The following is a 62,722-nucleotide window of genomic DNA, read 5'->3' as shown; positions in this document are numbered from 1 at the left end:
TCATTACTACTGGCCCTTCTTCCACTTGTCATCAGGCTTTCCTTTGTGGCTTCTTTCTACCTAGAAATCACAAGTACAAAATCAGCAAACTAGAGACACAACTCTCACGAACAACTTGTAGTATAATCCCGCAAAAGTCTGTATGGCAGTGCTAGAGGAATTACAGTTAAGGCCTAGGGTAAGTATGGGTAGTCTCATCCACATAGCGAAAAGATTGCACAATGCAGAAACTTTTATGCATAGTACTGCTTCACCCATTTTTGGCTTTGTGTTGCACTGCTGAGTCAAAGTCTGGTGTGCAGATATATTAATTACTGATGATCTAGGCTTTACATGGTTCATTTCACCAACTACCCAAACAGAAAATAACAGAAATTCAGTTTCCCAATTTTTTTCCAGCTGGCATCAAGCAAGAAACTTGGGAAGCTAACATAAATGCAAACTGTCATTATTAACAACAAAATAGTAACAAAAAAATTAAGGGTATGGGGGTTAGGTAGTGGTATGCGCATTCATGCAACCATACAGTCTAAGTAATGACTGCACCAATTTATAGAGTACCTAAATTTCCTACCTATGAGGTAAAATTCTTTGAATGCAAAAATATCTCAGTGGAAAAATTAAAAAATTGGGAATAAATGCACATATCTTGCTCAAACTATCAATGAATGAAGGTTGGGGATACTCCTAGAATTAGAAAGGGGAAACCAGAACTGGACATGTACTACAAATCCTTGCTTTAAAAGGAAAGAACTACTGTAAAAATATGCCTGAAATTCTGTAACATATAGAAGAAAGCTCCACTAAATTCAGTGGGGTTTAATTCTGAATAGATATAGGATTTCCATCTTGACCTCTTATTCTTGACTATTGCTCTGAAAGTGATGTATTTCAATAGCACCACATGCAGTAATAACTTGGGTCATTATTTCCATTACAGGAACAATGTATCTCCTTCTTCCTATAGTTTGCAAAATAGATTGGGAATCATGTTTGCTTTGAGCATATCACTGTGAGGAGAACCAGAATTTATTTATTTATTTATTTATTTAAAACTTTTATATACTGTCCACTACCAAGATGTCAGAATGGTCTTAAAATAAAACAGAGTGAAGCACAGCATCCTAATAGGTTTTCTATACAATAAAACACCACATTAAAATCACCATATCTTGAATACTCTACCATGGAAAAAAAATCCTTGTATATTGGGAAACAGCATAACGTGGAAAAGACAAACGTATTTTCAGTCTTTTCTTTCTTTCTTTTCATTAAACCCATCCTTTCACCCCACCATGCATATTTTTGAGAATGAAAATAGGTAAAATACTTTTAGGTAATTGTACCAGATTTGTCATCAAAGGTAACTGTCATTGTGCTCAATCAGGCTTTACATAATCTTGGACAGGGTGCAGACTACTGCATGTTTGCTTGATTTACAGGGATTTAAACAGAGAACTTGTGATCCTTCAGATGTTTTGGACTATATGTCCCATAGCCCTCTTCCTTGCTTATTTTAGCAAGGACTAATAAGAGTTATAGGCCAAAACATCTTGCGATCCACAAGGTGCCCATCCCTGATGTAGGAAATAAGCTATTTTAATAGATCTGGCAATTCATTAATTTGGTGGCGGGGGGAGATTTTTTTTTGGAAAACTTAGATTTGAAAATCCCCATGCCTTTTATGAAAATCTTTTATAACACAGTCCCCAACTCTGTTGCTTATTTCAATAAGTCTCACATAACATGCAGTTTTTACATTTCAACATAACTTACATTATTTTTGCCAGAGTGGATGCTAGAATCCTACCACACATGTAGGCACCACTGGAAGAAGTAAGATGCTCCCAGGTAAGGTTTTTATTGTGCCCTGCCTTACTCACAGAATTTACATGGGGTCCAGAAATCTTCACTTTCCATTTTTACCTTCCTGTATCTTCCTACCACTTCCATCTTTTTTTTTCTTACCACAGAGATTTGTTAAAGAGGAAAAGATGGAACAGTGCACAATGCCTTTGCTGTACCAGTGTCGAGCTGCCCATTTGGAGACACTCATATCTCAAAACTACAAATATATTGCGCTATACCAACAAATGACAGAGCCGTGGTACACATGCTCACCATGGTACCTGTGAAGAGGCCCCCGGTGTAGAGCCGGTGGCTTATTTCCTCCTCAGAGTTGCTGCTGCTTCGTGGAGGCTGCACAGGCAGAGCTCAGTCAGGAGCAGCCTTGCTTGCCCAGCACCTGAAGCAATGCGAGCTATTTGTGCTATTCACAGATTCACATCTCCGCTACAAGTTTAGCGCATACAGTACTGGAATAGGTAGATTAGAAAAGGTGCAACTTATGAGAATACAACGAGAATGTAAGAAGACTCATGTTGGATCAGAACAAGGGTCCATTCTGTTTAAAATGTGGCCAACCAGATACCCATGAAAAAACCTATGAGCGGGGTATGAGTGGAACAGCACCTTCCCATCTATGTTTCCCAGCAACTGGTGCATATATGCATATTGATACTGGAAGCAACATATAGTCAATGAGGACTAGCAACCACTGGTAGCCTCCTCCTCCTCAATGCATGCAACCCCCTTTGGCTGGTCAGTGATATATCTGGTCTGAAGTCCTTTGGGATATAATAACAGAAATAACGTAAGCAGCACATTTTGCAGTTAGGTTCATGCTACATGTCCACTGACTCAGGCATTGCAATGCCAATACGAAACCCTTGTGGAGCTCCTTGGAAGTAAGTCCCAACCAAATGTTCGTGAATCCCACTGAGCTCAATAAAGTTTACTACTCCCAGGTAAGTGTGCCTAGAACTCCAGCCTTACCGCTTAAGAAACGTGCTTGCGATCGGCCTCTTTCTTTCAGACCAGAACTTAATTACAGACAAAGACTGACTCAAAAATACCCGTGGAGCCCAGAGAACTCTGCACGCACCAAAACAACCTCTTGCCCGAGCCACTGCCGCCCGGGCGACCTTACTGGTTGCTAGGCTACCTTAGCAACGCGAGGCGCCTACGTCACACACTGCTCCGCCTACTTCCGTTCTGCACCGGAAGGCTGCCTCGGTGACCGGACCTTCCTTTGTTTTGCGGAGACCCGGAAGTGCGGCGAGGGAGGCTTGGGGGCGAGATGGGTTGTGATGGGGGAACCATCCCGAAGAGGCACGAGCTGGTGAAGGGGCCGCGCAAGATCGAGAAGGTGCGGTGCGAGGGGAGCCTTTGGACGGGCAGCCTGGGGGTGGGGGGGTTGCTTTCGAGGCCTCCCGGGCCCAGGGACGTGGGGAGCGTGAGTCCTCTTGGTCTGGGACCTCGAAGACTCCGCCGCAAGGCTGCCATGAGGCGCGGGTCGTCTTGTAGCAAGCAATCGACTTGTGCGAGATGGATGAGCCACAGGAGAAGAGAGGGGAAAACAGAACAAAACACCACTCATTCAGTGACTCCCGGCTTCTGAGAAGTTGATAAGACTTTTGCTTTTCCTGTTCCGTTCAGTCTTTTCAGTCCCCGCCTCCCCAACCCCACCGTGTGGTTCTATCTCCGTTTATATCTTGTCTGTTTGTAATCGTGTACGTGCTTAGACAGAAAACAAGACCTAAAGCAGTGGTATTTTACCCTGTTCCTCGCCTTCTGTCTAGATATACATAGGACTGTGCCTTTACGAGAGTGCAGGCTGATGACAGTGACAGGATCCTTGGTCAATTTACCCTTACAACACTTCTTGTTTCTCGGCTGATGAAGCAGTAACCTAGGTATATGCCCCTGCTTGGTAATCGTGATCTTCCTGCACTTAACATCATTCTTTTGTAATTAAGACAGGTAAACAGGGAGGTAGAACCTGGGATGGGGCAAAGTAAAGCACCATGTCCTATCAACATATAAAGAATGCTGTTGCATGGCATTTCTCTCCTTACTATCTCTTCCTGTAGGTTTTGGTTGCTTCCTTGATGCTCAGTTATGCCTATGTGAGCTTGTAGAGTGCCTGTGCAAAGGAATTGATGGCACTAGATTTCTGTTTAGACAGACAGGATTCAGAATCTCCTCTTGAAAGTAGCAAAGCCTTAAATGAAGAATTAGATGGCATTTTCAGCCATTTCCAATTACTGATTTTCATGAATCCCTCTTTCATTATAGTGGATTTTATGGATTTGTACTAAAACAGATAATCCTCTTCTTTACATGCCTGGTTGTAAGAGTGATGAAAAATGTGACTTAGAAATCCTTTCTGCTCGTTTCAAATTAGAGTTTATCACCTGAATACACAAAGCAAAGACTGATGTTGAGTCCAAGAAAGGGTCACATAAATAGTCACAATGTCTCTTGAAGTTAAGAGCTGAATATAACAGGTGGGTCTTGAACTATTCAGAAGCTTGGTTTGTAGACTTTCTTTCTGCTCTGGAAAGAATGCTCAGCTTATGCGTAAATTACCACATGTTAAGGCACTGTGTTTATAATTTTCATTGCATGTATGATGTGTATGCACCGAGGACCAGCCAATTCTGACTTTTTGCCACCTTGTGATCAGTAAAGGTATCTACTTCTCTAGAAACCTTCTTACCTCTCTAGGCAGATAAGGGGCAGAGATATGGAATGGGGCTGTATGGAAATGGATGATAACCTGAAGTGTTATTCTGCTCCCATGAATTTGGAGGACAGTGCTAGTAATTAGTAATTATGAAGCTGCTTCCTTTAAGAAGCACAAAGAGTATACTTGTTCCTTGTGTTCAAATCTGGTATGGGGAACTGTTGGGCCACAGGCCATGTACAGTACATGGGGGTTCCCTCTCTGGCCCCCCAGCTTATTCTGGGGGGACCAGATGCCATGATCTTAGTTTTCTTAATGTTGAGTTTCAAGCCAACTTTTACACTCTCCTCCTTCACCTGCATCAAGAGGCTCTTTAGTTCCTCTTCACTTTCTGCCATTAGAGTGGTATCATCTGCATATCTGAGGTTGTTGATATTTCTCCCCGCAATCTTAATTCCAACTTGTGATTCATCTAACCCCACTTTTCTCATGATGTGCTCTGCATATAAGTTAAATAGGCAGGGCAACAGTATACAGCCTTGCCAAACTTCTTTCTCAATTTTGAACCAATCAGTGGTTCCGTGTCCAGTTCTCACTGTTGCTTCTTGACCCATATATAGGTTTCTCAAGAGACAAATAAGATGGTCTGGTACTCCAATCTCTTTAAGAACTGCCACAGTTTGTTGTGATCCACACAATCAAAAGGCTTTAGCATAGTCAATGAAGCAGCCGTAGATGTTTTTCTGGAACTCTCTAGCTTTCTCCATGATCCAGCATATGTTGGCAATTTGATCTCTAGTTCCTCTGCCTCTTCGAAATCCTGCCTGTACATCTTGTAGTTCTTGGTCCACATACTGCTGGAGCCTAGCTTGTAGGATTTTGAGCATCACTTTGCTAGCATGTGAAATGAGTGCAATGGTGCAGTAGTATGAACATTCTTTGGCATTGCCCTTCTTTGGGATCGAAATGTAAACTGACCTTTTCCAATCCTGTTGCCACTGTTGAGTTTTCCAAGTTTGCTGGCATATTGAGTGTAGCACTTTTACTGCATCGTCTTTTAAGATTTTGAATAGCTCAGCTGGAATATTGTCACCTCCACTAGCTTTGTTGTTGCTCACACTTCCTAAGACCCATTTGACTTCACATTCCAGGATGTCTGGCTCGAGGTCAGTGACCACCCCATCATGGTTATCAGGGATGTTAAGCTCTTTCTTGTATAGTTCTTCTGTGTAATCTTGCCACCTCTTCTTAATCTCTGCTGTCTCTGTTAGGTCCCTGCCATTTTGGCCCTTTATCATGCCCATCTTTGCATGAAACATTCCCTTCATATCCCCAATTTTCTTGAAGTGATCTCTGGTCCTCCCTATTCTATTGTTTTCTTCTATTTCTTTGCACTGTTCATTTAGGAAGGCATTGTTATCTCTTCTAGCTATACTCTGGAATTCTGCATTCAATTGGGTGTATCTTTCTCCCTTGCCTTTTGCTTCCCTTCTTTCCTCAGCTATTTGTAAAGCTTCCTCAGACAGTCATTTTGCTTTCTTGCATTTCTTTTTCTTTGGGATGGTTTTAGTTGCTACCTCTTGTACAATGTTCTGAACTTCCTTCCATAGTTCTTCAGGCACTCTGTCTCTCAGATCTAATTCCTTAAATCTATGTGTCACCTCTACTGTATATTCATCAGGGATATGATTTAGGTCATACCTGAGTGTCCTAGTGCTTTTCCCTACTTTCTTCAATTTAAGCCTAAATTTTGCAACAAGAAGCTCATGATCTGAGCCACAGTCAGCTCCTGATCTTGTTTTTACTGACTGTGTAGAGCTTCTCCATCTTTGGCTGCAGAGCACATAGTCAATCTGATTTCTGTGTTGACCGTCTGGTGATGTTCATGTGTAGAGTCTTCTTTTGGGTTGTTGGAAAAGAGTGTTTGCTATGACCATCGTATTCTCTTGACAAAATTCTACCAGCCTGTGCCCTGCTTCATTTTGTATTCCAAGGCCAAACTTGCCTGTTATTCCGGTTATCTTTTGACTACCCTACTTTAGCATTCCAGTCCCCCACGATGATAAGGACATCATTTTTGGGTGTTAATTCTAGAAGGTGTTGTAGGCCTTCATAGAAGTGGTCAACTTCAGCCTCTTCAGCACCAGTGGTTGGGGCATAGACTTGGACTACTGTGATGTTGAATGGTTTGCCTTGGATTCTAACTGAGATCATTCTGTCATTTTGGAGATTGTATCCTAGTACTGCTTTTTCTCCTCTTTTATTGACTATGAAGGCTACTCCATTTCTTCTGATGGATTCTTGCCCATAGTAGTTTACCTGATGGTCATCTGAATTAAGTTCACCCATTCCCGTCCATTTTAGTTCACTGATTCCTAAGATGTCAATGTTCAGTCTGTCATCTCTTGTTTGACCACATCCAGCTTGCCTTGATTCATGGATCTTAAGGCAGTGATCCATGAAGGGGAGAAAATTGGTAACTGGATGTTATTTGAAAATGTTGCCAAATGAGTCAGCCCTGCATATTCTGAATAGACATGCAGAAGTCTTGCCCTGCTTATTTCTGAGAAATCTTAAAATTGATAATCTCTTTTGGCCATGCCTGCTTTGCTTTTTGCCCCACACCCAGATGAATTGTGGCTCTGAGACCTTTCTTAGCTTGGAAGTCAACCTTTGGGCTGAAAAAGGTTCCCCATCCCTGGGTTAAAGCATGTTGAACTTTCAGTATTTTGAGGGAGTTGTGTTTCACATACAAAGTATAACTGGAGATAGATGCACATGTTTTGACTTTAATAGAAAAAAATGGATGTTTCTGAAATTTATAAAATTTTATATGTTCCTTAGGTTGATAAAAATGCCGAATTAGTGGCCCAGTGGTACTACTGCACTCTAAGTCAAGAAAAATTAAGCCGGCCTATAGTAGCATGTGAACTTGGCAGGTAAGATTGCAATTTTAAGTTCATTTTCAATGAAAGAATCCAAGTCTCTAAATAAATTCAAGTCATTAAATGAACCAATTTTTCATTTATAGGTTATATAACAAGGATGCAGTCATTGAATTTTTGCTGGATAAGTCTTCTGACAAAGTCCTCGTGGAGGCTGCATCCCATATTAAGAGTATTAAGGTAAAATTGCATGTTTATGACCTGTATTAACATTTTAGGTATTGGAGTTTGTATCCATTAGTCTTGATTCAGAGAAAGTTAATTCTGATTAATTCCTTAAAATCTCATTGATTTTAATGAAACTTTGATGCCCCTATTTACTGTATCATGTGCTTGTCTTTTTTAAATTGCGGCATACTTTAGCTACAATCTCTTCTGTATAACAAAAGTTCTGCTTCTTTGACACCTTTCTTGTACGTAGGTTATTGGCCTACTCACATCTTTCATTCCACCACAATTACTCCTTCTGTCATGGTGCTCCTTATGCCTGAAATTACCTCTCGACTATACATGTCATTTTCTCCTCAAAGTCCTCTGTCCTTATCAGTGGTTCTCAAACTTTTGTTCATCTTGATAGTCATCCAACATTTTTGGTTACTGGGATCCTGCCTCTCTCCCAAGTAATTTGCTGACTTTGTGCTGCTCTTCTGAAACTAAATCAGGGTAATTCCCTTTAAATTGCTAAGCAGTATGTGTACTTTCACAGTTGTACTATGCTTTAATGTTGCTTCAGGTGACTGACAACTTCTCCCAGGTGTTTTGGACTCTTACTTCCAGCATTTTTGGCCATTGACACTGCTGGCTGGGGTGGTGGGAGTTGAAATTCAGAATGTAAAGAGGATGGCAGGTGGAAGGGTACCTTTTCCTCTTCTGCATTATCCTGTGATTCATCCTTATTTTCTTTGTCCTGTCTTCATTTTTTCCTCCCTGTCTTTACTTGAAAGTCATATCGTCATGATAGTGCAATTTTTATTTTCTTCCTGATTCTTATTGAATAGCAGTATCAGAATTGTGCAATATAAATTCAGTATGCTGTGCCTATGCAAACCTGTAGTTTAACAAGTTTAATTTCTATTGGTCTGTTACAACTGAGTAGTTCTATGCATAGAAAAGTGATTGATTCCCATAGCAGTTTTTTAAAAGAACTTTTCAGTCCAGAGTAGAATTTTGATTCTAAATATTTCATATTGATATAGAATGATAGAGCGAAGAACTGTATTGTTTCAGGAGATCATTTCACCTGATTTCAGTTATACTTTTTACATGCAATAATCTCTTTCCTTTCAGAATGTCATAGAATTGAATCTGACAGACAATCCAGCTTGGACCGGTGACAAAGGAAACACAAAAGGGGATAAATATGATGACATCCAGAGTGCACAATTTATTTGTCCTATAGTTGGGTTGGAAATGAATGGGAGACATCGGTTAGTATTTTCTGTTTGATTAAATGTAAGAATAATGAATGGTTTTTCATTCTGTAACTAATTTTATAGTTTGTCAGCTATATGAGGACCTCTGGCGTAGGCCAGTTTGTCATCTGCATTTATAAATTAGAGGCTAGGTCTGCGTCTTAGGGTAGAGTAAAGATGCAAGAGTGGTTGTATCTCCATCACCGTATTTTATAGTAAGATCTTTAGGCAGTGGTAAGCTTTGCTTTGGGTCCCTTGTTGATGATCTTCAATTTACTAGATAGTCATCCCATCCTAGAACATCTAATGTAGGTAACAAAAATACCCCAATGTATTTATTTAATTAAAGCATTTTTGCTTGGTGCTTCAGCTAAAAAGTTGCCCAGAGCAGCTTAAGAGCAAAACGAGTCAGTTGTTGTCTGCTGCCTTATATTCTGTAAAACACACACACATTGTAAGGGCAGTGGAAGAGTTAAAAATTTACACAGACTGAAAAATAAAATATCAAGGTATAAGTAACACAGACTAAAACATACCAAATGTTAACGTGCCCCTAATTCTATTTTTGTTTGAATCTGATCCCCCAAAGCCAGATCAAGTAAAATACTTCTATCAGACCTTTAGATTTTGGTGAATTTCCAGAAAGATGAATGTTACATAATTGCAAAATAATAATTGAGAATACCTGAATATGCTTCATATATGGCCACCTCAAGAAGGTGTTACTGGTTGATCTTTCTGATCAATATGGAAAGAAGCACTTTATTTATTACATTGGTCCTACATCTTGGCAAGTGTGCAAAATTCTGCGCTGGAAGTTTAACTCAGTATCAACATCAGGTTTTATCTGGTGCCAGAAAGAACTCAGTGCAGGCACCACTTGAGCTTCTCTGGGATGCTTATGCCAAAGCAGAAAAGGCCGTCTTCTTAGTATCAACCGACCTCACTTTCTTTGGCAAGGTCTGCTAAAGAAACTGTTTGAGGAACATTTTAGGGTCTGGGCTTGCTAATCTGGACTCAAACCATTTAAGGCTTGAAGTTTTCATCCCAGCACTTTGAATAAGGCCTGGGCATGGACTTGCAGTAATGTGGATGGAAAAGCGCTGGCATAATTTGATCGTGGTGGCCAGTCCCTTGCTGCCCTTTTTTGGCCTGTCTGAAGTTACCAGGCCAATTTCAAGCATAGCCCCACATGTAATGTGTTGCAGTGATCCAAGCAAGAGGTTACTAGTGCTAGGCTGTCTCTGTCTAGATAAGAATGCACTCGATATATCAGCCTAAGCTGATTCAAGATTTTCTCGTCAGCAAGTCCACCTCTGCCTGTAGTAACAATGCTGGATTCAAGAGCACAGTATGAACCTGATCCTTTAGGGGAATTCCAGTCCTTTCAGGACATGTTGAACATCACTCAGTCAGGCAGGCAATCACTTATCAACACTACCTCTGTCTTGAATGTATTGAGTCTCAGTGTATAGGCCCTCATCCAGTCCATGAGCTCGCCAAGGCAGTGGTTCAGAACAGCCATTGCCTCAGTTTGATTTAATGAAAAGAAGATGGGTACGATCTGCCCATCAATGACACTTCAGTCCACAACTCCAGGTAACCTCCCCCAGCAGGTGTAGGCAGGTTTTGAACCCTGTAGGGTAATAGAATAGAGTCTTGTCCTGACTGTACTCTGGGCATCTCTCCTAATGGAACTTACACTAATCACGTTACCGATGTTGTGATGGAGTAGGCCAACTTTATTTTCAAAGCAAACTTGTCACAAATTTGCTTTTCATGGCCTATATGGTAGCAGTCCATGAACCTCTTGGAAACACTTTGCTGGAAAGTATTGAGAAGAAGAAGTGGTAGAAAAGAGCTCCCTTTTGCCACTATCACTGCTACAGATTAGGCTTGATAATAAGCTCTCTGTTATTTTCACTCAGTGGTAGCATGGGTATTCTTTTACCTGTGTTCTACCTGTCTTTCCTTTTACATCATTGCCTTCACCTCAGGAGGATTCCAAGGAACTTGCCAGGTTTTGCTCAGAGGGAGAGGATTCTCGGATGCGATCATACCAATTCAGTCACCTCTGAATTGCACAGAATGCCTGGTCATACCAGCAGGAAAATTCCCCTGAGCCTTCTAGAATCCAGTGTAATCCATTAGCCTCACTGGGTGAATCCATTTAACGGGTTCCTCATCCTTGCACTCTAAAGCTTAATAGGAAGTGATATGCTGTGATGATGCAATAGCTGTTAATTACCCCACTTTCCACTTGTGGTTTGGGGTAGAAAAGAAGTAGGTTTCATTATTAAATGTTTTGAATACATCACATGTATGTTGACTGAGAAGTATATCCCCCTATATCCTTTCGTGTTTATTCCCAAGAAAATGTGCACAGCATTTAGGCCAAAATCCTAACACATTCAAGATGTTATAAGATGAAATCAAATTCATGTCTTTGTGTGCTTATTTGTCAAAGGACAATTTTCATACCTAAAGATGGGAAATATCTGAATGTATGCTGATTCTCAGCATTATATTATTTGATCCCTTTCTCAAAAATAAAAAAGTCAAGGTGTTGTACAGCAGGAATTAAAACACATGATTACTTAAAGCTATTTAAAATAGTTACACTATTTAAAATGCTGAGTCCCAGTAGAACAATTAAGAAGATCCATTTTTAAGGATCACAGCTTAACAAGAGACCACCCTATAAAACTTCTATAAAAGTAGGCATATACTATGAATGGGTGTGCTTATTTTTATTTGCTATTTGAAATGGAATGGCAATTACTACAATAATAAATGCTGCACTGTGCACAGATCTTTTTTAATGTGCTGCCTGGGTTAACCACTTGAGGGCATTTTGGAACACAGATTAAATTGCTGCATGGTGAGGCTTGTGTCAGTAGCAAATTAAAGTTAGAGAGTTTTAAAGTCTGTTTAGAAATTCTTGATCCAACCTAGTGTGTAGTAAGCTGTAGTAAGCTCAGAAGTAAGCTGTACTGAGTTCAGTGGGATATATTTCTAGGTAAGTGTGTATAGGAGTGCAGCTTTAGTCATTGATTAAGTTAGATCGGGGCCTGTGTGTGTTTAACATGTTTTTATCCTCTTCTCTTCTCTTGCATCTGCAAGGTTTTGCTTCCTGCGCAACTGTGGATGTGTATTCTCTGAACGTGCTCTCAAAGAAATTAAAACTGAAACATGTCATAGAGTAAGTTTTCTTCTTTCCTTCCCATTCTGCCATAAGTTTGTGCTGAATTCCATAGTTAGATATGCTTACATCCTACTGACTTTAAAAATGCTGTAAGTTTTAGGGCTATATTGAAGCTGTGAATTAAGGAAAATTCATCTGATTTCTCTTGATTCATCTTTCAGCCTTATCTGTATTAAAACAGAGGATTGGGCAGGGGGTTAGCTATAGAGTCTTCAGGCTTCTGTTAAATTTGTTGTTGTTTTCTTATGTGCCATCAATTCATCTTTGGCTTATAGCTATCCTACAGAAATGCTTCGAAAAATGTTTCCTGCATCACTAACCATCACTAAAATACAGTTGCTGAAAGATTCTAAGAAATGATGGTATTTTTGAGAACAGAAGAGAAAATCCTGCTTCCCCTCTGACATCCATGCTGTCTGCAAAAGCCTAGCAGAACAATGCATTTACAAATAGGCTAACATTAAACTGAGTCTAGTGAGTAGGAGAGACCTCCTGAAACAAGGCTGACTTTGGTGGGCTCCTGATCTCCAGAAGAAGGGAATTCCGTAGATAGTTCATTTGGCATTGTTACCACTTAACCAAATGTGAGCTGGTTCAACTCCATAAAGGAAGCCACAGTCTTGGGTTGGCAAGAGTTAAGCAGGTCTATCAAGAACAGAACATTTTGGAGGTCACCGTAATTTGAAGACAACTTGAGAGCATGTAACAGTGACAATGGACAACTTGATGTACACAAGATACTCGGCACTGTGAAGGTGCAACGTATTTTTATTGTGACCCAAAAGTTTAGTAAACAAGAGCAGGCGGGCACTTGTTAGCAGCATTGCTATTTACCCTGCTTAGTCAAGGCTTGGTAAAAGCACCGTTGGCAGCAACTGTTGCTGCAAGACTTCTTGGGGACATCTCTGCCAGCTCTGTACATTTGGGTCCTGCGGTGTTTGCCAATTCTTCCTGGAAAAACTGCTCCATCAGCTTTCGAAGGTTGCTACAGATTCTCAGTCAGATTGAAGTTGGGGTTTGAATAGGCTATTTTAAGACTTTCAGGTTCTTGCTTTTAAAGCATTCTGGTCATCCTTTGCCTGTGTGTTTAGGTCATTGTCCTGCTGGAAGGTGTACCTTTGCTCCAGTCCCAGATATTTACGGCCAAGAAAACATCTCTCCACAATGTGATGTTGCCACAACTGTGATGCTTCATCATGGGGATGGTGTTCTCAGGGCAATGAGCACTGTTGACTTTGTGCCGTACATAACATTATAGAGCGAGCATGACCGAAAAGTATAGCTTTGGTTTCATCAGGCATGAGAATCTTTTTCCACATGTTTGCTATGTCTCCCATATGCATTTTTGCAGATTCCAAACTACTTCTCACAACTTACCCATAAAGCCCAGCTTTGTGGAGTTCCGAGATGATAGTTGTCCCAAGGATAGTTTCTCTCATTTCAACTGGAGACTCTCTGGCACCTTCGGAGTTACCATTGGCTTATAGGTTGCTTCTGTGACTATTGTCTTCCTTACCAGTCTTCAAGTCTTGGTGGACAGCCTTCTCTAGGCAGAGCTGTGATCAAGCCAAATTCTTTCGATTTCCTCACAGCAAATAGGGAGAATATATATGTAACCAAGTGCCTTTTAAAAAAAAGTTTTGTACCATACTAAAAATATTTTGCACCTTCATAGTGTAGTGTTTCTTGTATGTAACAAGTAGTAACAATGCCAATTAAATCCACTTGTGCTCCAGGTTGTAACGCTACCAAATGTGGAAAACTCAAAGGCAGATAAATACTTCTGCTAGGCACTGAACCTGTCTGGCTCTTATACCATCTAAGTTACTGTTGCAAGATGGATCAGCACTGGCTAAAGCAGTGGCCAGGGACTGGTTGATGTCAGGGGGCAAGGCCACATCACTGGCAACATCTAACCAACAAAAGACTTAATGGGTGTGGGTATAATTCATCCCCTTACCCTGAAAATATTTCCCACCTTTTGTGTGTGGGCATAAAATTCTAGAGTAGTATCCCTGAATTCGTAATTAGAAAAATGCGTACACATCACTAAGTTTCAGGAGAGTGTTTTATTCAGAAATGAATCTGTTGCATTTAGTCTGCTCCCCAACTTGTGGACCATTAAGCAAATAATTTATCCTGTATTTGAGTTCTTGCTTTATGGAGATGGGTGAGAGTGTTTCTTCTGAAACTTTTTGGTAGCCACTGTGGGCTAAGCAAAATGGGAGAGGCTGTAGAAGTTAAACATGATGTTTCGAAGTGCTGCTTCTGCCACCATAACAAAGGTTAGCATGCAAAGTTCTGGCCCCCATTCATTTTCTGAAGGTGACAAATACCCTAAAAGTTGCTGCATTAAGAGAAACTAAGCCTATCTCACAAAAATGTGCTCACAGATCAAATAGTTCTGCAAGACTCAGGAAAGGGAGACATGCTCCATGCTCCATGTGTGTACTATATTTTCCAAGAACTGATAGTGAGTCTTGAAACCTGTGGGAAATACTTTCCTTATCCAAAATGTTTTGATCGGTTGAACTCAGTTACAAAGCTGCTTAATACTAAGGTTATTTTTTGTTTGTTTTTGGTTGTTGTTGCAAGTGAGGGGGACTCCAAAAGCACTTCTGCACTTGATCTTAATAGCAAGCAGGTCCCTCAGGCCTTAAGCCATTTAGCGTCTCCACGGTTAAAACCTTGAATTGAACCTGGAAAACATTTGGCTACCATTATAAATCTTTCAGTGTTGAAGTGAAATGGTCACAATACCATGCACTTGTCAGCAACTTAGCTACTGTATTGCACACCAATTGAAGCCTCCAGACTATTTTCACAGATAGACCCCACGTAGAGAGAGTTGCAGTAGTCTAGCCATGATATAACCGAAGCATGGATAAGTGTTCCCAGATCAGACTAACTCGAGGCTGGTCACAGCTGGCACATTGGATGTACCTGTGCAAATGCATTCCTTGTGACCACTGCCACCTGAAGATCCAGGAACCGCATAGGGTCCATTTGCAACATGGAAAGCTGCCTTTTGCAGACCATCAGTCAATCCATCAGCTTAGAATAGAAGGTGGACATACACATACAACAGAATATCGTATTTCATTACTTCTCCTCTCCTGCCTCTGGGCATGCACCCTGGTAGGCACCTTTTTCCCCTTTCCTTTTAAGCAGGAGCCATATTTTCAGATGATCTAGGTCTGCAGTGCAACAAGACTTTGTCCACATGATTCATACCTTGAGCAAAAGATGATTTCATTGTCTCTCCTCCATTATGACCGGCAAAGTGGCTTTGAATGAGCCCTTGCTTTTGCCCAGAAGTGGCAAGCATGTGGCCCATCAGAGGGTTGCCTGTATCGGTCATCATTCTTCACCAGTGGCTATGCTTGCTAGGGCTGATAGGGCTATAGTTCAGCAGCATCTGGTAGGTCACCCATTCTCTACCCCTGCTTTAGCCAGCTACCTGTGTCCTGTAATCATGTATGGAGAAGAGCAGTTGGGATGTTTAGTAAGGAGAGGCTTTGCCAAAGCCCCTGTTGCTATTGCAGGAAAAGAAGACCGATGGGCCCTTTGTGTGCAGCTGTCTCAGCTTGGAAGAAAGTGACTTAGGTGTATTGTTTCTGTCGTGTGGAGGTGGTCCTTTGGCCTACAGGGACTATGCTGGGAGCCACATGGGACACTTAGGGTTCCAAACTTCACCTTTGCATTCCTGTCCCACTGTCTCTGGCTTGTTAAGATATGTAATAAATTAGTTTGTTTAATGAGTTCATGAACTCCAACTGGACCTTTAACTACTGCAGGAAATTTCTTTGGTAATGATCAGGGCCTTCCCAAAGTGCTTTTCATCCTCAGGCAAAGGACCTGATTCCCATTCCATGTACGGAATATAACTGGATTAACAGCTTCAACACAGGTGATGGGGTGGGGTTGTCCACTGTCCTGGAAAGCAGTGAGCCAGTCGCAGGGAAGCTGTGTGACACACACAGCTCTGTTCTCCAACAAAGGGGATGGCTGGGAGCTTAAGAAAAAAATGTCAGGGAGTTGCTTGCACCTGTCCCCCAGCATCTGTTGCCTGAGGTGGTCACCTCTCTTTGACTAATGGTAGGGCCAGTCCTGGTAATGATAACACTCAAATGGAACTGCCACCTAGAAGGCCAGTAGTGGAGTTGGCAGCTGGAATTTGCTGGCAGGAACTCCCATATATAAGGAAGATATTTCTAAAATTCAGTATTTGTTACCCTTGCATCTGTTTGTCTGGAGATTTGCCCTGCCAGGAAAGTCAGGACCTTGCACTCCATATGTAAGGGCATCATATGTTGATTCTGCATCTTATCACATGCAGAGCTAACAAAATATTTCTTGGCTCTGGTAACTGCTTGGTGAGTTCATAGGAGGGGTCATTCAAATATTCCCCATTTCTCAGAAATGTACAAGACACAGTCTTCCTTTACACACTGCCAATGTGGCCTTCCCTGAACTGGTGCTGTCAAGATGTCTTGGCCTACCATTGTTGACTGTGGGTTTTGGGAATTGTAGTCCTGCGCATCTAGAAGGCACCAGGTTGCAGAAGAATGTATGCATTTTTTTAAAAATTGTCATACTGGCTTTCAGTTTCTAGAACCTCCTAATTCTGAAAACTGTATAGTAGCCTGAAAATGTTTTAAATAAATGTTCACAATTTTGTGGCTCAGAATATTCCATAAGAACACTATTGGTAGCAGCAGCATGCAAATCCAATCTTAAGACTAGTAGAAGTAGTACTACAACAAGGGGACCCTAGCCAGCAGAAATGGTACTTTTCTCTCCGAACTCGCAGGGTACTTCTGAGGATAAATGGTGGGGAGGAAAAAGCTAGGTATTTAGTATGAGCTACTTAGAAGAAAAGTATGATACAAATGAAAAAATCTTTCCTGAATGTGACATTTAACACTTCATAGCTTTCGGAGACAAGTCAATGTCTCATGAAATGGACCAAGTCCTTAAGCTATTCACTGGTTGGTTGCCAAGAGTTGCTATTCACTGGTTGATTGTTGGAACCATGATGATTGGCTATGCTATCTGAGGTTGATGGGAATTGTAGTCCAGAACATTTGGAGAGTGTGGTGTTGTGTTGTGGAAACCTGCACTACACCAATCACTTCCTCTGTGTGTATGTGCCCTCGTTATGTCTTACACAGTTTCCAAGTTTAAGGTAGAAATGTACATTTCTACTTGAATCAAAGCCACCTTAAACCTCTCAGAAATCAGAAGCGTTCACTTGACTTTGGGGTATATTTTTGGTTTGCTTGTTTCTGAGAAAGATTTTTATGCCAGCTTTTCCTTTAGACTCAAAGTCACGTACAATAAATAATGAATCATAACCAAATAGGGCTTTCCACAATACTTTGGACACATTTCAGATTCTTCTGCTGTTGCTTAGTGCTTCTAACCCTTGTGGAACAGTCCAAGCATGCTTGTGCCTTTTTGTTGTGCTGTGCTTAACTGTGCCCATGAAAACTGTGCACGTCAGGGTTTACACAGTGCAATGGCTACAGAGACACCCCCCCGCCCGCCCTACCTATTGTCGCTGAAACCTGTTGGACCAGCTCTAGCAACTGCTACTGGGAAATAGGCAGCCACAGACTTACAGCCCCCTTGGGAGATGATTATGACTTCTCTAATTGTATGTTGCCAGTGTTTGCACACAGCTGAATTGTGTGGATCTCAGTTTGGGACCTGCTGGGACTTGCGGGCTGAGAAAGCAGGACATCAGCATGGTGCCTCACAGGGATCCAGCAGCCTCTCCGGCTCTAGGTCTTAGTTATTATATTGCTGTTATATGTTTAAGTTTAAACACTAAGGGTTACGGGATTTGTCAGTTGGACTGTTGGCATTATGGTACTAGAACTATATTTTAAATTAGCCTGTTTGTAATTTAGTCTAGACCTGTATCTATCTGTCTAGCTACATCCATTGATGTTTCATACATAGTAACATCCTACATACTGTTTTTGGCCATTGATTGCAAGGCAAAGTTGAATTTATTGTAAATATCTAATCAAGGAGGTGATACGTATGTCTGTATTTTATGAACAGTGAGACTTTCTGTTTTCTAAATAAAAAGGGTCCAGTTTTGAAAGCTGTCCAACCAGCCTAGTCGTGAAACAGTTGAATGAATAAATTTGGATTCCTCTGCTGATATCTGAGAACAACTGGCACATATGATGCAGAAATAAAGTGACCTTTCAGGAAGATAGCAGCATCCAGAATAAAATTAGGCACTAATCCTTATAACTGCTTAACCTGGAGTAGTTGTACCTAAAGTACTGGTAGTGATCTATAATTAATTAGTTAAAGATTGCTTGTTGATTGTGTATAGGATTGTAATATGAGCCAAAGTATAGAGTCTAGGGCATAGGTCCTCAAACTACGGCCCAGATCCGGCCCGCCACGCCCATTGAGACCCGCCACGTGCGTGCCTACTCGCGTGTCCGCCGCCTCCCACCTCACCCCGTGCATGGGGAGGCAGCAGTTTGCTCGCTCGGAGAAAACGATCTCCAAGCGAGCAAGCCGCTGCCTGGTGCACCCGCCTTATGGCGCGTGCCTGCCTCTCCTCGCCTCCTCTCGCCATGCGCGCCCGCCCACACACACCACTGGCACCACTTTTCTGGCCTGCGCCTAGCACCAGCACCTTTCAGTTGGCCCCCTGCTGAAAAAGTTTGAGGACCCCTGGTCTAGGGAAATGTAATTGCAAATAAAGCTACTTCCCAGTTCTATTTCAAAGTGTTGAAGATTAATTTTTAATTTTAAATGAATGAACTTGTATCATAGGATTCTTTCTGCAACTTTAATGTTTATCCTGTGTAAATGTGTTTTCCCCTTCATGCTGATCTTGCAAAGCCACCTGCATGTTTTGGTTTAAAAGAATGCATCCAAAAGTGTCAGATTTACACATGAATCCATAATTCCTTATCTGCTTCTTCTGCTCCGTTAAGACCGAAAACAAACCACACGTTACCTACAGAGCTATGGCTGGTGACATCTGCTTTAAATGAGTAGGAGTTTGGCAAATGGGTCCAAAGGGAGCTGGTTGCTATGTTTCTGATAGTTAACTGTTTGTTTGGTCTTTTTAATTGAAAGTAGCAATTAGTGTTATTCCCCAAGTATGTTTCCTCCTTCAAGGATTTACTGAGAGTTAAATTTGACCCACTGCAAAGTTGTTAAAAGGAAATAAGATTTGAGTATTTTACATTTTTTGATACAGAATGTATGTGTGGTGCCAGCAGGTTTTTTTTTCCATCTCCCTCAGTGTCAGTGAAAAGGACATTTTCCTAATGACTGTGCCCTGCAGGAACTGAATTGAAGCCAGAGATGAGCTATTCTTTGTTGACACCAGACAGACGGTATTGAGGCTGCTCCACAAGACTTCATTACATGGTACAATAGAGGATAATTAAGCACTCTTGTTTTATTCATTGCTTCCTTTGCACACTTACCAGGATTTAGACTAAGGTTTATTGTTGTGATCACTCACCACTTCCCCCTCACAACAACTCCCAAGAAGTCTCTTGACCCAGTTTGCATTGTTGCCAGGCTTCTCGAATTTGGGAGATATTCATCCAGACCTGGACAGGGTTGCACTCTGTGTCCTGTGTTCTGGAAAGTTTGAGAAGAGATCCTAACCTTCCTCTATGTGACAACCTTTCCAGTCCTTGAAGAGTGCTATCATCTCTCCTCTCAAATATTCTGTAGGCTAAACATGCTCAGTTCTTTCAATCTCTCCTCACAGGGCTTTGTTGCCAAGTCCCTGGATCATGCTTGTTGCCTTCCTTTGAACCTTTTCCAGTTTGTCTGCATTTTTTCTTAAACTTTGGTGCCCAGAATTGAACACAGTATTCCAGATGAGGCCTAACCAGTGCTGAGTAGAGGGGAACTAATACTTCATATAATTTGGAAGTGCTGCTTGTATTAATGCAGCCCAAAATAACATTTACCTTTTTTGCAACCATACCACATCATTGACTCATATTCAGCTCATGCTCTACAACAGTCCCAAGATCTTTCGCACGTATAGAATTGTGAAGACTAGTATCCTTCATCTTTTAAATATGGAATTAGTGGCATGCCGGGTGGGGGGTAAAGTTCATTTTGAATTGTGTTTCTGTCTCTTAGGGTATTGGCTATTCTACCCAATTTTGTGTCATCTGCAGATGTGGTGAGCATCCTTGGCACCACCTCATCCCAAGTCATTAGTAAAAATATTGAAGAACACTGATAGCAGGACTGAATGCAGCAACAGCCCGCTTGTTTCCTTTCCCCAGTATGAGAAAGTGCCATTTCTAAGCACTCTTTGATTCTGTAGCTAATGGTGGTCCATCCAGGCCACTTTTAGCTGACTTGCTAATCAGGATATCATGAGGTAGTTTGTCAAAAGCTTTGCTGAAGTCAGTTAGATAATGTCCGCAGCATTCCCACAGTCCAGAAAGGAGGTTACTCAAACAAAAAAATCAGATTAGATTAGTCTGGCAGGAATTGTTCTTGACAAATCTGTGTTATCTTCTAGTAAACACTGCATTGTTTTCAAGGTGTTTGTAGATTGAGTGTTTCATAAGCTGCTCCAGAGGTTTTCCAGGGTTTGATGTCCAGTTGACTGGTCTGTAGTTCTCAGGTTCCTCCTTTTTCCCTTTTCTGGAGATAGTGACAACATGAAACCATTCCCAATCATCTGGCACTTCAGCTGTCTGCCATGCTTTCTCAAAGTTAATAGAGAGTGGTTCTTAGAGTTCTTCTGCCAGTTCCTTTATTAATCTAGGACAGAGTTCATTAGGCCCTGGAAATTTGAATTCATTCAAAGTACTTAGGTTTTCCTTGACCATTTACCTCTCAGCCTCAAGCTGTAATCCTGGCCCTTCAGCCTGTACATCTCCCTGACCAGAGAGGTCATAGGCCCTCTTTTGGGAAGCACTGATCACTTAAGTCTTTTCTTCTATTATCATTTTGCTATCCTCACTGAGTAGTTGAACTATCATTTATTTGTCTATTACTATGCACATATCTGAAGAAGGCTCTTTTGATCCCTAACCTCAACTCATTCTCAGCTTTTGCCTTCCTGACAAAATCCCTGCCTGTACTGTTCCCTTGTATCCTGGCTTTCCTTCCATGTCTAAGTCCTTTTTTTGTTTTGTGGTCATCTCCAAGCTTTTTGGAAAACCATATTGGTTTCTTCTGTTGTTTTCTATCTTTTGCTGCTTGCCTGCTTGCTAGTTTCGTTTTGTTTCGAGACCTCTCATTAGCATCATGCTGTCTGGGTGGCCATTGCAATAACATTGTTGGAATTACTTGTAATTGTGCCCTTAGAATTTCCTTAAGAGTTCTTGCCTGAGAGTTCATGAAGCTGCCAGTGTGCCTCATTATGTGCATAATGACCAGGTTCAGAAGATACGGAGCAGTTTGTCTTGGGTTATTTGCATAAACCTTGCATAACCCATGGCTTGTTTTAGGGATTTGTTTAACTAGGTTTGTTAAAACGACAGCCACACGCACTGCAGCCCTATTGTGAGTTTAAAAAACCACGGTAGGCTGATCATTTTGTGCCAGCAGCCCCGGCGAGTATTACTTTCTTCTGTGCAAATTCTTCAAATACTACATTTGGTTCTTCATATTCTGAATAATAATATTTCATATTATTTATGAAATGCTGTAGCAAAAAATAGTTGGAGGTTGTCAACAACCCAGAAAAATCAATGAAAAACGTAGTGACATTACAGCTGGGAAGTGTGTGTGATAACTTTTATGTCTTGTGACATGATATATGGTAGGTTAAGCTGACTAGAGCAGTGAATGTGCAATGGAAATCATAAACAAGGTCATGAAAAGTGTGTAGTGCAGCAAAAGATGTCCTGAAATGAATATTCTGGGGTAGCACGATCTTCACTTATAGTATGCACTTGTATAAAATAGTGTTTACTTTTCAAAATCTTGCTGCTTTGGGAAAACTGGGACATGGATCACAGCAAAACTAATCTATCATATCTTCAGTGACTGGATAGGGAAGGAGAGAGGAAGCACATTAACTAGCCTTTAATTGGTCAACTAAGAAGGGCTATGCTGGATTAGAAAAGGGTCTATCTAGTCCAGCATTCTGTTCACCCATTAGCCAGCCAGCTGCCCATGGATCTAACAAGTGTTCTCCTGTCCAAGTTTCCTAGGATGAACACTGCTTCCAATTTTGGAGCCGGCATATAGCCATCACTGCATCTCATGGAAATGAATTCTGTAGTTTCCCTAAGCACTGTATAAAGAAGGGGTTCCTTTTATCTATCAAGAATCTCCCACCAATCAGCCTCATGGGAAGTCTCCAAATTTTGGTACTATGGGAGAGGGAGAAAAATGGCTCCTCCTCTTTCTTCATACCATGCATAATACTGCACACCTCTGTTATGCCTCCCCATACTTACCTTTTGTCTAAGCTAAACAATCTCAGATGTTGTTGCCTTTCCCCGTAAGGAAGATTCTGTAACCTTTTGATCAATTTCATTCCAGTTTACACACTTCTTCCAAATCTAAAAAAAAACCAATTTAAGGTGCACTGACCAAATCTGTAGACAGTATTTGAAGTGTGATTGCACCAAAGATTTATATAAGTGCAATATGATATTGGCAGTTTTATTATCAGTGTTTTTCCTAATTATGCTGACCATCAAGTTTGCCTTTTTCACAGCCTCCATGCACTAAGTCAACATTTCTATCAAGCTGTCCACTACAATCCCATGATCCATTTCTTGGTCAGTCACTGTTAGCTCATATCCCATCATTACTTGGATTTTTTACCTCAGTGTGCATTAGACTTGCCCACGCTGATCTCTATTTGCCATTTTGATACCATTTGGAGAGAAACATAGAAACAGAGCGAGTCAGAAGGGGTCTCCCGGGCCATCTAGTCTGACCTCTGGCACCAGCTGGCTCTGCTCACAACATGCCCACCATGTGCATGTCCAACTTTTTGGAGCACCTCACAACTCCTTCTGGTTTTAACCACCCTAAATAGCTTGATGTCATTAGCAGACTTGGCCACTTCACTGTTTACTCTTAAATCCAGATGATCTATGCATGAGAAAATGGAATGAATAAAAATATAAGCTGAAAAGCATTAGTTCTAATGCATATCTTCTTGGGACCCTTCTGTTCACATCCTTATATTGAGAGAATTTGCTATTCGTTCCTACTCTCTGCTTTCTGTTCTTTAACCAGTTATTGATACATAAGAGGACCTCCAGTCTTACTCCATTACAGCTAAGTGTGCTCAGAAGTCTTTGTGAAAGACTGTGTCAAAAGCCTTTTAGAATTCTTAAGTAAATAATGAATCATCCCTGTTAACATAATTTATCAATATCTTCAGGGAACTCCAAAAAGTTAGTGAGTCAGGACTTATCTTTGTGGAAACCATGTTGATTATTTTTCATCAGCGCTTGCCTTTCTATATGTTTACTAATTTTTTCTTTAATAACACTGTCAACCAATTTACCCAAATATATATTAACGCCACCTTGTATTTTCCTGGCTCTTGCCTGGATTGCTTTTTAAAAAATTGGTATTACATTGGTCATTCCCCAGCTGTATGATAGAGGCTGATCTTAGGGACATGTTAAATATTTTTTTAAAGAAGATCAGCAGTTTCTTATTTGAATTCTTTAAGAACTCAAGGGTGGATACAATCTGGGCCTCAAGATTTGTTTGCTGTTCTGTGCTGTCAAGTCATCTCCAACTTACGGCACCCCTGTAAATGAGAGCCCACCAAAATATCCTATTCTTGACAGCCCTGTTCAGCTCTTACAAACTCAATGTGGTAGTTTCCTTTATGGAATTGATCCATCCCATATTTGGTTTATCACTTCTTCTGTCTTGGACTTTCCCTAACGTTATTGTCTCATGATTTATTAACTTTCAATTTGTCAATTATCTTTTCTCACTATCTGCCATAGTCTGTTAAACTCTTTTCCTGTTGACGTCAGATCAGATACAGGTTCTGTCCTCTCTACTGACATTCAGCTTTTTTGAAGTTTCCTTACTCCCCCTTTAGTGCTCCCTTAACTCCATTATTATCTAATGGTCCAACTACTTCTGTATCTGTTTTCTTGGTTCTGTTATATTCATTTTTGTCAGCATTGACATTTTTTATTAGGGATATGCACCTTAGAATGTTATTTCATGATATAATTGTCTGTTTGCATCTCCCCTGTACCAGCCTATATTCCATGCCCATCCTCCCCTTGATGAGAATGTAAACTGAAATGTTCTAAGAATTCTTTTTCAAGGGGCAGAGTAGAGTTTCATATACAGAATTTGCAGCTGTGTTCACTGTTTTTTTAATTTCAAACAGACAAAATTCCTACCTAGTCTGACTCTAGAGATTTCAAAAATATAAGTTTTCTTCTAGGAATGCAAAGGTAATGTTGTAAAGCTCATTGTTCTTATGTCAGTGGAGTCTCATAGACAATAACCTTATTCTGTCCAGAGACTAACTATATGCATTTACTTAGAAGTCAGTTCCACTGTATTATTTCCCCCCAGGAGTTATGGGAGAAACTGGGAACTTAAGATCCAGAAAGTCATATAAGTATAAAAATTCTTATCAAAGAGAGAGGTATAACTGCAGAAGCTTTATTGATATACTGATGGAATTTGTAGTACAGAGCATTGTAGTACAGAGCATTAATCTTGTAAGCCGTCCTGAGATGTGATAGTGAAGGATGGCATACAAATGTTTTAAATAAATAAATAAGGTCCCAGATTGCCTTCTTCCAGAGTCTTTTCAGGCAGGTTCATATATGTTAATGTGGAACCCTGGGGAGGGGGAAAAGGGAAGCAATAGTAGGGAAAATTTCAAAAAATGGCCAAATAACATTTGGAACAAAACAAAATCCCCTCACTGTTTTGCTGTTTTTCCTTCCAGACCCTCACATATCTACATGTTAATACCCTTACAAAAATTCATAGTTGCTGCAATGATGAGTATCCTGTTCTGCAAGTCTGCAGGCTCAGAGTTCATCTTTAAAGCACAAACGTGCTTATCATTCCAATCCCTCAATAATAAGGTCCTTCAATAGATGGTGTGCCTCTTGGAACCACGTAGCTCCTGTCTTCAAATGTCTCTCTACAGCTTCATGCAGTATTGGAGGATAACCCTCCAGGCATTCCTTTGGAAATGGAAGGGCTGTTCTGGACCCTTGAAATGCCCTCTAGACATACCTTACACCAAGCTTGCTTTGCCAGACTTGCCAATTATAGTATTCTTTTTCTTCTGTCTTCAGGCAACATGGTGGATCATATTCTTGAACATTTTTACCACATAAGCATCTAAGGAAGAACTTGGTCTTGTCTACAATGACTGTGATGTTTCTTCATATCTCCATAGTTAATTTATTTTGAAGCTTTACACCTTGTCTTTTGACTAAAGGATGCTCAAATTGGTAATATTGCAATAATACAAAGACACAAGAAAACTTGTCCTACACACACTTCCATAGTAATCCTCCAAATAAGCTGCACTGCCCAGAAGGTACTTGTGACTTAACAAGAAGCTGTAAGCCATTCCAGGTCCAAACCTTCCTGTTCTCACTAGTGATTGCTAGTGCTCTGCTACTAATACCAGTAATACCCTGTATCACAGGGCATTTGTCTCTAGATCATTAAAAACCAGACTTTTGTTCCCTTTGGTTTGGCCCGTCCTTACTGGCCTTTGTAACCCATAGCTGCGTGGAAATTGAGCAACTGATGTTGATGCTTTCTGCATTGTCACCTTTCACACAGGATTTTCCCCACTCTGAAAAGAACCTGGCATTTATTTGTCTTCTTTTATTGCTCCTCAGGACTCTTTGCTAGTATAATTCTCTATTGTATTTTGGAGTCAAGCCTGTTTTCTTGGCCAGAGTTCCTCTTTTCTTTCCCATGCAATTGCTTCCTTGTTGCATTTGGCTGCAAAGAACTCGTACACCCAGAGACAATGCCTTACCATCTCTGGTAACATGTGCTTTGAATCTCAGAGTCACACAGTTTGACTCAGGTCATTGACCACTCTGTGAAACCTTGTGTGAGTTGTTGGCTCTGAGCCATAGAGAGAGGGTCATCTTTCTCTCTGGGTTGTTTCTTGACATGCAAACTCAGGAACTCAGTGTTGTTTCCGGGTAAGGCAACCCAGAGTTAACCTTTGTTGCTGATTGAAAGTAGAGATAGTGAGCACATGAGAGGTGGTGTGCTTACTGTTTTGCTTTTCCGTGACAAATCCTGTCTTAAGCAGTCCCAAGAATTTTTTTAATCCTATTGGAAACTCTAGATCAGTTCTTTACCCAAACAGCAGTCCATCCTCCATTCAGTCTCCCCATCCTCTCTTACCCAGTACCCTGCTTTTGAATGCCTTTGGGTAACATGGTGGAGCCTGTTGTCAATAAGAACAAAGTGCCTTTAAGCTTTTGCCCCATTTTTTAAATTCAGAAACTAAGGTGACATACGTGGGGTAGTCTGTGCCCATAGCTGTTTTATAACATTTTGCAGGCAGTTTGGAAGTCTTTTGGGTTAGTATATTTGACCAATTTAGCTCTATTTCTTTTGCTTTTCCTCCTAACTGTTCTTGCCCCATGGTCCAGCCTTTCCCCAGTACTAAAACTCTTCTGGTCATATAGCTTCCCGTTGCTCTGCTCTGCCCTGCCCCTTCCTTATCTGTCAAACCCTAATCTCCCCAGTCTTTGCATTTTCTGTTAGTTAGGTCTCTCAGAATTAGTATACTATCCCATGTCCTAGAGGACAACTATGTTAACCTAAGTTACTTTCTCCTTTGAAATTATGAGTACACAAATCTGTAAGAAAATGACCTTTGTTAGCACATTTAAATGAGTGTGTTTGAGCTAATCCATTACACACACGAGTTGCATGTACATGTGGATGAAGATGTGCTGTAACAAAGGGTGTGTGTTGGTCAGTGCATGTGAAGGACCACATATTGGCAGGCCAGTTTGTGAAATTTTGTACTTTTGCTTCAAGATGTAAAACCTGAGTGAAGACAGCAAGCTTCTTGGATGGCTACAAATTGCCCACTTCTGCTCTGAATGCACTTTAAATCTTTCCTGTTCCTCCTTTCCCCCTAATCCTGTGTATTCTGACCAGTAGTGGATCTCCATGCCCCCCCTCCAAAAAAAAAAAATTCTCAGCTTTTTTCCTTTCAGTCCTCACAGTCCACGCTTTCCTTTTAGAAATGAGACTGCCATTTTTCTCTTGGCAGGGCGTATCCTAGGTTTGGACCAGATTAGTTTAATTTGGCTGTCAGTGTGTTAGGAATCAGTATCTTCTTGAAAACAATGAAAGCATAGGTTGGACTGATTTGAATTAGTAGAAGTCAATGTAGGCAAGTTTTATTTAATAGTGTTTTTCTCAGAAGCTTTTCACTAGGCATTTTGAAGGGAAGTAGCGATTCACTCTCAAAACAATCTTTTCTATCTCCCTCCACTTTTGTTTGCTGAATTGTTTTTTTTTTTTTTTAACTTTAAAGGAAGCCTTTCACTCACTCTGAATTGGCTGTGGTTGAAACATCTGCATTTTAGTTTTTCAAAAGAAATGACTAGGTTTTTCCAAGTTGTGAGCAGTTTTCGTGGCTGCGGCTAATTTGTAGGTCTCTTCTGATGTTACCTTTGCAACATGGGAAGGAAATAGGTTGCAGCAATTTTCATATTGCAAAGATTATGTCAAGTTGGATCATGTGTCCAGCTCAGGTATCCAGCTAACCTCATGTTTACAAGCCCCAGTAAATTCTACTTTATTGCCACCCTGTTCCATGTTTACTGATTCCAAAATAAGAAAACAAAAAAAGATGGATTGATAGAACCCTTGGAAGAAGTCCTTTTTACTTCAAAAGAGAAAAAAAACACTTGATAGAAAAGAATATCAACTTCAGAAAATATTCTTGGTTTAATAAGATACTCAGCATGCTTTAATATGCAACTAGAACACAAGCAGAACATTAGGAGGCAGGGTCATTATTTTTGCTGTTGTATAATGTCCAAACATAACATCACAAAATTGCATGCACCAGTAATGATCCGAGGCCAGATTAACAGGATACAGTTCATCTATGAACTTAAATATATTTATCTTTAGTAAAGCAGTCTTATCCAACCCGGTGCTCCCCAAATGTATCATCACTGATCAGTATTAAGAACTGAAAGTATCCACCAGACTTCATGTATGTTAGTATAAAGTTGTCCCAAAATTTTATGGTGGTGAATGCCTTATATTTTTGTTTTGAAATCTGCTATGTGTACATTGAGTAAATGTTATGCAATATGTGGCTACTATTTAATTGTTAATTTTTTTCCCAATCTGGTGGTTGCTTTTGTGTGCATCAGTAGTTGCTCTACAGTTTCCAGTATGGTCAATGGCCACAATGGCTGGGGATGATTAGGGCTGTAGTCTCGGATGGTACCAGATGGGAGAAACCTTAGTTTAGAGGTAATGCAAGGTGCCACCATCATGGTTAATAAAAGGGACATGACTACAATCTCATACATTTTTTTTTTAAATTGAGTGATTTCTGCTTGCTATGTATAGTATTGGTTTAAGATGTCTCTTAATTATTGGAGATCATTTTGCATCAAACTCTGTACAGATAGATTTACAGATAATACATGTGTGCCACAGCTTTCAGCCAAAAATGTGCAAACTTGGAAAACTTTTGTTACACATGGAATGAGTTAGTATATTTGCACTTTGCATTATGCTGTTTTTGTTCATATATTGATGTAATAAACAGTAGCAATACTCAAGTCAAATTAAATCTCTACTAAACAGAGCTGGGTATGATAGATTATAGCTGGACATGCACATGATAGAGCCGGCCGGAGCCAGGGGTCAGACTAGATGGCCTGGGAGACCCCTTCTGACTCGCTCTGTTTCTATTATTTTCATTATGAATACTAGTCTGTCTTGAATTGTTAAGGTGCATGCAGTGAAATGCACAATCATACTTTTGTGTTATTAGGTGTTCTAAATCCTGTTAAAAGTGTTTCAGTTCCTAAAAGGCCCCCAAACCAAGAGGCTTGTGAGCAACCATTTCAAAGCAAGAGGAACAGCAGCCGTGATCTCTGCATCCTCAAACTGGGCCTTCATAGGTGAAGGGAAGACCAGAGTGGTGTTGGATACTTCATACTGTAGTGGCTGCAGCCTCGTCCCCTCCCTGCTTCCCAGTACGTCTCATTATCTCTTTCTCAAGGTGGACCTGACTTCATAAAGGCAGCCAGATAGTTTATTCTGTTACAGCCTTGTGCAGTAGGGAGATATCAGTGTGAATCCCTCACTCTGTTGCCATACCACTGTCTGCTCTGGGAATCTGACAGTGCCAGAAGGCCACAGAATTGTTCTCTTAAGGTGCTCTCTTAAGGTATCCTATATTTACTTAGCTAGAAGAAAGCCCCTTGAATTCAAAGGAACATCTGGAGATACACACACACATTGATATGGGACTGCCCTTGTCAATTAAAGAAAAAGAAAAGGCATTACAGTTAAAAACTGTTCAGATAAATTCTTTGTTAATAGACTAGTTGGCCCTAGGTACATATATTTGGGTTTAATTTTTATATAATATTTGGTAGTTGCTAATATGTAAAATGGTTCCTTAAAAATCACATCTGTTGTGATTATTTTTTAAATTCTTAACCTGGATGTCTACTTCTATAGCAATATAAGGAGCTATTCTGTGCATGTTTAAACAGAAAAAAGGCCTATAGCACCTAGCATTCCCCAGTCAGCATAGTTTGTAGGGCGTGGGTTGGCAGTTTGTGGTTCAGCAGATCTTTGGCCAACAGGTGTGATTAGCCTTAAATAGCATTATGAAGAGTAACAATGAGGAAAGTTGCAGGTGAAATCATCAGGTTGCCCCTTGTTGCAGAGGATGCATCCATACCAGCATTTCATATCATAAAGTGCTGAGGGTAAGAGAAATGCCTTACAAAACTTTGCTTCTTCCACAGAAGCAAGTAACTCCCACTTATTTATTCATGGAAAGTTTATTTAGGCAAAACCTGTCCCTGCCCCTGCTATAGATGCTTCTACCCTGGTTCTCAAGAAAAACAGCATTTCTGTTCAGTTGGTTAATAATCAAATGTGGTGGTGGTGGTGGTGGTGATGATTTCTTAAATTTCTATACCTCCCCGTAGCCCACAGGGCTCACTGAGCAGTTTATGGAGAAAAACATATAACAACAAATTGTATTGATGAGAGTACATTGCTGGAAAATTTAATTCCAAATTACTTTTGTAAATTAGAAAAATACTCTTCAGTCAGTTTCCACCACAGTCAGTTTCTGTAGCTTAAATTCACTAAAAATTGTTTTGAAATCCATAGCTTTTCCTGAAGAAGGTGCCTTCCCATTTCTCTATCTACAATAAGAAGCAAATAAAATTTGAATGTTGATACTTTGACATACCTCCTTTTTAAGACACTTGAGAGAACTGGAACAATGGTTAGTTTATCATAGTAGTGGAACAGATAACAAATGCTCCAGCTAGATGTTATTTTAAATTAAGCTCTACTTCCAAGGAAAATTCTCTGGACTGTGGGAAAATGTTTAACAGCTTGTTCTAATGTCCTTTTGCTTAAACCGTAGGTCAAGAGCAGTAGGAGCTATTTTCTCACTGTGGTGGGAAGCCACAATCCATTTCCTGTGCTGTAGATCCAATGTAACTATCAGCCTGGGGTAACTCTGGGATCTCTTTAAAATTAGATAGGGAATCTAGAGGAACACAGTGCAGTGCCATCTATTTTTCTTTGGTCAACTATGTTTCTTTGGCTGAGAGTTACCATCTATAAATGTGGAACAAACCTCACTATTCTGTTTTAAGTAGTATTTTTCTATGTTTGACAGAAAGAAACAGTTAACAAAGTTCAAATTAATGATTCTAAGAATTTGCTATAAAGGGATTTCTTAGTACCCATTTCCAGATAGTCATAAAAACACATCACAGTTTCCATTTATAATCTGCTTATCTACTAAAGTACTGATATATGTGTATAAGTCTGAGTACTGATATATGCGCTGATATGAAGTCCTGTTATATGCGCTGTTGAGCTGGTTTAAGGCCACCCTTCCTCAATGTCATATTTTTCATGTGTTTTGGACAACAATTCTCAGGATTCCTGACCACCAACCATGCCTGATGGGATCTCTAGTCCCCAAGCTGGGGGTGGGGGCGGGGGCAAGTTGGGCAAAGCTATTCTGGAGCACTGATAAATTGTCATGGTGAATGTATTAGCTCTAGACTGTTTCTAGGATCATAGTGCTTTATTTAAAAAATGGTGAGATGTCCAGAAACAACATGGCATGCTTCTGTCACCTCTCAAATCTTGATAGCCCACTGAGAACCAATAGAATTAGGATCTGCAAGGGTTGTGCTACAGCTTGCAGGAAACCATGGATCTAATTGCAAATTTGAACTAACTATGGAATCCTTGAAACAAACAAACAAACAAACATAAAACAAGTTCCAAAGAAAGCAGAATCAGTGCTTGGATTGCATGGAGAGCTTTCTTCTCATTGTCTGTGCTGTTTGCTTTTTTCTTTCTTTTTTTTCAAAAGCATGTTTTGAAGTTGAGTCCAAGTGCTTGTCTACTTCAATTTCCTGTTTGGTTTTCATTATGGTGGTGATAATATACATCAGCAATGATCTGGCTGAATGCATGCAGATTTCTTAGTCTTGCTATCACCCCGTCCAGAATAGCCTACCTTAGATTGCAACCCAGCTTTCAGCAGTTGGCTCTAAGCTTCTGCAATCAGGGTTTTGTGCTATAAAATATAGTACAGTTGCGATATTGTATTTGCATAAGTCCAATTGGTTCCACTAACAAAACTATGATGTCTAGTGTTTGCCAGTTTTTGTTTTCTAATACAAATTTTTAAAATTCTTATTTAAAAAATACATTTTAAAAAAAGGGACTTCAGTTTAAATAACTGCTCTGGATTAAAGGCAGAAATGTGTGATGTTAAAGGGGAAAAAACCCAAATTGCTATAACTGAAATATAATTTGTGTACTCAGGTTGAATATGACTGAGATGCATAGAGATGTAGCTATCAAGTGACAACTGTTTGCTTATGTTGATGCAAGACTTGATTTAACCATAAAATGGAGATGCAGTCTACAGAAGCAGATCTTGACATAGTGTAATTCTCCTATAATAGACTTATTGTGACATAGTTACATAGTTACTTTGGGTTGTAAATTCCTGAATGGTTTATTATTATTATTATTATTATTATTATTATTATTATTATTATTATTATTATAGACTCTGTTAAAGATCATCTTTGCCAGTTTTGTACATCAAGTGAACTGGTAGAATGTTTAGTCTGAATATAGTAGAATAAGTCTAGGCAACCTGGTAAGTTCCAGTTTTTCTAGACTTTAGTTCACACAGTTCCTTGCTACTGGCAATACTGTTTGAAATTGTAGAATTGTACTCCAAAACACCTGGAGGGCAGTGGGATGGAAATGCAACTCATGAGGCTGTAGGTGGAGAGTATCAGTTTGTGAAAATAGCAAAGAACAGAAGGCTGGGTATACCATGTAACTTTCTTGATGTACTGGTTTGTTTGTTTTCACGTGAAGGCAGTTTTTATATGGGGAGGGGAGGGTTCAGAAATATGGTTCCCTGCACTATGAAATATAGAAATATGGTCAAGTGAATCAGCTCACTCTAAAACTGCATTCTGATGGCAGAATGCAATTTTAAGAGTGAGCTGCACACCTAGTTATGCTAAACTAGTAAATGGAGATATAACCTATGCTCTCAGAGAGTGTGTGTGTGTCGAGGGGCAGGTTTCTCTAGATATTGGAATAAGGGAAGAAATATATTTTGCTACATGGCGTGAACTTTTCATATCTACCAGTGGATATGGTGGGACCTCAATAATGGAGCACCTGGAGAGAGAGGAAACAACATGTGGAACTCATGTGCTTCTCTACACTTCTGAAAATCAATTTCCTTTCCCTTACAAGGGAAATTGTGGGTGATTTTTAACCATCTTTATTATCAATGAAATTGGTTTTGTGGATTTTATTTCACTCATGGGATTCCAGTTGTCCATCCCTGTTCTTTAAAAACAAAATACTAACATATATTCCAGGAGCACATGTGGTCTGTGGTTAGGTTATTTGAAAGTTGTTTCCCCCCACAACAAGCCATGCTGTTGCATTTGTGCACAAGGCAGGTAATTAGGCAAATAGTGCCTGACATAAAACACAGCTCAAACAAGCCACTGCAGCTTGTTTAAACTGCTGTGTTTGTGAGAGCTCGGTCAGTGTCTGCTCTGTTACCCAAAGAAACACAAAATGTGTGTGCTAAGTATGGATCTTGTCATCTTTCTTTCTTTTTTTCCCTTTTTAGCAGACAGTTGGAAAGGTGTTGCTCTTGCAATTGCTAGTATATCTGCAAACCATCAATTGCAATAATTTTTGCTGTAATTAATGTCATAGTTTAATATAAAACACCTTGTTTATAAGATTGTATTTTCCCTGTTTAACTTCTTGTAAATTTTCCATTTCAGAGCAGATTTTTTTATATTAAACTGTCTTCCAAAGTATTGCCCTTAAGTACCTTTATTTACCCTATCTATTTCTTGCATGAGCTTGCTTCCAGTTCCTTAGTTTTTCCTCCATCTGAATCAGGACATTTGGAACACTGTATTTTACTGAAGATTTTTCACTTAGGCACTATGATAATTTGGGGATATATTTGCATCTTTATTTTACAGTTAATCCTATGCAGATTATTTGAATTTTTGTGGGAGGAGAATCCTGTCATATAGTTAATGGCTGTGTAATCCTGTAAGTTTTAGCTGACTGATTGAGTTAATTATATCTCCATAATTTTTTTTCCCGATTTATATCCTGCCTTTTTCCTACAAAGGGCTCAAGGCAGCTTACATCATTCTCCTCCTCCATCTTATCCCCACAACAACAACCCTGTGAGGTAGGTTGGGCTGAGAGTCTGTGACTGGCCCAAAGTCACCCAGTTGGCTCCATGGCTGAGCGGGGACTCGAACCCAGATCGTCTGAGTCCCAGTCCCATGCTCATCACCACTACACCACACTGGCTCTCTATTCTGAAGTGATGGAGCATGCTTTAGGGTAGAGCTAGACTTAGTCATGCTTAGACTAATTCATTGAAATCAGGGACTACATAGTCATGGCTAACTTAAATCCCACTGATTTCACTAGGATATACAGTAAATTTGACTATTTATGGAGCCAGCCTTTAGCTGTTAAAGCATTCTATTGGGACAGGCATTCTTTTCTGTATGAAGATACAAATACAATTTCTAAGGTGGGACTTAACTACCTGTGGATTTTTAAATTATTTGCATTAAAAATACTGTTAAGCATTTTAAATGTTGATACTCAGTGGTTATCAGAGAAATAAAAGGTTTTTAATTGATTAAAGGATTGATCAACTAAAACTTTGCAACCTTGTTTTGGGATGATAATAAGTCAATAATGATAAAGACACTGGGTTCAGTATCCGTTGGCTCTTCGCTTTGTTCAGAATCTTCTCTTCATGACCACAGATTCAAAAAATGGTACTGTATTGCACAAATTCATAATTTATTGTTATAAACTTCGGATGTAGAGGAGTTCTAAAGTCCTTTTATGTTTTGCTTTGTCTTCCAAATATTAGCCATGGTTAATTGGTTTTTGGCATCATGTTTAGCAAAGAGTATTCTTGCAAATGCCAGTGTGGTTCCAGTGGGACTTCAGCCTGCTGGAGTACCTTAAGCCTGTGTTGCCTCTCCAGGCATTCCATTGCTAATGGGTAGGTACCTGGCTCAAATTTGTTGGCAAACAAATGAGGAGCGTCAATGATCCACTTCAGGTCCCCAAGTCCATACACACAAATGTCTCTGACATAATGACCTGCAAAAGAAACATTTCAAAGTGACAGTCCCAGTCAGGATGCATCCAGGAAATGAAAGAGGTGGGGAACATTTTGTATTAGAGCTGAGAAAAAGGCCAAAATCAGGCCCCATGGACCTCGCTGACCAATTTCTTCCAATGACCCCAGGATTGCTATTGCTATGCTAATTTGCTTTTGGTCCAGCTCCAGTGTCCTCTCTCAAGCCCTCTAGAGAGGTGGAGCTTCTTACAGACATGTGCAGTGGTGGACTGGTTGTGTTGTGGAAAGCTAACATGATTCCCTCCCCTGCCTTTCCATGAACATATCTTTATGCACAATCTGTGCATGCAAATGAGAGAAAGGAAATACTTCTGTGAGCACATGGCTCTTGAAGATGTGCATATGTTTTGTGGGGAAGCCCACCAGCAAGGTTTGTATTTGTAAAATTAAACATAAAAACAAATTTAAAGCTCCCAAATGAATTAAGGCTCCCTATCACTGGCATATATTATAAACTATGTTTTGAAATCCTGCCCATTAAAGGTTTTTGCCATGTACATGTGCTAATGGAATGTATTTGTTAATGGCACAATCTCACTCAGAAGTACATACCTCTGAGATCAGTGAAGCTTGCAATTGTTATTTACATTAGTGGATTTAAGGTATCTCAGAATATTTACAGAGAGATTTGGATAATGTTTCATATCTGGATAATGATTCCCTTTCTGAGCCATTTCCACAAAACATTTGCATGAATGATGGCAAAACCCATATTGTGTCCTGGGCATTTGGGTCCCAAGTATGCAAACATAATGTGGTAAGACCTCCCTAAGAAAAATAAATCCATTGTTCTTTGACATAATTTCAGCCATCCAGTTTTGGATCTTTAGTTGTATCTGTTTCTTTCGGCTTCAAAGGAAGGCAAGTAAGATTTGGGGGCGGGGGCGGGGGCGGGCGCAGTGGAGTTCTTTCTGTTTATGAGTCATCATGCACAATATGCATCAGGCAATATCTTTCATAAATTTAGCCAGATCAGATTCAAAATTAGTGGATAATTTTTTAACATTAAATTTTAAGTTAACTATTTCCTCCCTCTTCTCCTGCTAATCAGACTAGGATTTGAGACCTCTTAGGCATGTTCACTAGCATGCACCAGCACAGACAGCTATGGACCTAAAATGAGGGGGAAAGAGCCATGCTGCTGTAAATTCCTTTGGGAAATATAAATATAAAAATGCAATATTGTAATTGCTAGTGGAAGCGGAACCAAATATATCAATTGCATATGCTTATGCATGTTTCTTTTAAAGTGCTTTGTGAATGAATACTGAGATACTAATGGTAGATAAATTCAGAACTGAGATTAAGCCAATATTGTAGCAAAAGAAGTAGGAATTAATATTTTCCAAAAGTAGCAATCCATCAATTCACCTGGTACAGTCTTCTCATGTTTGCTGCTGTGAAGCCTCCATTTGCTTCTGCAGGGAATTTGTGGGTTTTACTGCTTAAAATACCATCGGAATGAATGGAGGCTGTGTATCATCAGGTCTTGGACAGATGTCTCTCTGTGCCTTGGAATTGGCTTGTGTTGTATGTAGTTTTTACATTTACCTTTGCAGCCATTGTGGGCTTTCCCTTCTTGATCTCGCCACTTGATAGCTCGTATATTTCCTTCCCATCGTGCATCTGGTGTTGCACCTGGAGCATCTATCACCAAATCAGAGCAAGGTTACTAAGGTTTAATGGAGGTTTATTTGAATTTATGCTACTCATACAGCACTGTAGCCCCAACCTGTTTTCTCACATGTGTTGGACTTGTAATTCCCAGCAGCCCCAGCCAGGGATGCTGGGACCCGTAGTCTAATACGTTTGGGGTGCACCCAGAGAGGGAAGATGCACCATTGCTCTTCCCAAGGTGACCAACAGGAGTGATTTTTTTACATCATGTGGTCTTCCTCTTTTATTGTTAGTTTTTCCTCTCCCCGCAAGACATACTAATTGTTCCTCTCTACAAAGTGTTCTGAGAGTGAAGCAGGGGCTAGGTTTAAACTTGGCAAAGCAAATAAGGCTACCTGTGACGACTCCACTCTGTTTCTCTTTACTGCTGTGGTGATGCAGAAATTTACTCTTTTGAGGGAGGCTATGAACCTTGAAAGTGGTTGTCCTGCTTAACTGAGGCACTGCAATAGCTCCAAGGGGGTAATCACTCAGAACCTCCCCATTCTGTCCTGTCTTTCAGAAGGGACCAACAGAGTAGTTGGGTGATAGATGTAGATCACCCAAGACCACCAAATTTGCAGGTTTTATTTAAGCAAAGACATTGGGCAGAAAGGGACCTAACATTAGCTTTCTGTGAAAGTTTTTTTTCTTAGAAGGCAGAATATCATGCTGGTTTATTACAAAGGTAGAACCATCTGAGGAAGGTACCTCAGAGACCATCTGGTGAAAGGCTCTGGTCAAAGGCTCTGCACTGCAAGTTAGCTAATATCTGAAGAATGAGGATGTGTTATTTTCTTTTTGAAGCCAAAAGAGATTTAATAAGTTTCATGCAACACTGAAATAGGCCTTGGGTATTTAAAACCTTCTCCAAGTTCCTTTCTTTTCTTAATCAATCAGATAGAATTAGAAAGACCCTTCTAATCTAGGATTTCTCTGGCAAATTGTTTCAAATTTTAGTACTGAGTACTGAGTTCAGTATCTCTGAAATACTGAAGGGCTGGTGTGAATGAGGAGAAAGTAGTTTTGGCAGCTTGGACTCCTTGCCCCAATAGACTTCTCCTGGGCTTGGAAATTCAATATAGGGGAACTCTACTTACCTGGTAGACGGTTCAGGGTGACCCAGTAGTGCTCATCAGGACTGTAGGTGTCCCTTGACCATTGAAGCAAATCTTTTGCACGTACATCGGTCAATGTAAACTCTACAAATTTTCTGGTGAGTACGTAGTAAGCACTTCCAAAATATATTGTCAAATTATGTGGAGGCTCACTTTTTATATTCTTAGTTGGATGCACATAAGATTTTTCTAAATGAACATATTCTTTGTAACTTATATTTGTTCGGTGTTTCATATAAGATGGTTGAACAATTCCTGGAGTTATATTTTTACCATTCCACTTGGTTTTAATATATAGTATAAGTTCCTTGTTTGTTTTGATGGGATAATCCTGGCCACATAGGTTAATAACATAATTCCATTGAGTTTTTGAATGAATCAAGTCTTTCATGCAGTTGATATCTGCTTGCAATCTAGAAAATCCTGCATAGACAACTGTCTCCCTCTTGGAAGCAATAAAAATGTTTTCAAAGCAGTTAGCCAGGGTTTGCACAGCCCTCTTATAATCCTTTGACGACTTTTCATCAATGTGTATACAGTAAACATTCTGAGGCACATAAATGGCTCTCAGTAACTTTATAAACATGTCCAGTTCCTTGTGAATGGTGATGATGTATGCCAAGGAGAAATTGCCTTCTTCTTCTGACAGTGGACTCGTAATGAAGTGGAGTTTCTCCTGAACAGCTGAACAGTTGCAAGGAGTCTGTACACAGGTAATTTTTCCCTTTCTGGGAAGAACCTGTTGGCACAACTGGCCAATTTGAGGAGCAGCATCTTTCCCTTCAAAGAGAGCTGAGCAAAGCTCATCAGGGTAAAAACCACACTCTGCTAATTCTGAGAAGATTTTTTGCTCACTCTCTGCTTTGGGCACTGTATTCCGTAGGTGGATAGAAGCATAAATGAAGATGCAACCCAGGATGCATACCAAAAACCCTGATTTTGCTGCCTCAAGTAGGTTCATCTTTTGTACTCCAGATGCTTTCGTCTGACCATAGTTCAGTGAAAAGATGCTTGTTCTATCTGTGAGGAAGAAGGAGGAAAAATAAGAGCTTGATTCCTTAATCCTGTTACAGCTATTATGATTCTTGCAGTTGGAAGGAAGGACTGGGAAATGGTTTCCTTTGCATTGAGTGGATTGTGAAATTTCATTTCATGAATACTTGTGAAAAACAGGCTGAACTGTGCCTTAAAATTGTTTGGACTTTACTGTTGCAAGGGATACAGGTGGAGGGGGTTTTGTTGTTGTTGTTCTCGGTTAAAAACTATCAATTTCTATTCTTGGTCAATAAACATGATGGGAACATAGGGGGGCGGGTATTGGCTCACATGTTTATTCTGTTCAGATGTTTAAGGGGCAAGCTGCGACTTGACATGAGCACATGGGAGGGGGTGCTGTGCCCTCCCTCTATGCCTTACCTTACTTCATCTCCAGTTTGACTGTTGCCTTTCTCCTTGCTCACTGACACTGGCAGTGAGGAAGGAAGAGAGCAGTGCTAGGAGCAGCAGACTTAGTGGATGTAAGGGAAGGGCTTAGAGCCAGGAAAGGATAAAAAAATAGCTTGAACAAAGATGGGGAACAGTGCAACAACATCTGGAGGGCCGAAAGTGAATAGTGTAGATACATTTTCAGTGTCTTTTATAGCATAGGGTAATCTTTTCCGTGTATGCACCCTCTGCAACGAAGTTTTGAAGAAGGCAACAATTTCCTAGCTTTTGACATGGTTTCTTTTCGCCGCCCTGCTACTGTAAATTGGTTTTGAAACTTTTCTGAATTTGCCATTCACTATTTTGTGGGGTTCGGGCAGGGTTGCTCTTTGAAACAAATGCAGGCAGAGCTGTGTTTTTGAACATCTTTGTGCATAATACTTTGGAATCCCTTGCACAAATATCATATATTTGGTTTACAACTACTCTGTTTAAATAGTTTTATTTCCTGTAGGAGTAAAGAGAAGCACTGTTCTTGTAATGCACTGGGTTGAATTCAGACTTAGTCAAGCTTAGAGAAGATCTACTGAAATTGGTAGGACTTAAGTTGCTCATGATTAACTTATCCCATTAATTTCAGTAGGCCTGCTCCAGGTATGTCTTATTCTGGAGCCAAACCATTATCGTTTTGGGAGCAGCTTGTCTTTTGGGATGATAATAAAAGGCTCAGTTTGCACTACCATTTTAATGAAATCAACACGGTGTTTACTTTCTGCTATTCTGCTTCCTAAATTAGCACTAAGAGTGCTTTTGAATGCAAAGTTCAAATGTGTTGAACCCCTTTCAGATTTGTCCAGCTAGGCAGAAAATTCTGACCTTAGCAATATTGCCTTGACTTGCTGTGCTATTTAAGCTTATTCAGATCTATTTTAACAAAATTGTATCGTTTTACCTTTCTGTACATGTTCTTATACAGACTTGGTTTTGTTGAAATAACCTAAGCTTCTCAATGCAGCAGTGTGTTTCCATAGAGTGCAGATGTGAATTCCCCATCCGTGAATTCTTAGATGCTGGATCTGTGCGGCACTAGAAAAGAGGTTTAGCAAAGGGAACAGTCTGTTGTAATACATCATGATGCAGACTGACAGATTATCCAAATTGATTTTACATGCTTTAGCACACACAAAAACTTTATTCAGTTGAAATAATTGTAACTTGTGTAGTCAAAAATTATTGTGGAATCACTGTTTTTTGTAACAGCATCGATGACTGAAATTTTCATACTTTATGAATCATCAATACAGCATTATCTATAGCTACTTATCGTGTTTTCCCATAGATTTTTCTTCTAAATGCAAGACCTAAGCTTTACTTTGAACCATTTATATTTTTTCAACCTGCATAGTCTTTCTGATTTCAGAGAAAATGCAAAACAGAAACCATTTTATAATGCATGAATATTGGAAAGAATATATCTCATTTTTCTTACTGGCATGTCCTGGAATTCATCAGAAGACTGTCTTTTTCATTGCTGTGTTGAAATCTTTTATTTGGCAAGCTAGATGAAGGATGCATCCATTTTGCTGCTTAGTTCTATCTCTGCTTTAGTCGCAACGTTCTTCAATGGAGCTGCTTGTGCCGCACTAAGAAAAACATCAGGAAAAGCAATCCCAGTAGTATAGTGTTTGTCTAGAGGCTCATAAGGGATAGGCTTACTGCGTAAACATGCGCAGAGAAGCAAGCAAGCATCTTCCTGGTACAAGCCTTGAGCATTAAGCATCCTCTGGATCTGCGAATGTTCAGCTCTTGTCTTGGTCTTTGGATAACGGGGAAAAAAGATGGGGGAGGGAGAGTCCTTGGAAGGTGGATGCAAGATTTTCTGAGCAAAACAGGCTCACGCTTGCTCTGAAGTTGGAGCCTGCTGCCAAGGGAGTGACAGAGCCAAGCGTAGATTAGCATAATGGACATTATGTTCACTGTAGTGAAGGTTTGGAGTGGCAGGGGAGTTACAGTAGGGTGGCATAGACTGTGTCACAGAGCCAGAATTACTGTGTTACAATGAGTGAATAATTTAAAAAGAAACAAAAAAAAATCACTCTGAATTAGACAGGCTAAAGGTTGATGTCCTAACAACATTGTCATTGGGAAGCACATGAGCAGAACATCAAGGAGAGCAGTAAATTCTAAACTTCAGTTATGTTTAATAGTGATTTGTTTGTTAACAGCACAAGAAAGCAGTTTGTGTCCTGAGGACCCCTCTTTCCCACTGAGGGGATATAGCCTACCTGAAGAAACTGAAATCTCTTGTAGCCAGCATTTATCTGAGCAAGAGTTTCGTGCAGTTCAAAAATGTGAATACTAATTTATAGCAAATCTATGTTGTTATAGAAGTGAAATAATATGTTGTCATCCTTCTTGAATCCAGCACAAACAGCAAGTCTTTTTAACCATTTGAAGGTCTAAAGGAATCTATGGCAGCCTTTTAAAAGAAGTCTCTACTGGCATAAGCTGCTGAGTGGGGAATAAATAAAGAGGAGGGATGTACGAGGAGAGTCAGCAACAGCTACATTCAAGGTGATGCCAAGGCAGGACACAAAGGGCAACCTCAGCCATTTTGGCAGCCAGTTCTGTCCACACGGTCCTATCAGCAGGACTTTATGATATCCAAAAAGCCTGCAACATTCAGAGGGAAATAGGGATGATCTTCTGTCCTTCTCAGACCTATGTTTCCACAGAGGTATTTCTGCATTTGCCACAGCATTCAAAACTGATTCCAATGGTCTTCTCTGCCTGCTGAAGGCTGTTCTAATATACTTTGCAGTGGTTTGTTCATGCTGGTTTAAGAGGGTTTTGCTTAAAGCTGCATTGGGAAAACATAATTGTCCTGTAACAGTCTTCCACTATGTTCTGCCCTCCAGATGCTTTGGACTTACAAGTGCATGAGCTGCACTTAGTCCAATCAGTGCCTGGGAATGATGGGCATTGGCATTCAGAACATCTAGAGGGCACCTTATTGGGGAAGACTGCCATATCAACATGTTAGCTAACAATTCAAAATGAGCCTGCATGTAAAATGGCAGTGGGGACATAATCTTAGTGTTAATGCACCAAGTTTGATTATTGGAAGCTGACAAATTCAGCCAGACTAACCTAATTTCATTTTTTTGATTGGGTAACCTCCATGCTGGACTATGGAAATGCTGTGGACATAATATATCTTACCTTGACAAAAGCAGATCACAAGCTGAGTATGAGTCAGCAATATGATGTGGCTACAAAAAGGCAAATGCTATTTTGGGCTGCATTAATATTAATCACTTGGAAGTCTGCTTCTCCTTTACTCAGTACTGGTTAGGCCTCACTGCAACAGGTTCTGGGCACCACAGTTTAAGAAAGATGCAGACAAACTGGAAAGGATTCAGAGGAAGGCAAGAATTAATCAGGGGACTGGAAATAAAGCCTTAAGAGAGATTGAAAGGATTGGGCATATTTAGCCTGGAGAAGAGAAAACCAAGGGGAGATATGATAGCACTATTCACGTACATGACAGGTTGTCACAGAGAGGAAGGCCAGGATCTCTTCTTGATCATCCCAGAGTTCAGGACATGGAATAATGGGCTCAAGTTACAGGAAGCAAGATTCTGGCTGAACATTAGGAAGACCTTTCTGACTATTAGAGCAGTAGAACATTGGAATCGATTACCTAGGAAGGCTGTGGGCGCCTACACTGGTGAGATGCAGCTCAGTAGGTTCTCGCACACATTCAAGATGCAGCTCGGACAGCGGTCTGAGAGGGATGCTTTAACTCCTGCATTGAAAAGGGGTTTAATCCAGTGGCCTTTGTGGCCCCTTCTAGCATGGCTATTCTATGATCTTAGGACATTTCCACTAGAAAATGTAATTATCTGGGTAGATATTTAACTCTTTTAAATTCAGTGGATGGGATTGAATCTAAATGAATTCAAAGTGTTTGAAGTCATCACCCCCTGTCCCATGCACACACTAAGGGATAGCTATTCACTAGATATACATACCAAGGGATTGTTCCTGATAAATAGGGACAATTGGTTTGTGAGGGTTAGTTATGCTGTAATAGATTAGCCTCGGTTTTGTCATTGATGGATTCTATCATATCTTAGCAACCCCCACTGTCTCGTGTATACTCAGTGATTTCATCCTCTGAGCGTGTGTAATATAAGTAGGGTGGGGAAAACTTCACTGTTCATGAGTACTATTATACTCTAAAGATTATACTTCTAAACATTTTTGTAAGACTTTGGTTTCCTTATTAGTGGTATAAAATAATTTCTGGGCTCATTGTCCTGTATGTGCTGTCAGAATTCAGTGGTTGATCTAAATAGGGTTTAAATAGAAAGTTGTCTGACGGCTCTTTCCACTGCAAAGGTACAATGTGCAGCAGTTGCGAACGCTATATAGAACCTGAATAAGTGCAGACATTTCTTCTTTACTACTTGTTGCAACTTTTAGAGAAGATCATCTTTTATGTTGGTGATAATTCTGTTAATAGTTAATGAGGCTTGAGTAAAGTTCACTGTGAAAGCATTTGCTCTGCATGTAGAAGAACCCAGGTTCAATTCTGGAAGCTCAGCTTCAGGCTTTCAGGTAACTAGGATGGGAAAAATTTTGCTGAGTGAATTTACGCGACTGCTGCAAGTTAGACAGTGCTCTGATAGTATAAAGGTGTGATCCTATGCATGTTGAAATAATGCTTCCAGAAACTGGGTTGCAGTGGGCTAATTTACTTGAACCCTGGAAGCCATTCTAACTTCAGAAGAACATATGTGTCTTGTCAGCAGTCTTTGGTGAGAATAAAAGAAAAAAAATCTCTCCGAATTTGACTGTAAATGTATTTAAGAATGGCATAGTATAGAACTCTCACAGAAGAGAGAACCACTGGTTGACTATGCTTCAGTTTTTCAGTTGAAGCCCTTTTTAAATTAAAAAATGAACACTTAGTCGCAACTGTAATTCATGGCAATTTTAGCTGCCTTTTTGACCTTGCCCAACATACTTAAAAAGAAATGAGAGCAAATTATTTTAAGATCTGGTGTCAGAGAGCTTGCAGACTTGAACTGTTAAGCAAAGATGTAAGCAAACTGCAAGGTTTTTCACTTTAGAATTAACTTTAAAGCCCTAAAAAAATCATACCAAATAAGGAACAATTTTTAAAAATTCAATCAGTGTTTTTAGCTAAAAATAAGTTGGAAGAAGTTAACCCTGAATATTTTTTTTATTGTGTAGTCACATATATATTCACTCAGAAGTAAGTCTTAATTGTGTTCAGTGAAGCTTTCCCCCAGGTAAGCATGCACAGGTTTGTACTATAAATTACAATCTTAGTTGTAGCTCAGAGTTTCTTAAAATTTAAAATTCATAAACTCACCCATAGCTGAAAAAGGCTGACAATTTTGAGTCAGAGTCAAGAAATGGGACAGAGCGTTCTTAGATCCATTGCCCTTCAGGGAAGTTCAGATTTTTAAGTTCTTCCATTCCTTATGCCGGTCTCCGGTCTCCGTCACATGAAAGGAGTTAATGTTTAACAGGAAATGCTTCTATTTTAGTGTTAGTTTTTCTTAACCACTTAAATTCCCTGTTTTGGGATTCAGCAGAAATAATATTCTGGATAACTGAAACAAAAATAGCTTGCATTTTTCTTGACTTTTTCACTGTTGTTCTGACATCCTTTCAAGGTAATAAAACTAGACTTTGCAAATTAGATCAGTAGATACTACACTGCTGTTGATTATACATAGTCTTGGTATGGTTTTAACCTCTAGATTCTGAGCAGAGTGCAGTGAACAATGTAAAAAATTCTTGTGCTTTACCTTCTTTCTTCCTTTAACTCACTAGTTGCCAAAACTTTCCACACAATGACAGATATAAGTCTCTTACACTACTCTCACATGTCTAACGGTCAGAGAAATGTGAAAAAGTAATCAGGCCGAGAAATCTAACTTTTTTCAATTTCCTCTTAATCTAAATGATTTCAATTCTCCTTTTGTTGTTTTAGCAGGTAAAGTCTTTAATTTTTATTTTAAATATTTGGTTTGAAGGTTTAAATTATTTGTGCAACTTCTTACAAAACAAACTACTTACTCTGTATTATGAGAGTAGAGAGGTGGGTTTTTAAAAATGCTATATAGGCATAATTCTAAAACTGTTTTAAAATATTTATTAGAAAGACTAAAACCTAGTTTGCGTATCATGGGAATTGCAATCTCCCATATGCTTGGCATTTCCACCTTCAGTTAACAATCCAGTTTAACAACTCAGGAATGTCTAGCAATGGATTGGCAGAACAATCCAAAATTTACTCAAAAGTTACTCATGAATGGTTAACTAAAACTAGGAACAAGTGAGCAGCTTGTGCTCTTCACTTGTCCCTACAATTGCTGGGTTAAACAACCTATCATGTAAACTAAATACCACTTTAGACACCCTGATGCAACCAGGAACTGCACCAGCCTATCCAGTCTTGGTTCCCTTCAGATCTTTTGGACTTCAGCTCTCATCACTCCCAACCAGCATGGCCAGTGGCCTGTAACTGCCTCATCAAAAGTCTGGACAGTAGCAAGGGTGGGCTGAGTCCTCTGCCCCTCCTTCCCTCTCCCTGCCAGACAGCTATTCACTATAATTACTGACTGCCACAAAGGGCTGTGTTGGCACAGTATGATTAGGATTCAGAGCACTCCCAAAAGACTGTTTTAGAAAAGTAGAATTGTGTGTGCAACTTGCATAACCCTTTTTCTGCTATAGGGTTACATGAAGGTTGATTAGCCCTCAAATAACCCCGACCAACTGGGTTTGCATGATCCAACAAGCCAAAGCCACAGCAACAGTAGGTTGGGAGTTGCATATTCATAGTGGAGGCTGGCATACACTGCATGGTAAATGAATCCATGATGAGTTGATATGTTGGTCAAATAAATGAATTGTATCTACTAAAAAACAAATTGCTACTAGTTGATACGAAATTCCTATTAGCAGTGAATAGTTGATGGCTTTTTAATTTGATGTTATGTGCAACCACAGAGGTTTTTTTTTTTTTTTTTTTTTTTTTTTTGAGACAACTCCAAAGCTGTCTGTGTCTGCATCAGCTGATTTTTCCCTGGGCCAAATGGGAGAGCTTGTTGGGTTCCTCCTTCATTCTAGTAATTGTACTAATGTCTGTGGAGGTGTTATGTTTAAACACCTATCCCATCTAAGGACTATTTCTGCTACAATTCCATTCTTCCAATTCATGTAGCACTGTGGAGGCGAACATATGGCACATGTGCCACAGGGGGCACACAGAACCCTCTCTGCCAGCATGTGAGCCAAGTCGCCCCAGCAGCCGATAGGGGCCATGCACATGCCCAGAAAGGAGTAGTGGTGCCAGGCAATGATGTCACAAGCCACGACTCATTAGCTGTGACTCATCCAAGCTTTCTCATGGCTGGTCAGTGCACTGCCAAGGAGAGAGAGAGAGAGAGAGAGAGTTGCTTGGACTGGCTGTGTGTTGTTTTTTCTAAACTAAAAACTCAGTTTTCAGGTTTTATTGTAGTGTTGGCACTTTGCAATAAATACGGGGTTTGGGTTGCAGTTTGGGCACTCGGTCTCTAAAAGGTTCACCATCACTGGGTTAGGATTAGAAAGAGGAGGTGTCCTGGCATGGTTTTGATGGTTGGAATGTGTTTAGAATGGGCAGAAATGTCGAGCTGGGCAGAAAAAGCGACTCAAGGAAGGCTTTTTCAAAATTGCCCCCTTCAGTGGTATTTTACCCCTATATTAGGGTTAGGGGAGTGCAGCAGGGTAGGGTCAGGCCAGTGGTGGCGAACCTATGGCACAAGTGCCTCAGCAGGCACACAGAGCCCTCTCTGTTGGCATGCAAGCCCAGTCAACCCAGCAGCTGAGCATCGGATAACAGCGCACATAGGGGCCAAGTGCATGCTCAAAAAGGAGTAGCGGCATCAGGCGATGACGTCACGAGCCACGACTCATTAGCTACGACTCATTCGCAGCTTTCGCATGGCCAGGCATTGCACTCCCAAGGATATTTATATATTTGCTTGGACTGGCTGTGGGTTTTGTTTTTTTCTAAAGTAAACCCTCAGTTTTCTAGTTTTATTGTAGTGTTGACACTTTGCGATAAATAAGTGGGTTTTGGGTTTCAGTTTGAGCACTCGGTCTCTAAAAGGTTCGTCATCACTGATGTAGCAGATCACTGTCCTTAACAATGGATCTTCTGGGGACAGGTTATAGCTTTTACTTTCAAGTGATCCTGCTACTTATTAAACATTTGGAGCCTATAGTGTCCATAGGCGAACTGGTACCCTTCTCAGCTAGAAATCTACTTCTGAGGAAGATTCAATCTGCCTCTTGAGAGAACAAGCTGTTACCCTCACAGGAAGCTTTCTTCTTCGTGAAAGCATTGGTCTGCCTAACTCCATAACCAAGGTTCATACAGGAATCTGTCACAGCCCTTCCCAGAGGTACTGGGCTTTGAACCTGGGATCCTCTGTATGCAAACAAGAGCTTTTCTAATGGAGCAGCAGCCCTTCTTGCTTAACAAGTAGATATTTATGTTTTTGATTCCGCTCTGCAAAGACAGTCAATTCCTGTTTGATGAATCAATGAACACACACACATGTTTGCTCTCGCGCGCGCGCGCGCGCGCGCTCTCTCTCTCTCTCTCTCTCTCTCTCTCTCTCTCTCTCTCTCTCATTCTGTGTATTTGTGTGTGTGTGGGGGGGTCTGTCTGTCTGAATTGGTCTCACATTGCAAGGTGACCCTCATGTGACCACTTTTGTAGAATGTATCTTCCTTATCACACATCCCATTTTAATGTACTGGAACTGTCAACTGAAACTTCCATGAAAGGCATGAGCTTGGAACATATCAGTGTTTCTTAACTAAATGGTAGACTCCACCAGAGAGTACACTCAAAATGACAAACCAGCTGTGGAACAAGACTTAGAAAGAGGCTAGAAAACTGCAAGACCACTGTAAGTGCTATGCATTATTCTTCCCCCACCCCCCAAATTTGGCTTTTTTCTGGAGGCACAAGAAAGCACAGATATTATAGGTTTCCTGTTGAGAGTTTAGCCTAGTCATTGGACTAAGTCAGTCATTATATGTGTTGAACTGAGAGACAGAAAACTGTTGTTTACAATGTTGACTTTTTGGGAGGTCACTACTGTAAGTAGAACAAGTTTGTAGTTATGTAAGTTCATTGATAACTCATGAAGTTTAAAAAGTTCATTCTAAGTACACTAAATACAACTTTATGAGTATAATATATTTCTAAGTTATGTGAACAAGCAACAAACTACCTGATGCGGTATTCACATCTGCCCTCTTTGCTTTCTTTGATCTCCTTGTTTTATAATTCCAACTAAGTCAGTCTTTTTCTGTTGTTATGACATGGAAACAGTATTTGAGCCTAGAGATAGCATTGCTTTTGATGAATGCTTATAATGATGGTTTTATCTGCTTCCCTGCCAAATGATTTTTCCCCATTTCTGCTTGAGGGCACTGAACAGTTTTACTGTCTAAGCGCATCCTTTGTTGGAGAGTGGCTGGACTGTGTGAATAGTAACTTGTTTTCTATGGCCCTCCTGCACAAGATAGTAATCTTTAGGGCAGCACCAGCACAGAGCCACATAACCGTGTCTTTTGCATTTAAGTTGCAGGAAATTCACTTGCTGTAAGCTTAAACAGGGTGGAACCAGCAATAGGGTCTGTGGGTCTTAGGAGGGGAGTATCTTGGAACAAATGGAACAGGCATGAAAGAAATGTTCCCCCTCTGACCTATTAGCAGTGGAATGAGACTAGGACTTTCATACGGACTAGGACTTTCATATTTTGGTTTTAATTGCTATGGGAGTTCCCGAGGAGCAGATGGGTGGTTATGGTCAGGGGAAGATATGGCATTGGGGGTTTAACCTGTTGTTCCAGAAGAGAGAGGGACAGAATTTTAGTATCTGTCTCCCCCTCTAGTTTCTCCCCCAGCCAGAAGTTTCCAGGAAGTGATATCAACCAGCCCTCAGACTTAGTGGTGCTGCTGTTGAATGCCAGGCTGGCCCAAAATAAGACATCCCTCATTCACAACTTAATCATGGATGCTCAACAGCCTCCCTCCCTGAGCTGAAAGAGATTGCCTTGGACCTGATGTTGTGGACCCCCAGGATGTTCAATCTCTATGCCGAGCCTGGTTTGTCCGGGTCAGCTCAGATCTTCATGGCTGCCATGACAGCTATGGGGCTGTGTCAACATGTCACTGGCCCAATGCATGAAAAAGGCCATACTCTGGACCTGGTTTTCTCAATGGGTCAGGAAGCTGGTGATCTGGAAGTGAGGGGTTTGACCTTAACCCCTTTGTCATGGTCAGATCAGTTCCTCATGAGGTTTGAGGTTGAGGCCAGTTTCCCCATCTGTGAGGGTGCAGGCCCTATTAAGATGATCCGCCCCCAGAGCCCAATGGATCCTGATGTTTCCTGAGGGCTTTGGGGGATTTCTTGGTTGATAGTGCGGGCGCTCCTGTCAGTGCCCTGGTTATTTGTGGAATGGGGCAATGGTAAGGGCAATCAACATGACCACTCCTAAGCATCCTCTCCTGCCATGCAGGGCCTGCTCAGCACCATGGTGCACACCTGAACTGCAGCGCTGAAGCAAGTTGGGAGGTGACTAGAGTGCAGGTGGAGGAAATCCTGAGACAAATCTGACTGAACACACTTAAGAGCTCTTTATCAAGCCTATGCTGTGGTGGTGAGGGTGACAAAGAAGAAATTCTTCTCTGCTTCCATTGCATCCTCACAGTGCTGTCCAGTGGAGCTCTTTCGGGTGGTATGGGGCCTATTACACCCTGGCCCCAAAAAGGATCCTGTTGCACCATCAGTAGCCTGCTGTGATGACTTTGCCCAGCACTTTAGGGATAAATTCGCTCAGATTCTCCATGAGCTGGACTCCACGGTTGATCCGGCTTTCGTCCAGGCGGTGTCCAGAGTGCCATCTGGTCCACTTTTATTGGATAGGTTTCAATTGTTGTGGCCTGAGGATGTGGACAAGATGCTTGGACTGGTCCGTCTCACTACTTATCTGCTTGCCCCTTGCCCCTCATGGCTGCTTGTCAGTGGCAAGAGCAGGATATGTACCTGGGTCCTGGAGGTCATCAATGCCTCTCTGAGGGAGGGCCGGGTCCCCTCTCCTTTGAAGTAGGCAGTGATCAGGCCGGTCCTGAAGAGGTCATTCCTGGACCCAGAAATAGCTGCCAATTATAGGCCGGTGGCTAATATCCCATTCCTGGGCAAGGGGCTCGAGCAGGTAGTGGCTGGACAACTCCAGGCACTCTTGAAGGAAACTGACCATCTAGACCAGGGGTCCTCAAACTTTCAGTAGAGCGCCAGTTGAAAGGTGGCGGCTGCACGCACGGGCCGGTGAGGTGAGGGTGCCTGGCAGCATGGGCCAGTGAGGTGCCATCGGGCACACACAGTGGTGGCTTGCTCGCTCGGAGACCATCCCCAATCTAGTGAGCCATCCCCCCCCCCACGCTGCGAGGCAGCAGTGAGCACACGCGTGCATATGGGAGGCAGGCGACAGTGGCAGCTTGCTCGCTCGGAGTCCATCTCCGATTGAGGGAGCCACCACCTCCCCACCCACGCAGTAAGCATGCATGCAGGCGGTGAACGGCGGCATGGGCTGAATGGATGGCCATGGCAGGCAGGATCCGTCCCGCGGGCCGTAGTTTGAGGACCCATGATCTAGACCCATTTCAGTATGGTTTCAGGCCCAGGTGTGGAACATTGGTTGCCCTCCCTGTGCAGGGAGAGGGACAAAAAGGAGTGCGTCCCTGTTGGTTCTCCTGGACCACTCAGCGGCTTTCAGTAGAAACATAGAAACAGCGAATCAGAAGGGGCCTCCCGGGCCATCTAGTCTGACCTCTGGCACCAGCCAGCTCCGCTCACGACATGCCCACCATGTGGACGTCCAGCCTATCCTTGAACACCCGCACCTATGGGGCCTCAAGCACTTCTCGTGGAAGCCCATTCCACACCCTTGGGGTCCTGACTGTCAGGAAGTGCTTCCTGGCATCCAAATGGAACCTTGGCTCCCTGAGCTTTGCTCCATTGGAGCATGTCCTGCCTTCCTCTGCAGGGGAGAACAGGTCTCTACCCATCCCCATGTGATATCCCCTCACATACCTGTATGTCGCCATTGACCATGGTATCCTTCTGCATAGGCTGGTGGGGTTGGGAGTTGGAGGCACTGCTTTGTGGTGGTTCCACTCCTACCTGACTGGCTGATCCTAGAAGGTGGTGCTGGAGGATTCTGACTCTGCGCCATGGCAACTTTGCCATAGAGTTCCGCCGGGTTCCATATTATTCCCCATGCTCTTTAACATCTACATGAAACCTCTGGGAGAGGCCATCCGAGTTTTTGGGCTGTGGAGTCATCACTACACTGATGCCACCCAGCTCTACCTCTCCTTTACATCTAATCCAGGTGAGGCAGTGTCAGTCCTTAATTGGTGTCTGGCCAGGGTATTGGGCTAGATGAGGGCCAATAAATTGAGACTTAATCCAGACAAGATGGAGGTCCTGTTGGCAGGTGGTTCAGCTTCCAGGCGAATGATTTTTGCCCTGTTCTGGATGGGGTTGCACTCCCCCTAAAGGACAGGGTATGCAGCTTGGGAGTGCTCCTCAACCCTGGCCTGTCCCTGGAGCAGCAGGTGCTGGCAGTGGTGAGGAGCACTTTCCTTCAGCTTCAGCTGATACATCAGCTGTATCCTTACCTGGATGAGCATTGCATGGCAACGGTGACCCTTGCTCTGGTAACCTCCTGTTTGGACCATTGCATTGCACTCTGTTGTGGGGCTGCCCTTGAAGATGGTCCAGATACTTCAATTGGTCCAGAATAGAGCTGCCAGGTTATTAATGGGGACCAGCAGATACTCCCATATTATGCCGGTCCTGTATCATCTACACTAGCTGCCAATTGAAGTCTAGGCCCAATTTAAGGTGCTGGTAATGACCTATAAGGATACCTGAAGGAACGCCTTCTTCCCTATCCGCCTGCCTGCCCCTTGAGATCTGAGGCAGAGGTCCTTCTCCAGGAGCCCTCTTTGAAGGAAATTAGGAGGGTAGCTACTTGGAGGAGGGCCTTTTTGGCAGTAATGCCCCAACTGTGGAACATGCTCCCCAGGGAGGTTCACCTGGTGGTGTCACTTTATTCTTTTTGGTATCAGGTGAAGACCTTTTTATTTTCCCAATATTTTAACAGTTAATTGGCTTTTTCCTTGATTTTATCATCATTTATCGGATGCAGTGTGTTGTGTGTTGTATATGGTTGCTTTGTTTTTTGTAAGGCATCCAGAGACTTTTTAGTATTGGACTGCTTATAAAAACTTAAATAAAATAAAATAAAAATATATTAACAATGCAAATTTGCTTACTTTGTGGACACACACTCATAATATGAAAGATATAACTTGTAGTTTTCCTTTATACATGTGGGCAGCATGTCGTATTTTTTGTATGTGATCAATTTTTCTTTCTTCTCATCGAAGTGCGGGATTCCTTTTCAAGATGATGATGTGATTGCACTTAATGGTACTAAAGCAGATGTAGAAGTCCTGAAGAAAAGAATGGAAGAGAGAAGGCTTAAGAGTAAAACTGGGAAGGTAAGGTCTTTATGCCTGGACTGTCTATGGTATTTTCCCGTGTGAACAGAAACTGGGCAAAAATGGTGGATTATATTTTTGCCCAGAAATTCTTGGTTCTCGAACAGAGAATCACTGTCAGAGCAAGATGTCTGGAATCCAAAGAGCTGCTGTCAGTGTGTTCCACAGCAAGATTTCTAGTAGAATTCTTGACTTTCATATGACAGAACTCCACGGCCAGTTATAGTTTTGAGAAGCCTCCTTCATTTAACCCTGCCCTGCCTCTTAATATAATAGTAAGAAACAAAATCCAAAGCACACCTTAATGGCCATATATTCCTGTAGCTCATTCCTGTAGCCAGTATATTTTCCAAGTATAGTGTGTCATGTTTTACTTAGATTTTAATTGAGTTTAGAAGTACACTGTTAGTTCTGAGCTGGAAGCCATAAGGGAGCTATAATTGTGTTTCTTGTAATCAACATTATTTACAAAGGATGTTCACGCAGGTTAGGTGCCAATTTAGCACTGATTTAGTGCAACTCTTCTTTTACATGGAAAGATTTCTTTTTCCTGCCCATTGCAAATATGAACTGTTTAGCAAATAAATTGCCAAGGCCTCATGGTATTGAATCTGATTTCATAATAGAAATAAAGTTAAAGCAAGCAAATGTTCCTGCAGGCAGCATTCCCATTCCACAGCAATACTAAAACAGCTTCCCTGCTGGAGGCTGGTTGCCGCCCAAGGATATAACACTGCTAAACACCTCTGTGCTGGGGATGTGTTAGCTCTTCTTCCCAAGTGGCATTTTCTTCGGTTGTTGGGCTAAAGAGCCCAGTATCGGACTGAGAGCTTTGGCTATCATGCAGTATATAAATGCAGTGTACGCCATCAATATGTAATGTAGTAAATACCAATGCAAAATGTAATAAATACAAGCCAAGATGGTTTCCTTGCCAGAAGAAAAAAAACACACTACATAAATGTGATGTAGTACTGATAATAATTTGACCATTGCAGTTTAGCTGTTAGAAATTCCTGTTTCTGAAGGAAGGCTTTGCTCTCACCTTGGGATACACATGGGGTTGTCTGTGGAAAGAAGAGTGTCAAAATAGCAGTCGTTGCTGTCTTGACGGGAAAGTTGTATGCAGCAGGCCTACTCAGTATGTGACCCACCAAATTGAACTCAAGCCACCAGCTGCATGCAGAACCCGGCAGGGACTCCCTCTAATATGCTGCTTTAACTGCCTGCCTCAGCTTGCCTAAGAAGGGTGTTACCAGCACCTGTTAACCACACTCCATGCCAGTGGGCTGTGTACAGCTTGGAGGTCCGAATTTGAGCAGGCTTCACATACCTTAACCTTTTGGGGTATAGGCCAGGGCTTTGCAGATGCTTTGGCCTTCTGCTCCCATCAGCCCTAGCTAGCTTGACTCATCGCAAGGGATGGTGGAAATAATAGGCAAAAACATCTGGAGAGTTACAAGTCCCCCCCCCGGTCATAAGAAGGGCGATCTTGACTTTTATCCACAGTAACATTGCCTAAGCCTCTGATGCTGTGACCCATCATATTTTCTTGCATGCATCCTTTTTTCTTGTGGAATGCTTCCAGTGCTACATTTTCCTACACACTTTTGAAGGATACATGTAGGGAACAGGCCAGAAAATCTGGGGTGCAAATGTTAGAAATGACATACATATGAGACTTGAATAATGGACAAGATTGATGAAAGATGAGCCTTGTATTTGCCTTTGACCCCCTCAACCAAAGACACAGCTCTGAAGTTTCCCTACTTTCTTCCTGCATGTAGTGTTTTAGAATGCAAGTAGGATTATGTAACCACAGAAGCAAACCAGATCAGTTTCGGAACTGACAAGCTGCAAAGTGTCTATCAGTGTCTTTTCCGAGTTGAGAAAAGACCCCATGATCTACCTGAGAAGAAGGAGAGGAGTGGAAGAAGAGAAGAGGGTGGACAGACTGCAGCTTTCCCTGCAACTTCTGGTCCAGCTTTCCCCAGTCTGATGCTCTCCAGAATGCTAAGCTGGGAATGCTAAGCTGGGAATTCTGGGAGCTGCACCAGGCTGGACAAAGCTGGTCTTGCTATAGATTTCCAAAGAGAGAAGCCCTTTATTGCCACCTAGTGGATGAGACGCAGAAGAGAAAATTGCTAAGTGATTTCTTTTTTACAGCTAACTTTTGGTATCTATCCATACTTGTTTTTATTTTATTTTATTACAATGTTTTTAACTTTTTTACAGAATTTTATAACATTCTTACACCTAGTGTAGGAAAGGGGCACTTTCTTTTATTTTTGCTGTCGTCATCGTCATCATCATCAACTTTCCTGTCTCTTAGAAAGGGGAGTTGCTCACTGCAGGCCTAGAAAATGAATAATGAAAAAGAAGGCGTATGTTATCCACTGCATATTGGTCAGGCAATTAAACAGCTTTGGTGCACGTATCACAACCTGATGTGAATGCATTCTAACAGATGTTATTAGGGCCGACTTTTATTGGAAAGTTAATGCCAGAAGACCAAATTTGTATTTTACACTTTTTCTAAAATTCATATCCCATCCAACTAGCTAAAGCCTGATTCCTATGGTGCTTAACATGAGCAAGATAAACATAGAAAAAGTATCTTTGAAAAAATTAAAGCAGAATTTGGAGATCCAATAAATCACCTCAGCAGGTGTCTCATAAGTCAATTTAATCCTCCTGAATTTTTTAAATTACTGTTTAAAAAATTACTATTTCCTGCCCTTATATCTGGCCTCCAGTGGTTTCCTATCCAAATGGCTAATTAAGCTCACTGTTACTTAGTTTCTGCTTTAGATGCTCCCAGATTTTTCCTCACCCTCCAGATAAGATTTGTACTAATTTTCCAAAGGACTCCAAAGTTGTAGAGAGCCCTCCAAAGGGAGGGAGCCATTTCAGAAGGCTTGCTCCTTGTCCTGACTTGTGTAATCTCATATAGCAGGGGAGCCTGAGGCCAACTTTGTTTTGCCTCAGGAGGAACAGGATGGGATATATCTGAATTATGATAGCCATGTAACACATGGATATTGGGGTATAAGACTTCTCTATCCCACTGTGAAGGAGTCTTAGCATTTGCCAAGGATCAGATTTAAAACGTCTTGACATTGGGGACTGATAGATACGGCCTTTCTCCTCAGGGATGAATCCTGATTTTCTTCCATGTCATTAACTCTGGACTGGGTCACGACGAACTTAAGTCCCATTGTTTTCAGTGGGTCTGCTCAAAGTTTGGCTGAAGTCTGGATCCAGCCCTGTGTGCCCACTTTAAAGGATAACAAGGTAGACACAGAAATGTGTAAAGTCAACCTCACTTTAGCTGAGTGGATAGTATTAGTTCTGTGTTATGAACAGCATAGACTAACTACATCAAAGTGTTCACTGTACTGAGTTTCAAGGTAGCCAAATGACTTAAGTAGTTCTCTGATGCATCTTTGGTTGTTGCTGCCATTCTTCGAACTCCTGAAATAGACTCAAGTTTATCTCCACTGTTTCAGAAATCCAGGAAATCCAAAGCAGTGGAGACCATTGTGAAATCCGAAGCTGATGATGGTAAGTTAGTTACTATGTGTAGATTCAACCAGGGACATTTCAATTATTTCAGTACCATCATTGTGTAGCTATTCTCTTGCACACTTTCAATTAATTATTATTGCATTTATATCCTGCCCTTTTCCCTTTTGTATTATATCACATTAGAAAGGGCCCAAACATAATTCATGACCTACCGGCCTTCCCCAGCCTGTGCCCTCCAGGTGTTTTGGATTACAGTTCCAGCATTCCTGGCCAATTCCTGGCCATTTTCCACACTAAGACTTATGGGAATTGAAGTCCAAAACATCTGGAGGGCATCAGGTTGCGAAAGGCTGACTTCAAAGTCAAAAGAATCAAACTCAGGCAGCTACGATATTTGATTCCCAATATATTGTTTTCTGGATGAATTTTGAGAGACTTCTGTGTTGAAGGTACCTGAAACCTATGGTAAAAGAATTCTTTAAAATGAAATTTACATTTCTTAAGGAAAAAAGGCACTGTTGCAGGAGACCCCTTGTCAGTGGTTGTTCCTAGCTATGGAAGGCCCAGTTGATGCTACCTGCTTATACCTTGTGGGATGCCTCCTTTTCCAAAGACAGGCAAAGATGTTTTGATGTAGGAAGTGGTCAGTGAAAGAGATTTTATTTGGTTTATTGTTTATTGTTGTTATTATTTTACATTTCTTCACCAGCTTTTTTCCTCTTGCATGGAACCCAAGGCAGTTTCCATGATCCTTGTCCTCACAAACACCTTGGGTATCGGTTAGGTTCAGAGTCATCTAGTCAGCTACATGGCAAAGTGAGGATGTGAACCCACATCTCCCCAGCTCTAATTCATCCACCACACCATACTGATTCATGGCAGAGTGAAGACTAGAACCCATGTCTCCCCAGTCCAGTGTGGTAATCACTGCACTATGCCAGTTAGGGCAAAGCTCATCTACCATTTAAACAACTTGGCAAACCAAGGCAACCTGCAACAGTGCTCCAAAAAGATCTGTTCATACCTTTTAAAAGTATAGTTAAGACTTACTAACTGTGTTTTTAAAAACAAAACCACACAGCTTCTTTTTTCCCTGAAGGGTTTTTACTTTCTAAGTAGCAACAGCAGCTATGGTTTTGGCAGTCTACTCTTTCCTTCCTCTTTTTTATTATTTCAGTCGCAGTCCTTCCCTGTTGAAGAAGACCTTTACTATCACTTTATTAGAATACAAATGGCATCATTTACATTTTCTTTCACATATCCCCCACCCTTTATTTTTCCAGATTCGTGCAGTTCATCTCAAGTAAATACTGGAAAGGATGCCACAAGCATGAAATCTGGAGAAAAGAGAAGCAAGGGTGCAGGTTGGTGTAACAATTCTAATGTATTTGAACTTCCAACAGGTCTTTGACAAAGCTCCACACCAAAGACGCTGGAGCAAACATAGCAGTCATGCAATAGGAGAGATCACAATAGATCTCTTGTGGATCACTAACTAGTTAAAAAATAAAGATCACTGTAAGAATAAACAGTAATTTCTCCTGAAAGTTGGGGCATAACTTGGGCAGATCCAAAGGGATCTGTACCAATGAAGTAGATAAGATTTCTGGTTAACACCAAACTATTTAAGGTGGGTAGAAACAAAAACGGTTGTGAGGAGGTCCATCGGGATCTCTCCAAACTGGGAGAATGGGTATCAAAATGGCTACTATGTTTCAGTATAAACAAAGCTAAAGTGAAGTACATTGGGGCAAACCATCTGAACTTCAGGTATGAGCTGCTCAGATCTGAGCTAGTGGTGACTGACCAGGAAAGGGAACTTGGGGCTGCAGGGGGCAGCTCAGTGAAAATGTTGCCCCAGTGCGTGGCTGCTTTGAAAGGGGCCGCTCCATGTCAGGCACAACTAGGAAAGGCATGGAAAGTGAGACTGCTAATATCATACTGCCTTATACAAATCTGTGGTACAAACCTCACTTAGAATATTATATGCAGTCCTGATTACTACACCAAACCCAGGATATTGTAGAATAGGAAAGATGGAAGCAAAGGGCATCTAAAATGATCAAGGGATTGAGCATCTCCTCTATGAGGAGGAAGGTCACCATCACCAAGATTGTTTAGCTTAGAAAAAGCTCAAGTAAGGGAAGCCATGATAGAGGCGTAAAGAATTATGCTTGATGCGGAGAAAGTAAAGGAGGGGAGACATTTCCCCCTCTCTTATAATACTGGAAACTGGAGTCTTCCCATGAAACTGATTGATGGGAGATTTAGGAAGGATAAAGGGAAGCACTTCTTTACATAGAGTATAATTAAACAATGGAATTCACTTCCACGGGATGAAGCAACAGCCACCACTTTGGAGCCTAAAAAACAGAAGAGCCACCAGGCTTTGGGGACTTTCTGGACAACTGACTGTGAATGGTGTTTTGTGTCAGTGTCTTGGACAAGAACAATAACCTTAAAAAATTGAAAAACGGTTTCTATTTTTACATGGTTTTCAGAGGTTTTGGTTGAAAATACTTCTGTACAGGAGATGCAAATGTTGAACCCAAGAGCAGGCATTTAAGAAAAGTTTATTTTTTTTACTTTAGTTTGAACCAGTCTAAAATTTAAGGCCAGTGTCGATTAGTATGCATGGAGTTAATTTGTGGTCTGTTTGCTTCTTCCTCTCACAGTCAGTGAAAGCGTGTCATCTTCACTTGGAAAAAGCAGCAAAAATCCATCTGGGCCTCCCAAGCGGCCTATTGCAAGCAATGAAGAGAAATCAGAAGCATACAAGTCTATTTTTACTTCTCACAGCTCTGCCAAACGCTCTAAGGAAGAATCTTCAAATTGGATTACACATACAGCCTACTATTTCTGAAATGGAAAAGTGATCTTGATTTCTAGCAAGCCCTGTCCTTTCCCACTGTGCTGTTCTTCCTCTTACAAGGGAATTCTTTTTTACTTTATATTGGGCAGTTTGCAAACAATTTAAGACATCGGCCAATATAGCATTGTACAGATAGTTAAGATAGGGCCTGGGTTTTGGTTTTTGTTCAAGAGAAGTGAGCACCATGATCATTCCCTGTTGCCCTTTCTCTCTAGGGACAAAGCCTGATTCTTCCGTTGGTCCTGGTCATTGTGAATAATTGGGTGGTATATTATCTCAGTCGTACAGAAGTGGAATGCTGACCTGACTGCAGAGGCTTCACGGGTGCCATGTGATACCAACAGCATGTTGCCCAGCCCTGCTTTAGTCAGGCGTGTCAGGCTGGGGACCTGGATTACTAAGGGTGGAGGCCAGCAGCCACCTGGGGAGGTTTCAGCCTGTGGAACACCTTCCACCAGCCCCTTTCCCAAATGTGAGGTGTCAGTAGGATGTCCTGGTTCCACAGCAGATGCAATCCACTCATGTTTTTTGAGGCAGCTGTGGGATGATGAACCAGACACAAAAGCATTGTGGGCTCTTCTTGGCTTGGACACCTGTAATGCTATCGTTCTTACCAAATTCTTACCAAATTCTGTGATGCTGCTAAAGGTTTTGTGTTTTCATTCTTCCAGGTTGTCCAAGTAGCAAGGCTTCTGTAATTTTCTGACATCTTGTGCTTAACCAGTAAAAACACAATCTGATACTGTCTCTTTTAATGTATTGCACAGTTAATCACTATTAAATCCAGTACACTTTCACCTTTTAAAATTTTTTGGAAATTATTTTGGCTTGGATAAGAAGAATGGACTACAGAGAAAAAATGGGTCAGTGTTCTTCGGTGAACTCTTGGGCAAGTGCTAGCAAAAGAACTTGAAATGTTACATCCCCACAGTGTATCAGCATCTTATGATTGATTATGGGAGGACTTCTGATACTTTAATGAAACAAGTGAAAATTTCAGACTGGTTCTTGATGACTCTACACTTCTATTTGGCACAGAGAAACTACAAGAAGCACAACCTAGAGAATAGCATAGAGTTCATTATATTTCTCAAATCAAGTAAATCTTCAAAGATGCACATGATATCAATATAGAGTATCTCACCTGTTGGGGGGCAAACAAACTCCTTTATGAATGAAACCATAGACAAAGCTGTTGCACCGGGGCCAAATGCAGTTGCTTTTGGGGTTCGATCAGGCTACTGGGCATGAATGGGCCAACTTGAGCATAAGGTCTGAATCATCCTTAACGGTATGATTCTAGGAGAGGTTTACGCAGACACAGCAGTTAATGTGACCTTATACTGGAATTCCAGCCGCCCTGATGCATGGAGACCCTCTTCTCTCACCCAACTAAACAATTAGAAAATGTTGCAGAATTAATAAACCTCACAGCTCCTTGGACCATCAAGTTTTCTATTGATTGCAGAGTCCTAATTTAAATGAATCTTATTTTTAGGGATTACATGGGGACAAGGATTTAGACTTGAGTGGGGATTCTTAAAGATGCTTTCTACACCGTGTTACATTTCTCCCACCTTGTGTGCACAAAGAGTGAGGAGAAAAGGTGCTTGTTAACTTTTATTTTGAAAAGGGTCCCAAAATGCAATCAGAAAGAGTTGATTAGAAATTCAGATGACGACTGTGTTTACACACAGTCTTTCTGGTCTGTGATTACTGACTGATGCAACAAAGGAGGCATTGCCATTTTCTAAGGATAATTAGTCCTATTTTTCACACACAAGTTTTTGTCATGTAATTTGCATAATATTTATCTCCTTCCATGTTACTAACCTATAAGAAGCTCTTTGCCTCCTTTGAATTTTTTCACTCCGAATCAAAACATTGTGCGGTTTTGCTGTGCTCCAAGGACGCATTCTGCCTCGTTTTCTCCATGTAAGCAAGTGCCTGACATTTTCTTTAGCTTCATCTGTGCTTCTTCACTTTGTTACACCCTTTTAGGGTTGTCATTGTTCTGCACTGGGACGATAAGCTCATTGCACAAGGCACGTTGCCATCTAATTCACTGGGTGAGTTGGAAGAAGTACAGAAGGAGGCAACAGAAGTGTTCAGGGGGCTGAAGCAGCTCTCCTATGAGGAATGACTCCAACATCTGGGACTGCTCAGCTTAGAAAAAAGGCGAGTAAGGGGAGACATGATAGATAATGCATGGAGTGGAGAAAGCAGAGGGAGACCTCCTCCTTCTCCCATAACACTCAAGCCTGGGCTCATCCCATGAACCTGATTAGTGGGAGGTTTGGGACAGATAAAAGGAAGGGCTGCTTTATACAGCATATAGTTACAAACTCCGGAATTCACTGCCACAGGAAGTGGTGATGGCCACCCATTTGGATAACTTTAAAAGGAATTGGACAGATTAAAGGGGGTGGGGGAGGCTACCAGTGGTTAGCAGCCTTGCTGTCTGATTACTGCTTCCCACACCAGAGACTGAATGCCTGCATACATCAATTGCTGAGGAGCTTGGACAGGAGGAGGCCTTGCCCCCATCCTGCTGGAGGGATCCTGTGGGCAGCTGGTCTGCCACTGTGTTTACGGAGTGCTGGACTAGAGGGACCTTTGCTCTGATCCAACGTGGCTTTTCCTAGGTTCTTATGGTAGGTCTGGACAAAATCTCAAGTTGCCTCGGAAGTGCATCTTTGTCTTAGGAAGAGTGCTGGCACAAGCTGTCCCACCGCCTTAGGAAGGAGAGCACTCGTGCCGCCACCATTCCCACATTTCTTCCATGTCATCTTGTCCTCCCTGCTCCTGGCCATTGTGCCATGGAGCCACATCTTGTCTTGCTCTTAGTATCCCAGGAGCCGTCTACCCAAAATCCAGTTGTCCAAATCTTGGCAACTTAAAAATATTTGGGCATGGTCCAGCCAAAGGCATGCAGTCTAAAGAACACTGTTTTAACTCGTGTCTAATCAGAGCTTCTCTTGTGCTGGACTGTACAACCTTCATTAAAACCTCCTTTGTTCATTATAACTATATGAGCAGCAAGCCCGTGTTGGCAGCTTTACAAATGAATCCAGCACTACTTGCTTTAGCTATAGGGTAGCAGATATGAATGGACACCCTATGGCAAAGGTCTCCTGAGCCCAGGGTCACCTGCCTCTAAATCCAGTGCTGAGCAAACCTGATACTTGACATATTTTTTTTTATTTTAGTCTTATTCATTTGAAGGATTAAAGGCAGTAGTAATGAATTTCTACGATTTCCATCTTGGAAGGCTACCAAAGCAAGAGTTATCCACATATTTGAAGTATTCAGATCCAGGGTTACATATGTCACTGTTCAAAATAGGAACTTGAGCATTGTCCCAGTTTTTTCTCATTTTGATGCAGATG

At 41.2% G+C, this 62,722-nt stretch overlaps 2 protein-coding genes across 2 annotated transcripts; one reads left to right on the top strand and one right to left on the bottom strand.

The window, feature by feature from the left end:
* The first annotated feature begins 3,071 nt into the window (after positions 1-3,071).
* On the top strand, positions 3,072-60,140 carry RTF2 (replication termination factor 2). The gene is made up of 9 exons (XM_044454973.1): positions 3,072-3,208; positions 7,373-7,467; positions 7,560-7,653; positions 8,761-8,900; positions 12,009-12,087; positions 52,820-52,933; positions 56,443-56,497; positions 57,745-57,825; positions 59,137-60,140. The coding sequence occupies exons 1-9, from the start codon at positions 3,140-3,142 to the stop codon at positions 59,322-59,324; spliced, it is 915 nt and encodes a 304-aa protein (XP_044310908.1). The 5' UTR covers positions 3,072-3,139; the 3' UTR covers positions 59,325-60,140.
* Positions 34,773-38,818, bottom strand: LOC123036078 (beta-1,3-galactosyl-O-glycosyl-glycoprotein beta-1,6-N-acetylglucosaminyltransferase 7-like). Its single transcript, XM_044454972.1, has 3 exons — positions 37,813-38,818; positions 36,608-36,703; positions 34,773-35,016 (listed from the first exon to the last, which is right to left on the bottom strand). The coding sequence occupies exons 1-3, from the start codon at positions 38,789-38,791 to the stop codon at positions 34,787-34,789; spliced, it is 1,305 nt and encodes a 434-aa protein (XP_044310907.1). The 5' UTR covers positions 38,792-38,818; the 3' UTR covers positions 34,773-34,786.
* Positions 60,141-62,722: the final 2,582 nt, after the last annotated feature.

The sequence above is a fragment of the Varanus komodoensis genome, unplaced genomic scaffold (assembly GCF_004798865.1).
Source record: "Varanus komodoensis strain SLA01 unplaced genomic scaffold, ASM479886v1 scaffold8, whole genome shotgun sequence".
In the NCBI taxonomy this organism is placed as follows: Eukaryota; Metazoa; Chordata; class Lepidosauria; order Squamata; family Varanidae; genus Varanus; species Varanus komodoensis.
Note: the sequence above shows the minus strand (reverse complement) of the source record. Positions and strands in the feature narration are given on the sequence as shown.

What these genes read in the sequence shown, in the direction of transcription:
- LOC123036078 (XM_044454972.1), bottom strand. Translation starts at nt 38,791, where the DNA reads ATGAACCTACTTGAGGCAGCAAAATCAGGGTTTTTGGTATGCATCCTG. An exon ending in CACCCTGAACCGTCTACCAG is followed by an intron (nt 36,704 to 37,812) that starts GTAAGTAGAGTT and finishes ATTTGGTGATAG; the next exon opens with ATGCTCCAGGTGCAACACCA. An exon ending in AGCCCACAATGGCTGCAAAG is followed by an intron (nt 35,017 to 36,607) that starts GTAAATGTAAAA and finishes TTTCTTTTGCAG; the next exon opens with GTCATTATGTCAGAGACATT.
- RTF2 (XM_044454973.1), top strand. Translation starts at nt 3,140, where the DNA reads ATGGGTTGTGATGGGGGAACCATCCCGAAGAGGCACGAGCTGGTGAAG. An exon ending in GTAGCATGTGAACTTGGCAG is followed by an intron (nt 7,468 to 7,559) that starts GTAAGATTGCAA and finishes TTTCATTTATAG; the next exon opens with GTTATATAACAAGGATGCAG. An exon ending in GAAATGAATGGGAGACATCG is followed by an intron (nt 8,901 to 12,008) that starts GTTAGTATTTTC and finishes TGCATCTGCAAG; the next exon opens with GTTTTGCTTCCTGCGCAACT.